Genomic DNA, 72,089 nt, shown 5'->3' with positions numbered 1-72,089 from the left:
CCCACTAGCAGGATGACTCTGTACTTCTTGCAGGTGTCCTGTTAGCCTTTAGCCAAGCTTGTGTTGCTATGCTTGGGGCAACCTCTTCTTAGCAAGGTATCCTCTTATAATTTATAAATTGTCATCAACCAATGGAACACACACATCCATCAAAGAAAGCTTAGGACACAACTGGATCGCCCCTTTTAATAACCAGTTAGACCAAAAGCAACACATTCTCAATGGAGCTAATAACAGAAAAGGTAAGGCAATGTCGCTGAAAGTTGCTGCTTCTGTGATTAAGGCTTGGGTCACAAACATCAGGTTGGAGCTCCTTTCAGTGGTCTGCAATGAGATGACCACTACCAGTAGTTTCTTGGTTTTATAGTCACTGGACCTGAAGGGGTGTAGTCAGTTACACTCAATGGGTGGTATGTGTGGGCTATGGAGGGGAATATAGACACCATCATGAGCAGCAGCGCCCTCTCATGTCCCAGGGTGGTAATGCTTACCTCTGAAGGTGACCCTCTGACTCACACGAGTGACTAACTGTTGAATGTGTTTATTGTTTTACTAATATTTCAGAATTTTTAGAGAAATATCTAAACTGATCCTCTATCATCTGTTGATTTCTTGTGCAAAAATTACTACAATGTAAATGAACATGTACTCAACAGATAGTAAAATATTTTTGGAAAATGTAGTGTGAAATGAATCAAAAAAGATAAAATCACTTGTTGAACTTAATGAAAACATAAATGGCTTGCAGCATTAGAACAGCTAACTGAAATCTCAGAGCTGTTTCAGTTCCCACGTTAAAACAGGCAAAGGAGAGAAGTTTGTGTTGGCTTCATCTTGACTATCAGTTTTGTGCTTATTGATTCTAAATCATGAACTTCGGCCCTCAGGCGCCCCTTCATGTCCTCTACAACGACTGAGGTAAATTCAATAACTTTTGGCACTCAAAAGAGCTTAAAATTTCAGGAAAGTTCACTAGCCACGCCCTGGCTGCCCCTTCGAAGCGGAGCCTTGAAAGCTTGCTGTCGTGCTTCTGGGAGAGCTTGGCAGCCTCGTTTGCTCATGACTCAACGGTTTGGAAGGAGGTGTAATCACTGGTGCTCCCAGCTGAGCAGAGAAATGCCGGCAGACAGAACACAATGGAGGGCAGGATTAGTGTGAAACAAAAAACACGTGCAGCTCATTCCATTTCCTAATCAGTGCCTTTTGCTTTTCACAATCCTGATTGTATCTTTTATAGTGATGACAGTTCTGTGACAGTTGACAAGGCCAAGATGGGACTTAGAGTAGACTTTCTGCATAATGGACAGTGATCAGAGGAAATGGGTCATAGTTGTGAGAGGGACTGTTGCTTTTGGGGTATTAGTGGACCATCTGCATCTGGCGACTCTGCTGGATATCAGTCGCTGCCAGCAACACTGCTCACACACTCCCCTATTCCCGTCTTTGAACGTCAAAATCCTGGAACAGCTGAGCAGCAGAGCTGTCTGTAATGGGGCTGGTCTGGAACATATTACAGCAATGGGAAAGAAGTCAGAGTCCCAGCGCACGATAGCACATTTGGCAGTGCTGCATGCGAGAATGTGCCTGATGCCATATATGCTCAAGAATTTCATGCTGCTTATATGAAATGTGAAAAACTATTTAGATTTAATATGTAGAGGGTTGGCAACCCTCTATTTGTGGCTTCTGTGTGTAATAAGTTGAGGTAGGCCCGAAACTTGAGGCCGGCCTTTCGAAAATATTCCTTGCTATGATACCCAAGTGCCACACATAAAGCTGAACATTGTTAGACTGGGACTACTCTTGAAATATCCTAGGAGAGTAACCATGCTGACAGATTTTCATTTTCACCATTTTATTGAATTATTATCATAATGCTTTATTAAATATATTTCCTAGTTTCAGAACAGTTGATTGTTATAAGGAGACATCGTGACTCTCCAGAAATTGCACAATGTGATGGTGATATAATGTTGTGGTCATGTTACATGTTGTACTTTCTTATTTTCTTATACTAAGGCAAACTCCTTCTAACTATGTTGCATGGCAATAAAGTATTATTTTTCCATTTGTTAATTTTAGACTGTTGGTCAAATTTGCACTTGCTGTATACATTCAGATTTCATTCTCAGACTCCATAAAAAGTTAAGTTTGTCCTCCATTGTGTTTAGTCTGATCTGCGTCCTTAGAGTAAATGTCTAACTTGTCTCATTTTCTTTTGCTCTCCTCCATTTCCACTTCTTATGACCCGTGTCCTGCATATCGGCCATGTTATGATTTTAAGGTTCTGGAAGATGCAGATTGCAATTATGTACTTTTGTTTTCTTTTTATGATGTGATTTTATTGATTATCTTGTTTATATTTACGGGTCACCATTTTGTGGTTCGTTTCTTATCATGGTTGGCATATCTTTGAGCATCCCCAGCAAAGTTCTTCCATTGATATTATGTGACACCTGAAAGTCTGCAGCATGAGACGTCATCAACCCAAAATTTAATAGGTGGGCACACTATCCACCGTGCCCAAGCTTTTCGATTTGGTCACTAAAAATTTACTGATGTAAAATTGTACTTAGGGAGTGCTTGCTACTTTTTGACTTTGATTTTTCTTCTATGTAAATGGAAGTTTGGTGATTGAGTTAAAAATCTGCTGTCAAGTTAAGTTCAGATTGTGATTCTACAATGTTCAAAATGTCGGAAAAGCCGATTTTAGCATGGCGTCTACATATATGTGTGTGTGTGTGTGTGTGTGTGTGCTGATAAAACACACTTGGGGTCTATAGCAGTACACAATTTTAAAATAAAAACATACACTCAAGCCCTGGGTTTGCGTAGGGGTTTGCAATAGTATGGACGAGCGACCCTGAGGTGTTGATGAGGGAATTAGCGGAGCTCATGTAGACGTCCGCAGTTCATCTGATTTTCTCATTAGCACTCTGGGCTGATAAAGGGAGCCTGAATAGGAGAGGGGGTAGAGATCCAAAGAAAAAAAAAGGAAATGGAAGAGATGGAGTTTAAAGGAACGGATAAGGAAGAGGAAAAGTGAAGAGACAGGATTGTGGTGGAGCTGGTGTTGCTACAGAGAGGAAGCAGGCAGATGAAGAATGTGACCCTGAAAGGAGCGAGTGGATGGCACTCATGGGGCAGAATCACACCTACTAGGGCTCCCACTGAAAGCTGAGAGATGGCAGCAGGAGAAAGGAGCAGGACTTGTGGGGTTCCCCGCTGGAGGCCATGGGATGGTGGTGGGAACACAAGCCAGATAAGTAATAGTTCATTAGATTTATATAACTCTTCTCTCACTACTCAAAGCACTTAGATAAAAGGGAACCACTTCAATAACCACCAATGTGTAGCAACCATCTGCGCCAGTATGCTCAGCACACTTTAGCTATTAGGTGATGAAGGGGTGAGAGATAGTTAGCCATTTAGAAGCAGGCGATGATTAGGGGGCTGTGATGGGCAATTTAGTCAGGACATGAATAAGCCCTATTCATTTTGAGAGATGCCCATGTATCTTTAATGACTGAGACAGAGGGAAAATGGTTTATAATAGTAAGGATTATTTAAAAATGTGACAATGAGAAAGCTCCTCCTTGAACCGTCACCTTATCGTGGTGGAGGGGTTTGCGTGTCCCAATGATCCTAGGAGCTATGTTGTCCGGGGCTTTATGCCCCTGGAAGGGCCACCCAAGGCAAACTGGTCCTAGGTGAGGGATGAGACAAAGAGCGGTTCAACAAACCTCCGATGAAGAGCATAAACTTTGGACAACGTTTTCCCTTGCCGGACGCTGGTCACCGGAGCCCCCCTCTGGAGCCAGGCCTGGAGGTGGGGCTCGATGGCGCGCCTGGTGGCGGGCCTGCACCCATGGGGCTCGGCGGGCACAGCCGAAGAGGTAGCGTGGGTCCTCCTCCCCATGGGCTCACCACCTATGGGAGGGGCCAAGGAGGTTGGGTGCAGTGTGAGTTGGGTGGTGGCCGAAGGCGGGGACCTTGGCGGTCTGATCCTCGGCTACAGAAACTGGCTCTTGGGGCGTGGAATGTCACCTCTCTGAAGGGAAGGAGCCTGAGCTAGTGCGGAGGTCGAGAGGTTCGGCTAGATATAGTCGGACTCACCTCGGCGCACAGCTTGGACTCTGGAACCAATCTCCTTGAGAGGGGCTGGACTCTCTACCACTCTGGAGTTGCCCCCGGTGAGAGGTGCCGAGCAGGTGTGGGCATACTTATTGCCCCGACTTGGAGCCTGTGCATTGGGGTTTACCCGGTGGGCGAGGGTGGCCTCCCTCCGCCGGGTGGGGAAGGGTCCTGACTGTTGTTTGTGCATATGCGCCCGAACAGCAGTTTGGAGTATCCACCCTTTTTGGAGTCTCTGGAAGGGTGCTAGAGGGCATACCTTCTGGGGATTCCCTCGTTTTGCTGGGAGACTTCAATGCTCACGTGGGCAATGACAGTGAGACCTGGAAGGGCGTGATTGGGAGGAATGGCCCCGATCTGAACCCGGGTGTTTTGTTATTGGACTTCTGTGCTCGTCATGGATTGTCCATAACGAACACCATGTTCAAGCATAAGGGTGTTCATATGTGCACTTGGCACCAGGACACCCTAGGCCTCAGGTCGATGATCGACTTTGTGGTCGTGTCGTCGGACTTGCGGCCATATGTCTTGGACACTCGGGTGAAGAGAGGGGCGGAGCTGTCAACTGATCACCACCTGGTGGTGAGTTGGCCGATGGTGGGGAAGATGCGGTCAGACCTGGTAGGCCCAAGCGTGTTGTGAGGGTCTGCTGGGAGCGGCTGGCAGAGTCCCCTGTCAGAAGTAGCTTCAACTCCCACCTCCGGCAGAACTTCAACCCGTCCCGAGGGAGGTGGGGACATTGAGTCGAATGGGCCATGTTCCGTGCCTCTATTGTTGAGGCGGCTGACGGAGCTGTGGCCGCAAGGTGGTGGTGCCTGTCGTGGCGGCAATCCCGAACCCGTTGGTGGACACCGGCGTGAGGGATGCCGTCAAGCTGAAGAAGGAGTCCTATAGGACTTTTTGTCCTGTGGGTCTCTGGAGGCAGCTGATAGGTACCGGCAGGCCAAGCGGAGCGCTTCGGTTGTTGCTGAGGCAAAACTTCGGGCATGGGAGGAGTTTGGAGAGCCATGGAGAGCGACTTTGGACGGCTTCAGGAGATTCTGGTCCACCGTCCGGCGTCTCAGGAGGGAAGCAGTGCAGTGTCAACACCGTATATGGTGGGGATGGTGCGCTGCTGACCTCGACTTCGGGCGTTGTGGGTGGTGGGAGGAGTACTTGAAGACCTCCTCAATCCCACTAACATGCCTTCCAATGAGGAAGCAGAGCCTGGGGACTCTGAGGTGGGCTCTCCCATCTCTGGGACTGAAGTCACCGAGGTGGTCAAAAACTCCTTGGTGGCAGGGCCCGGGGTGGATGAGATCGCCCGGAGTTCCTTAAGGCTCTGGATGTTGTAGGACTGTCTTGGTTGACACGTCTCTGCAACATCGCATGGACATTGGGGACAGTGCCTCTGGATTGGCAGACCGGGGTGGTGGTCCCCTCTTTAAAAGGGGACGGAGGGTGTGTTCCAACTATAGAGGGATCACACTCCTCAGCCTCCCTGGAAAAGTCTATTCGGGGTTCTGGAGAGGAGGGTCCGTCGGATAGTGAACCTCGGATTCAGGAGGAACAGTGTGGTTTTAGTCCTGGTCGCGAACAGTGGACCAGCTCTTCACCCTTAGCAGAGTCCTGGAGGGTGCATGGGAGTTTGCCCGACCGGTCTACATGTGTTTTGTGGACTTGGAAAGGCATTCGACCGTGTCCCTCGGGAATCCTGTGGGGGTGCTCGGGAGTATGGGGTACGGACCCCTGATAAGAGCTGTTCGGTCTCTGTACAACCGGTGTCAGAGCTTGGTCCGCATTGCGGCAGTAAGTCAGCCCGTTTCCAGTGAGAGTTGGACTCCGCCAGGGCTGCCCTTTGTCACCGATTCTGTTCATAACTTTTATGGACAGAATTTCTAGGCGCAACCAGGGTGTTGAAGGGGTCCGTTTGGTGGACTCAGGATTGGGTCACTGCTTTTGCAGATGATGTTGTCCTGTTTGCTTCATCAGGCCGTGATCTTCAGCTCTCTCTGGATCGGTTCACAGCTGAGTGTGAAGCGGCTGGGATGAGAATCAGCACCTCCAAATCCGAGAGCATGGTCCTCAGCCGGGAAAAGGGTGGAGTTCCCTCTCAGGGTTGGGGGAGAGATCCTGCCCCAAGTGGAGGAGTTCAAGTATCTCGGGGTCTTGTTCACGAGTGAGGGAAGAATGGAGCGTGAGATCGACAGGCGGATCGGTGCGGCGTCCGCAGTGATGCGGGCTCTGCATCGGTCTGTCGTGGTGAAAAAGGAGCTGAGCCGTAAGGCAAAGCTCTCAATTTACCAGTCGATCTACGCTCCTACCCTCACCTATGGTCATGAGCTATGGGTAGTGACCAAAGAGCGAGATCGCGATACAAGCGGCTGAAATGAGTTTCCTCCGCAGGGTGTCTGGGCTTTCCCTTAAAGATAGGGTGAGAAGCTCAGTCATCCGGGAGGGGCTCAGAGTAGAGCCGCTGCTCCTCTGCATTGAGAGGAGTCAGATGAGGTGGCTCGGGCATCTGATCAGGATGCCTCCTGGACGCCTCCCTGGTGAGGTGTTCCGGGCACGTCCAACGGGAGGAGGCCCGGGGAAGACCCAGGACACGCTGGAGGGACTATGTCTCCCGGCTGGCCTGGGAACGCATTTGGGATTCTCCGGAAGAGCTGGAAGAAGTGGCGGGGAGAGGGAAGTCTGGGCCTCTCTGCTTAAGCTGCTGCCCCCGCGACCCGACCTCGGATAAGCGGAAGAGAATGGATGGATGGATGGACAATGAGAAAGATGAAGCATGCTGCCATACCACATGCAGGCCATCCACCTTAAGCTAAGCATGTTCGGGCTTGGCCAGTACTTGGATGGGAGACCATTAAGGAAAAGTTTGGGATGGTGCTGGTGAGGCCAGCAGGGGGGCTTACCCTGTGCCCTGTGTGTGGATCCTAATGCAGTGACAGGGACACTATGCTGTAAATATGGCGTTGTCCTTCAGAGGAGACGTTAAGCCAAGGTCCTGATTCTCTGTGGTCATTCTGTCCCCCTAATCATCCCCTGTCTCTAACTGGCTACCTCACCTACTACCTAATGTGTGGTGAGCGTGCTGGCGCTAACATTTTGGCTGTCATTGCTTCATCCAGGTGGATGCTACACAATGAAGTGGCTCCCCACTCACTGAAGTGCTTTGAGTAGTGGGAGAATGTAAATAATTATTATTAGTATTATAATGACCACTTAGAGTCAGGACTTCCGAAGGACACCACTATATTTACAGCATCATGTTCCCATCACTGCACTGTGGTATTTGGATTCACACACAGACCACAGGGTTAGCGCCCCCAGCTGATCTCGCCAACACCTCTTCTAGCAGCAGCAACCCAAGCTTTTCCTACATGGTCTCCCCTCCAAGTACTGGGTGGGCCCAAACATGCTTAGCTTTCAGGTGGGTGAGCTGTTCTGAAGTGCAGGTGGTATGACTGCAAATTTAAAGGGTTGAGGGCTCCTCCTCACGCTGTGTAAGCAGAGCAGACGACAGTTTTAGAAAGAAGCACAGAGGCTTGGGAATGATTTTGAAATGACAAACCCTGTATTTTCCACCTTCTATTTTAACCTGTTTATAGGAATGTTTATTTGATTAAATTTTTAATTATTATAAATTATTTATTAATTTATTATTGAATAATTATGCACTGTACCTTTTCAACATTTTGTAAATGAATTAAAAGCACAAAGCATTTTTACACCTATCTCTTGCTGTGTTGTGTCCTTCTTGCCCAGTCCATCCTTGGTTTCAGGACTAGCAATGTCCCAGGTCTAAGGAAGTATGCCAGCTACCAGCAAAAATAAAAAATTGATTTTCTCGTCTGAAAATTATGCAGTTTTAAGCATAGTGCAGAGCTCCTAGATGGCTACATCCTAGCAAAGATACAAAAATTGAAAACAAGTGGTTTCTGAGATATCTGCCCTGAATACTGAGATCTTTGCACAGCAATAACTTACAAAACCATTGATTTTGGACTTCAAACCCTGAGGTTGTGGGTTCAAATCCCGCTACTGACACTCTGTGACTATAAGTAAGTCATTTGACCTGCCTGTGCTCCATTTGAGAGGTTAGGAGCACACGCTAATACAGCACATTGCCGCACCCACCACATGACAAACCAACTCAGGATCCCAGATTAGCAGCCATGCAACGGGTGACACCTCAGCACCACACTAATTCAGATGGAACGGAACCAGTGTGAGCTTTTTTATGGTGGCCAGAGTGCCAATTCTGCCACCAACCCCCTGATTTTTCCCCTGCAGGTTGGAGGGCCTACATGTCACATCCAGGACAGAGCAATTGGAGGTTAAGGGCCCAATGAAGTAGAGTCAGTTTTGCCGTTTATAAGATTTGAACCAGCAACTTTCCGCTTGCCAGAGCAAATCCCTAGCCTCAGAGCCACCACCCTGCTCCAGTTGGAAAACCAAAATAAGTGTAACCAATCATTTCATAAATGTTGTAAATCACCTTGGATAAAGGTGTCAGCCAAATGAGTAAATGTAAATGTGAGTTGCATTGTGTTTGCCTTGTTCCAGCCTTCAGGCCTGTTGTTTTTTGTTCAGTTTAGTCCAGTGCTTATCTAAATACCCTTCTAGAATGGTTTGACCAATGTACAACAATAACTGCTGTAGACAACTGGGATTTTTGGAGTCTGCTTTGTTGACTCTTGAGAACAGACATTTTTGATTTGCAGAATACATTTTTGCGCAAGTACTTTTTGAGGTTCATAATTTATTTAAATGTACATGTCTGCACACACACATAAATGTTCACACATGCACACACAGTTGTACACTCAAAGAAATTTGTAAGTGAAGATAGCTGACATGTTTTTTGCCATACCAGACCACATGCTGAATGGTGAAGAGAAAGAAATGATCAAATAAGCAGCAAAACAGACCTGTACAGGCCGACGGGCACCGAGGTGTTCAGCCACCCCTGTACCATTCTGTCTGTCTCTGCAGTACGTTTACTTCATTTGACCCAATGTGTTTAGATTCAAATTAAATATTATTTAAGTTGTTCACTTCATTTCATTTTTAAATTAATTATTGTATTTGATTGTATGTTATTACACAGCATGATCAGTTGTGTTGTATTGTAAAATCTTCTTTTGAGAGATTTCTTGCATTGCAGTATCACTAAAGTGAAATGTTCATGGAAGGAATGTATGGGCCATTCCATACTTATTTTTTGCCATTCGTTTCCAGTATTTTTTAACTATGCTCATTTTGTTCTCTCTAACCTTCTGGCCCTGCTTTCTTCCCTTCAATTGTAGCCTGCCTATTTTCAGCCCTGGCGGTACAGCCTCATTGCTCAGACTTCATTATTTTTGACTTCTTTGGACTCATGTCTCTCGTGAACTTTACATGACTGAAAATAAAGCTTCTGCTGCACTTCTTTTCATTTTGTCACCTAGAGCTGTCGATGCTTCCAAGTCCATTGACCCAGATGTCACCCCGTCTTTGGCAGAGATTCTGTTAGACAAAAGAAGAGAGGGCGACCCGGTCATGAAAGCCGGCGGCTGAAAAGCGAAAACCACAAAATAATTCAGCTTTTCCTCTGCGTCATCAAACAATACAAAAGCAAGATGGGTCTTGCAAGCGCATCATTGTAACTTTTGAAACTGGAACTGGGTAGCTTATTATGCAGGGCTTTAAACCAGACAGCATTTAGATTTGCTGCCTCAAGGGTAGAGAGAACCTGAAGACATCCATCTATTTATTGAACCTGCTAATCTAATTTAGGGTCACAAGGCCAGTGCCTATTCCAGTAGTATCTGCCGAAAAGAAAGAACCAAAACTGAAAGGCGTTGCATTTTCTTGCTAAAGCGCTATGTAAAATTTTACATTAAAGTGGTCCTTGACATGAAATTGTGCAGCACTATATTAATTGCTTGGGATCACAAGGAAATGCAGAGCTTAACAGGTAATAGATTGAGTCTGTAGACACACAAAATTAAAGAAATGTGCTCCCCATGCTGCATACCTAGAGCTGTTCAAATAGAGGCCAAGCTTGAGCTGGAGAATTAGGAACGCTCTAGTTTATCTTGTCAGAGAGTTTGAGTTTACTTTAAAAGGAACTCTAGGCAGCTTTGTACAAATGTATCCAGAACTATATGGAGGAAGATTAAATCAAATAACAGTTTAGCCTTCCCATTGCTAGCTCACTTAGCAGATAAATGTTTGAGTCCAACATGACTTTTATTTGTGAGAGCTCATAGATGTTTTTCTACGATTACTATTTTTTCTGCTCAAGCACAAGTGCAATGGTATGCAAGTTCATTATTCAGATTGGGGGCAGTAGGGTGGCACAGCCATAAATGTTGCTCCTTCGTGTATCCAGTGTCCCAAATCTAAATCTCTGTGGTGTTTGCACATCCTCCTAATGTTTGCTGGAGTATTCCTGCTACATCTCAGAAAACATGTAGGTTAGGTTATTTAGTGGCTTGAAATTGGCACCAGTGGGAGTGAGTGCTTGAGTGTGCCCGGTGATGGACTGGATCTCTGCCTTGTACCCAACTTTGTTGGGGTACTTTCTACCCCACGAAACCCTAAATTCAATTAAGCAAGTTTGAAAATGTATGTGTATGTATTGTGACCACCAGAGGCCACAGAGAGCCCCAAACCATAGACACAGTAAAGCATCACGTGTTATTACGATCAAATAAAGGCTTTTAATTCTCTCCAGGCAGTTCTTGCAAATCTTCTGTTCAGTAACAAGCCACAAATATACAATAAATTTAACAATTCTCACAATCCTCCCTCCTTCTCTCCTCCAGTCAAATGTTGCCAGGTTCCCCCCAACTCTGACTCACTAAAACTGAGGCAGCAGACTCCTTTTATGTCGGGCCTGGGAATGCTTCTGGTGCCACTCCATGTCTTCCAGGAAGCACTTCCGGGCCATAAAGAAAGTAGGAGGTCCCTAAACGACAGCGCCCTCTAACGAGACCCAAGGACCTGTATAGGGTGGGTGTCCGAACTGGGCTACCATATTTGGACCACTGCCACCTGGCATATGGGGAATGGAACCGTTCCCAAATTTCAGCTTCTGCTGGTCCGTCCATTATCTGTTGGCTGCTTTGCTTTCGTCATCATGCTGGCCTCCCGTCTGAGTGATGTATTTCCCCCTTCTCCTCCGGGATGCCCAGACTCCTCCTACAGTGCATATATGCATTCTTTTTGGTAGACATGTAGGAGATACTCTTCACCCTGGATCAAGTGTCAAATGGCCTTTATGCAACTTTGTCAGTACCCAAACTTGCTTCAGCTGAAATGTTAAGACGAGATTCAGAAGGAGATGGGATGATAAAGGTTAAGTGATGCCACACATTAGTATTAGTCATGTTCCTGGGCTTTGTTTTGTCTTGTTTGCTCAGCTTGTCTACATTTGCATCATTAGTTCAGGGAAAACAAATCCGAAATAACTCCATTTGATTTTGGGTGTAACTTTTCATTATCAAAACTCCAAATGGGATAGGCACTGCAGTCATAGTGATTTAAGATTATTCTAATGTTGCCAATTATTACATCTTTTGTGTCAAAGGCACCATACAAAGTAGAAGAAGCACGAAATGCCTTCATTGTCTTATGGTACCTTCAGATTACAGAGCAGCTCAGAGTTTTAAGTCCCTCGATATCCGTCTTAGGGTTGCCATAAGTGAATTCCAGAGCAGAGACAAGCAGTTCCGAGACCCAAATTTTCTCAAGGAGGAGCGAGTGTAACGAGACGGGTGAGGAGAGCAGGACTGAGAGAGAGCCTGATGTTGCGCAGGACAGACCCTTGATGTTAGGGGACTGATTGGCCTGTTGGGCTTAAGGAAATTCTCCTTCATCTCAGCTGGCAAAGAAAGCTGTTGTGAAATCCCAGAGTCGCACTCTTAGAGAGGATCAGCATTGGAGTGGTTAGGTGTGTCACCCTGAGTAAATATCTGAGAAGAGACTAATGGCTTCACTAAATTGCCCAGCAGACTACTTCAAGAAAGCACTTTACTTCTCATCTCCTGTCCCTGCCCCTCTATTTGGAACCAAGCCTCTCCTATTCCTGCTTACTGGATGTTCTTCCACTCCACCTTGGAATTCTGCATTTAGTGTATCTTTAACTGTTAGTCGAATTTAAACCCAATCCTGGGTTCATGTCTGCTGGAGCATCTAAATCAGGGTCAGGCAGCCTCCTGTTTGGTTCAGGAAACACCAGGCTAGACCTTCTTCTAGATAGATAGATAGATAGATAGATAGATAGATAGATAGATAGATAGATAGATAGATAGATAGATAGATAGATAGATAGATAGATAGATAGATAGATAGATAGATAGATAGATAGATAGATAGATAGATAGATAGATAGATAGATATTTACTTTATTAATCCGAAGGGGAAATTCACATACTCCAGCAGCAGTATACTGATACAAAAAACAGTATTAAATTAAATAGTAATAAAAATGCATGTAAAAGCAGACAATAACTTTGAGTAATGTTAGCATTTACCCCCCTGGGTGAAATTGAAGAGTCGCATAGTGTGGGGGTGGAACGATCTCCTCAGTCTGTCAGTGGAGCAGGACAGTGACAAAAGTCTGTCACTGAAGCTACTCCTCTGCCTGGAGATGACACTGTTCAGTGGATGCAGTGGATTCTTCATGATTGACAGGAGTTTGCTAAATGCCTGTTGCTCTGCTACAGATGTTAAACTGTCCATCTTTACTCCTACAATAGAGCCTGCCTTCTTAACAAGTTTGTCCAGGCGTGAGGCATTCTTCTTCTTTATGCTGCCTCCCCAGCACACCACCGCGTAGAAGAGAGCACTCGACACAACCATCTGGTAGAACATCTGCAGCATCTTATTGCAGATGTTGAAGGACGCCAACCTTCTAAGAAAGTATAGTCGGCTCTGTCCTCTCTTGCACAGAGCATCAGTATTGGCAGTCCAGTCCAATTTGTCATCCAGCTGCACTTCCAGGTATTTATAGGTCTGTACCCTCTGCACACAGTCACCACCTTCCTGTACTCCTTCTCCTGCCCACTCCTGATGCAGCCCACAATAGCAATGTCATCAGTGAACTTTTGCACGTGGCAGGACTCCGAGTCGTATTGGAAGTCTGATGTATATAGACTGAACAGGACCGGAGAAAGTACAGTCCCCTGCGGCGCTCCTGGCATTTCTGTACCTCTCAGACTTTTATTGCTTTTATGAAAGTGATCTTCAAGACCTCTCCAAAGGTGCGTATTGTGTTTCCAGGAAAACATGCTGCAATACATTTCTTTCTGGGACTGTGTGTCCTCTAGGTGCTTGCTCTGTGATCTCACCTTCTAGTATGCTGGGGGAGAATTACAAGCTTACACCTTGGCTAAAGCTCAGCACTTACTAAGATGTACAATTCCCCAATATCCTCAGCATTCAGACCTTTGCACATGTCAGTCACATGCCTGTGCTGCTCCATCCTGGTGGCTTTTATGGCAACCTGGACGTCTGTCTGTTGGGTTTAAAGGGGCATCAGTGACCCCCAGCATCTTACACTAGTTAGGGAGTTCTGTAGTCTGTTGGCTGTCTGGTAACTGCTCCATGGAGGGTCATTACAGGGTTGTTATTATCACATCTACTGAGTAGTGTGAAACTCTTACTTGTATGTGCTAATAAACATGCAAAAATATCACCACTCTCCAGTGCCATGGTTAGTAATGTTCACTTACATTATTTTATAACATACATTTTTATATACTCTATATATATATGTACAAACATATTGTAAACACAAAGGGTTCACCTCTGAGCCCCAAACCTCAGACTCAGTATCACACAATGCAATTCCGGATTTAAAATAACAGTTTTTTTATTTTCATTGAACTCTTTCGAAGTGCACACAGCCACAAACACCACAATTGTGAACAAATAAATAGTGTTCCTCTTCTTCCACTCCTCTTGATGAGTTTTCCTCGCTGCCTCTTGACTCTGACTCTCCAAGGTGAGGTGGCAGGCTCCTTTTTAAGTCTGACTCAGGAATGTTTCCATTTGCCTGTCAGGAGTACTTCAGGGTCACATAGAAATCAGTGTTGTCCTCCCCCATTAGCACCCTCTGGTGGTACCCTTTTTGCACTCCAATTCCTATGCAACTCTGCGGGTGCCTTAACTGGGATCATCCTAGATGAATACTGCCACCTTTGGTACAGGGGAATGAACTGCTCCTGTTATCCTCCTTTATCCAGTCCCTCCATTGATCTCAGCTGGGACAAGGGCTGCAATGTGTGTCTCCTGCCGGACCAGCAAGATATCTGCAATTCACTAAATAATAGCAAGTTTCACTCCCTCTATCCAAAGAAATCTCACCACTGTGCCTTGTTCAACAATGGTGCAATCTCACAGCAGATCATCCATTTGACCTTGGCTTCAATGAGACTAACTGCAGAGCGTGTTCGAGATACCGATAAGCCATATTGAACATGTTGTATTGCATCAGCTTCTACTCACATGTATTGGTCATTCTACATTCTAGGATTCCCATGGTCAGAATGACTCTGAGCAACTTCCAGAAGGATACAGTAGTCCACCACATTTCTGGTTGTCCACCTCATTATGCCTGCTTGCTTAACAGGAATGTCTGAGAGTGTTATGTCCTAAATAGAAAAATAAATCTATTATAAAATACATGAAAAAAATGATTTAATGTTTCTTACTAGTGTGCTATGGAACAATCTCCGCAGCCTGTCAGATCTTTAGATAATCAAAGTCAACTGTAAATTTCCATTTATTGGCCCTTTCTGCAAACTGAGAGATTTATTCAAAAAAACAAGCTGATCTCGTCTTTCATGCTTCCAACAATTGATGTATTTGTGTCCACTCAGGTTATTTAGATATTGCATCTGGCAGAAATGGCTTATTTTCTTCCAGCTTTGTTGTGCTGCCAAGAAGAAAGGCTTCCTGAGGACCCTGGCACCCATCCCATCTCAATGATGGCACATGTTCAAGTTTGCTCAAATTCGGCCCATTTTCAATGTGGCTGGTGTTATGGATAAGCCAGAACTTATCCTGGCCTTGATGATCACAAAGACAAAGTGAAATTCACGCACACATACAACATCATTGGCACTAAGGTAACCGGAGAGAATTTCAAAAAATTTAAACTGAATCCATTTTTGAAAGCAAGAAATAATTGTGTGCTTGGTCTTGACATATTACTTACTGTCAGTTATTCAGTCAGAGGCATAATGGCAGGTTAGCCAGGATGGGTAGTGCTTTTGAATTAAACATTAAGGGTCCTTATCTGACCAACAAAAAAGCACTTGTGGGTGCTTCCTTTATATGTCTGTAGTAGATATGAATGCCGTCAGAGATGCTAAAATATTTATTCGAAATAAGACAAAAAAACTAAAATGGTACCCCTGCTTGTAGAATGCATTAAACCTGAAAGACTGACACAGAAATGTAAATCAGAGTAATTGTGTCACTCACACGGATAAAAAAGAAGTCCTCATGAGTATTATTATATTGAATTACTCCTTAAGAAACCAGGAGCCTCTTGTAGAGCACACCACCCAGTAGGCATCAAGTCATTTGTTAATTTGTGGTCACTCTCTAGTAGAGTTAAACTTCCAAATACCAGGGGGTCCTGTTAGTCTGCCTCTAGCAGGTATCCTTGAGAAGGAGAAGATAGAATAGTTATGCTGCACGCCATCCATTTCAGCTCCTCTATTTTAAAGATGTGAGGTCCTTACCACAATCGGGTAAGAAAAAAACTTCTACAATCGCTATGGGAGGCAGTTCAGAACGCAGACAACTAAACAGCTGCATTTTTGTTCTTTTTCTTGGCCTCAAGCACTCTACATCTGCATGTGATTATTATTGCTCGGAATTATTTGTTTGCAGGACTCAGAAGGTTTTAATCTTGAGCTGATCTCAATTTTATCTGGTTCCATTCTCTGTGCTTTTTGGTCAATCCCGCAGTGTATGTGTGAGATGGAGGGGACTTCAGATTGATCTTCACTATGTTTGTTCTCGGAAAAAAGAAGGTGACAACACCTTTAGCACAGCTGTTTTTACAATATAATATAATATTATATTATATAATATAGCATAATATAGTGCAGTGGTTGTGCTGCTTTGCAATACGGAGACTGAGATTCACTTCTAAGGTGCTCCACATCCACATGGGATTCGTGATTCTTCCACAGTACATAGATATTTTTAGGTTAAGTACCTGACATTGCTAAACTGGCATATATGTGTGTATGTGTGTGTGTGTGTGTGTTTGTGCGTGTGTGTATGTTTGTTCACCCTGTGATGAACTAGCAGCTGTTGTTCCTGCCTTGCGCACACTGTCTTCTTGGATACGCTCCAGCTGTCCCATTACCATGCCCTGCCAAAGCAGATTGAGAACATGGATGGATGCATGGATACTAAAGCATTACAATGGTTAGTACTGCTGTCTCAAAGATCCAGATTCCTGGGTCCTTGTCATTATCTATGTGGGGTTTGTGTGTTTATTCTTTGTCTGTGTGGGTTTCTTTCCAGGTATTCTGGTTTCCCTCTCACATACTGTATGTGTAGGTTAAGTTATTGTTTTTTTTTTTGTGTTGTGAGAGTCAATCCTGCCACCAACCCACATGTTTTCCCTTCAGGTTGTAAGGCCTACATGCAGGGCTGGATGCAGGTTAACGTCATACCCAGGATGGAGCAATTGCAGGCAAAGGGGCTTGCTTAAGGGCCCAACAGAGAAGAGCCATTACTGGTGTTTAAGGGATTTGAACCAGCAACCTTCTGATTGCTAGTGCAGATCCCTAGCCTCAGAGAGCACTAAACAGAGAGGACAAAAATCATCTTCCAAGATGGTCAATATATGTTAAAGCAGTGCAAGGGATGTGGAGTTTGTCCAAAGCAAGAAAGCACAAAGCTGGTTCTTTTTCCTTGGAAGGTTGCATTCTTTTAATGTGGGAAGTGACATCCTCCACATCTTCTACAACTCTGTGATGACCAGTTTGATTTTCTATGCTGTGGTGTTTTGGGCTGGTAACATCACTTCTAGATAGGCCCACACCAAATCAACAAGCTAATTAACAGGGCCAGCTCAGTATAGGACACACTCTGGACCCCCTAGAGGTGGTGGCAAAGGAGAGAATTAAAACAGAACTCCTATCTATCTATCTATCTATCTATCTATCTATCTATCTATCTATCTATCTATCTATCTATCTATCTATCTATCTATCTATCTATCCATCCATCCATCCATCCATCCATCCATCCATCCATCCATACTATGGGGCACACAGAGTCTATGTGTAACCAGCATCGCACAAGTGTGTATATAGCTCACCACTTTTAATGAGTGGGGTCTACTTTTTCATTAAGCTTGGGCACACTTTATAAAATATTTTGATAAACCAGTACTTGGACTGAACTACCTCACCTTGGATGACAAATATAAAATAAGAGTGTGACGCCAATGGGCCCATTGCCCTCCCAGCATTGTATGACACAACTCCTGGTCTTGTACTCAGTGGTTTCCACGAAGAAACACGCAGCAGCCAAGTCTTTGAGTAAGTATCCACTTCTTGAAACTACTGCAAGGGAATTTGCTTTTGATTAATTTCCCAAGAATGTGTCCATAAATGTGAAATATAATTAGATATGATCTGCTATCTAGTGACGGGTGTAAATGTGATCAAATTCAACTTTTTGGAAAAAGTGGATGTTAAATTTGTCTGCCCTAACTTTGTTTTATGCTTAAATTCACACTCATATCTAAGATCGTTTTTTTGAAATGAAGGCCAATGTGTTTGGCTGCAGTTTAGTCGGTAAGAAGTGCCATACTGTGAGCACAGCTTGGGTTTAATGAAGAACATCTGAGGCTGTTTGGCCTTCACTCTGTGCTTGTGTCTCAAAAGCTTTTATTGCCCTTCTTACAACTCCCTTCTCTTCATCTCCTCACAGGGACTATTAAAGTGGATGTCTCTTTGCTTCTCTTAAGCAGGTAGCAGAATGTTGTACTGATGAGATGGATACACTTAATACATCTGATTTTTTTCAAAGTGCTGTGTAAAAACTCTACATGGAATAACATGACAACAAATGAGCCGGGGGTTTTTCCTATGAGTGCTGAGCAGCAGGTTAAAGCAGGTCAGCCAGAATCAAAGTTGGCATGATTCTCTTTTTGTGGTCAAGGGCAAGAGCAGGCTAAGCATATTATAGAACGCATCATGAAGGACGGTCTGCAGTGCCAAAAAGTCAAAAGGTCATAAAGGCCATCTCTCAGGAGACATCCTCACTGGCACTGCTTGGCAGTATTAGATTAGACTTAACAATCAAGACAAGCAGCGGAATTCGACAGCTGAGAGCAAGAGAGTGAAAGCAAGGGGTTAGGTTTGGGGGGTTGGTTTTGACTGGCATCTGAATAGGAATTCCGCTGTGATTTTTATTGTTTGTTTTCCCACTAGCTGATAGCAAGAGTTCACATGAAGGTCAGACTGGCTTTAGAGGCTTTTATCATTATCTCCCCAGCTTTACTCAATCCCCCGCCCCAAACATGTTCCATAATAAAAGGGGGTCCTAGTCTCAGAACAGGAAGTTCATAGGGGTACCAGGAATTGGGCGTTCTAGTAATCAGGATGCGTACACTGGGATCACAATAAGGTCATGGTGAGATCATGTGGACTGATCTAAAGTGTGTTACAAGGTTACAGCTATCACTGGGCACAGAGTGAGGCAGAGGGTCTCATTCTGCCCGCTTACCTCGCCTGGCTATTATGAGCAGGAGTACATACTGTACATGAATAGCAGCCTTCACTCTTGTTTAGTTAACCCTCTCCCAGTGTTAAGTCTCAGTGGAAACAAAATGCCTGCTGGGAGGAAAGTAGCATCCAGGTTATAAAGAACTGCTTCCCATCACAAGGTCATCATGTTGTAGTTTCATATCTATCACAGAGACACAAAACTTTACAAAAAAACTAATATTCAATGGCTTTGTGTTGGACTGATGCCTTATTAGTTACAATAGTTTCCTTGGAAGCCAGGCTGTTTTATTACACTTTGCACCATGCATGTAACTAATGAATGTTGGCCAATTCTTGTAAAGAATCTTATTATTGTGAGCAGTAGGTGACTTTTGGTTTTGGAAGTTGTAGTGGGGCTACATAGTAATAGTGTTCTCAATGTTAGTACTAAGTGCGTTTTGTTTCCATCATCCCGTTTGCTGTTTATGTGTGCGTCAGTGAATGTCATCCCCGTAAATACAGGGGGACAGATGATGGAAAGAGACCACAGCCCCAAGATGGAATGCTCCTGTTTTCAATCACAATCAAGTACAACCAGCTCATCACTATATAAGCAATCAGGAGGGAACAGAGAGAGAGGAGAGAAGAAAGACGGAGATCACAATTCATCACCACGAACCACCAGTACCTGCTGTTTTCCACATCGCGCTTTGATACCAGTTTGTTTTTCATTTTGCCAGACTTGCTTTAATTCAATCACCGCTAGAGACCTCGGGGTCGGACTTCATTATTTACCACAAGCCAAGGATTCATGGTGAGGTTGTTCCATTTGTTCTGGGAAATACAAACGCATCACATATCTGTTGACCAATCATTCGCATTCAGAACAGTTTTATACTCAAGTTCACTATCATTCATTCCATAATTCATTCATTATTGTTATTCGTTGTTGTTTGTTACATGTTGCAGGGGCAAGGGAGGGTTTGTTGTGTAAATATATGGTGGTGTCACGTTGTTGCTTTGGTGGAGGGATATATATATACTGTATATTTATCTATTTTTTTTTCCTACGTGTGAAATGTGCAGTAGTGTTTTGTTTGCCATTTCATTTGTTAGAGGTACGGCTTGATATATAAGATTCAATCTCAGTAATTTATTCAGGCCACAGGTCTTGGAAGTGTAGTTGTCGGCTGGGTAAGGAGTCGGCCGTTACAAAGTTATCACAACCCACCCATTTACTATGTTTCAAAATATTCATGTATATGCTCACCTTTATGTATTGAATATATTGTATCAGGCAGAGGAATGGATTCAGCCACCTTATTCCAGCCCACCAGTGTGGCCCTAAAAAGGATCTTTGGCATCTCAATGATGCCACCACCATGCCACTAGTTCTTCTGTTGCCACATATTCTGAGCTGCATCATCCTCTCGGCCTACACACAGACACACACATGCCAAGTAGCTCGGTCTCCCTCCACCAACCCAGGAGGGTCAGAGGCAACACAACTACAACACTATTCCGCCAAGGCCAGGGCCCGCATCTGAGACTTACTGGAGGCCATGCACACAGGCTGATAGGCCTTAGCAGCAGGAAAAACCTGGATTAAAATGCTTTCTCATCATGATATGTCTCCACCCCATTTATGCTGTTCACAGGTTTGCTTAAATTGTCGTCTTCTCTGTGTATTCCTGCACCCCATGATAGCCCACGGCTTCTTGAAGAGCATGTCCCTGTCAGGCCCTGACCCATGGTCGCTACCATATCATCCAATGTTTTAATTCATTTCCTTTTCTCCATCAAGGAAGCAAGTATATTAAGGAGTAGCTTGTCAAAAATGTACAAATTGTTTATTGTTTATTAAATACTTTGATCTCCTTGAGGAGAGTAGATGAGAACAGCATTGATGATGGACTGCTATACACTTAAAATTGTTTATTGCATCTCATAGGTTGAATTGAATGTTCTAATGTAATGTCTTTAGAAAACCATAGAGAATTGGAATAAGCTGCCAAGTAGTGAGGTAGAAAGTATTTTTAGGATTTTCGAAACTAGCTTTGATGTTATTTTGGAGGATTTAAGTGGATAGGACTGGTGAGCTTTATTGGGCTGAATGGCCTATTCTCGTCTAGACTGTTCTAACATTCCAATGTTCTAATATTCTAATTTTATGTTTTTCAGTAGTTGGTAGGTTATTACACCACTATTAATGTAAAATAATGCAACAAACTAGATAAAAGTATTCATTTGGTAATGAGAGGTCTATCAGAAGAATGGAAGTTTTAACGATCTAGCGCTAAATAAGTAAGAAGGAATTGTTGCCCATAATGTTATAGTAAATGGTGGTGCAGTGGTTAGTGCTGCTGCCTATCTGATCCATCGTCATTCATTTGACTTTATGCATGGAGGACATTCAGTCTCCATGGGGGTCTTCCCTGGATGTTCTGGTTTACTTACCCTATTCTGAAGATGCACAAGTTAGATTGAGTCTGACTCAGAGTCTGAATGTGCCTTACACCCTGTCCAGGAATGGTCTCTGTTTTCTGTCCATTGCTGCTGCTCCAGCCCCTGTGACCCTGAGTGGATTAAGCAGATGGAGAATGTCATGTTAAATTGTACTCAAAACATGTGGCCCAGAAAGGCAGGTGCTGGTAAATATCTCTTAGGTATGGTCTAATGCTTCCATTCATTTTCTAATTAGGGATCATAGCGGCCCATCCTACCATAACAGCACTGGACACAAAGCAGAAACTATCCCTGGATTGTCACAGTTCCATACCTACAATATTTGTCTTGGAAGCAGGGCTATTTTGTTAAATGTTGAGATACTTTTATGGCATACATGTAAATAATACGTATGAGCCTGACCATACTCTGACACATTCACAGATTCCAGAAAATGTAAAGATTTTTCACATACAGCTTTGTTTTGTTTTTTTTGGCACTTCACTCAAGAATGATTCCTCCTTTGTGCTCAATGCTGTGGGGACAGACTTCCGGCCCAACATAGCCTTGTAATATGAATAAGTGGGCTCTGTAAATTGATAGACAGATTGACTTTTTATTTTCTGCGCAATTATATTTTGAATAACTAATTCACTCCTACGCCTTTTATATCCTTTTATACACCCTGCATATGTTTTTTCTCATTATAATTTATTCCTATCTGGGGAGCAATCTATTAAAATACACACATTTGGCGCATATCCTACCACCTATTAAATAACAATGCGTTGCAAAGAATTATAACAGTAGGTCAAGTCATTGGTCCTCTGTGAATAAAATGTTAGGCTTTGCTGTAAAGGACATGCATTTTTTCTCTAAGGATATTATGTTCCTCCAGTGTATTTCTCATTTTGATAACCAGAGTTTCGTCTAAAGTAATGAGTAGATGGCCATATGATGCATAAAAGCAATACAAATTGGGCAAAGGCTTATAATGCCTTTTCTAATATTCTGTACATTGCCAAATATACATACTGTACATATCAAGTCTCCAGGCAAGCACTAAAAATGCATACCATACTTGTGTGACAAAAGTGGCAATGTCAAGACACTAGGCAAATGGCTTATTTATCTATTTAAAATAAAACAAAACAAAAAAGAAGGATTAAAACAAAATTCCAAATGAAAAAAATGTCCCTTTTGCCCTTGCTGAACCATACTCTGCAGTCTTAATGTCTATCCATCTGGTGGGGCATCTCATCTGCTTGCCCATCATTTCCAGTGTCACTAAAGTACTCACCTTCACCCATCCTGTCGCCCTCTGTATCTCCCAGTTCCTCCTGTCAGGGAACATTTGCCCAAACCCTCGTCCTAAGTCTAGACTCATGCTAGCTCCTGCTTTTAACTTCTCAAGGTTATGAATTGGAACATGGCAAGAGAGAAAGCCACCAAAAAAGCTCTGGCTGCAATAAATGTATTAATTATTGCATGCATTACACAAATTATTGTGGAATTTTAAACAAAAAACAATACTTAATTTCACAAATTTAAAAATAATAATCAGAAACAGTATTCCAAATATAACTGATAATAAGACAAAGAACTAAGGAAACCACAACATACAAATAGAGTCTCAAAGAAAAACAGTGAAAATATGAAATATATTAAAAAAATTTCAAAAGGGCTTAGAGGCAGCATCACCAGGGATTATTGTGAGGAAGGGTACTAAAAAAACCCATAAAAATGTATAATGAAGAATGATCAATGAAAGCCTTAGGCTAGTAGCATAACTTGTATAAGGCACAATTATTGTCAAACTAGCATAGCAAAATGCATGTGTAACAGTCCGGTGCTGCTCAGATTCATACCGTCGATTGGACTGATTTATTTATTTTTTCGATGGGGATTCTAGTAATGCACCTTGCCTTGGCACAACTCACACAAACTCACCACAGAGACACGAATCAAACAAATGAATAAATAATACATTAAATGGAAAATCAAATACAAACAACAAAAATCAGACAATCCTCCCCTTTCCCTAATACAAATATTACATACAACACTCAATCCCAACAATAAACACTCATGACAATGTCCTTATACAGTTCCAATGTGGCTGAAATGAATGAAATGATATGGTGTAAAGATGACGATGACTATTCAAGGAACAGCTTCCATAATAAATTAATTAAACAGTCCTACCGGTAGTCCTGAGCAGCGATGGGTGAGAATTGCAGGAGCGCAACAACTAATCCACCACTATTCACATGACAGGCAGACACTAGACAGTCCATTCATCCTAACGGGAAACGATCTAGGGTAGAAATGACTTTACAGTAGTTACTTACGTAGGAAGAGACACACAGGTTACACAGAAACACAGATCTTCCTCTAGCTTCTTCGCCAGCCCCTTTTCAAGTTTCCCACTGGCTCTTCTTGTCCCCAATAGCCCCTGTGTCTGTTTCAGACATTAAATGTGGGGAAACACCTTTGGGGCTGCTGGGAAATTGGGTCATTTCAGCTGTTGCACTGCTACACATGTTTGTTAAAATTGGCTTAATGGTACAATCATAAGTCCATCTGTTTCGTTAGAACATTACAAAGATTTAAATGTGAACAGGCTTTTCAGCCCAACAAAGCTTGCCAGTCCTATCCACTTAATTCTTTTAAAAAAAACATCAAGTCTAGTTTTGAAACTTCCTAAAGTCCTACTGGGTTGCTTATTCCAAGTGTCTATGGTTCTCTGTGTAAAGAAAAAATTACTAATGTTTTTGTGTGAAATTTACCCTTAACAAGTTTCTAACTGTATCCCTGTGTTCTTGTTGAACTCATTTTAAAATAACAGTCTCGATCCACTGTTCTAATTCCCTTCATAATATTAAATACTTCAATCATGTCTCCTCTTAATTATTGTTTGCTTAAACTGAAATGTCTCAGCTCTTTTAATATTTCCTCATCAAACATTACCTGTAGCTCTGGAATAGGCCCATTTGCTCTTCTCTGGACCTTTTCTAGTGCTGTTATGTCTTTTTTGTAGCCTGGAGAGCAAAACAGCACACAGTACTGCAGACGAGGCCTTACCAGTACATTATAAAGCAGTGTTCACCTATGAACCTCTATTCTCTGCTTATGCAGCATATCCCTATTTCTTTCTGCTTCTTATTGCCTTTCCTTGTTAGACATTTCAGCCCTGTTGTGGATGCAGAACAAGGTGATGCCCAGATGCTCAGACGTAAACTGCATGGTTTACTACCCTATACCAGCTACTTGCCTTTGTTCATCAGACATTGCTGCCCTCTTGTAGACACCAGACAATGTTACACTCGGGCAACAACAACAACAACATTTATTTATATAGCACATTTTCATACAAATAGTAGCTCAAAATGCTTTACATAATAAAGAATAGAAAAATAAAAGACACAATAAGAAAACAAAATAAATCAACATTAATTAACATCGAATAAGAGTAAGGTTCAATGGCCAGGGGACAGAAAAACAAAAACTCCAGACGGCTGGAGAAAAAATAAAATCTGTAGGGATTCCAGACCATGAGACCCCCAGTCCCCTCTGGGCATTCTACCTAACATAAATGAAACAGTCCTCTTTGGATTTAGGATTCTCACGGAAGGGCTTGATGAAGATGGTCACGTAGACTTCTGCCTTTTAATCCATCCATCATTGTTTGAGCATCATGAAGCTTTGAGTAGGTGGAGGTGGCGCAGGCCACCACCACAAAGAAACCGGAAAAAGAAACAGAAAAGAGAGTAGGGGTCAGTACGGATTTTAGAGCCACTGTGAATAGTTATTATGATGAATTGAACATACAGAGTATCAGGATTAAGTTAAAATGAAGTTATAAAAGGCCATGTTAAAGTAATGTGTTTTCAGCAGTGTTTTAAAGTGCTCTACTGTATCAGCCTGGCGAATTCCTATTGGCAGGCTATTCCAGATTTTAGGTGCATAGCAGCAGAAGGCCGCCTCACCACTTCTTTTAAGTTTTGTTCTTGGAATTCTAAGGAGACACTCATTTGAGGATCTGAGGTTACGATTTGGAATATAAGGTGTCAGACATTCCGATATATAAGATGGGCTAGATTATTTAAGGCTTTATAAACCATAAGCAGAATTTTAAAGTCAATCCTGAATGACACAGGTAACCAGTGTAGTGACATCAAAACTGGAGAAATGTGTTCGGATTTTCTTTTCCTAGTTAGGATTCTAGCAGCTGCATTCTGCACTAGTTGCAAACGATTTATATCTTTTTTGGGTAGTCCTGAGAGGAGTGCGTTACAGTAATCTAGTCGACTGAAAACAAACGCGTGAACTAATTTCTCAGCATCTTTCAGTGATATAAGAGGTCTAACTTTACTTATGTTTCTTAAGTGAAAAATGCTGTCCTAATGATCTGATTAATATGTGATTTAAAATTCAGATTACAGTCAACAATCACCCCTAAGCTTTTTACCTCCGTCTTGACTTTTAATCCTAATGTATCCAGTTTATTTCTAATAGCCTCATTGTATCCATTATTGCTGATCACTAAGATTTCAGTTTTCTTTATTTAACTTGAGAAAATTACTATTCATCCATTCTGAGATACAAGTCAGACATTGTGTTAGTGAATCAATAGAATCAGGGTCATCAGGTGCTATTGATAAGTACAGCTGTGTGTCATCAGCATAGCTGTGGTAGCTCACGTTGTGCCCTGAGATAATCTGACCTAACGGAAGCATGTAGATTGAGAATAACAGCGGACCCAGGATAGAGCCTTGTGGAACACCATATCGGATATCATGTGTCTTCGAGTTGTAATTCCCACAACTAACAGAAAATTTTCTCCCTGTCAGGTAGGATTCAAACCAATTTAAGACACTGCCAGAGAGGCCCACCCATTGACTAAGGCGATTTCTAAGAATGTTGTGATCAATGGTGTCAAATGCAGCACTCAGATCTAAGAGGATGAGAACAGATAAATGGCCTCTGTCTGCATTTACGCAAGTCATTTACTACTTTAACGAGTGCAGTTTCTGTGCTGTGATTTGTTCTAAAACCGACTGAAATTTATCAAGAATAGCATGTTTATTTAGGTGGTCATTTAACTGCATAATGACTGCCTTCTCCAGAACTTTACTTAAGAAAGGCAGGTTAGAGATGGGTCTAAAATTTTCAAGAGCGAGGGTCAAGATTATGTTTCTTAAGTAGGGGTTTAACTACAGCAGTCTTAAGACAGTCTGGGAAGACCCCAGTATCTAGTGACGAATTTACTATGTCAAGAACATTATCAATTAGCACGCCTGATACTTCTTTGAAAAACCTTGTTGGTATTGGGTCAAGGACGGGTGGAGGATTTTAATTGAGAGATTATTTTTTGTAAATCAGGTAAATCTATCCTAGTGAAAGAGTTTAATTTGTTTATAACAGGATGCTGGGGTTTAGGAGGATCCTTAGTGTTGGAGGGATATACTATGTTATTTCTAATATCATTAATTTTTTGATTGAAAAATACAGCGATAGCCTCACAGGTTTTACTGGAGGGTTTAGTAGGTGATCAGTTGTAGAATATAAGACTCTGGGATTACTAGCATTGTTATTTATAATCTTAGAGAAATAGCAGCGCCTCTCAAGACAGACAGTGTTATTGTATTCTGTTATTTTGACTTTTAATATTTCATGGTGGATAGTTAGTTTAGTCTTCCTCCATTGACGCTCAGCTCTACGCATGTTCTCTTTAAATCAGACACTCTTTGGGTCTTCCATGGTATAACAATGCTAGAAGATTTTTTCACTGTCTTTTCAGGTGCAACTATGTCAACAGCAGCTCTCACTTTAGTATTAAATCTTTCCACCTTACTATTTACATTATCCTCACTATTATAGCTGGCACTATAAACGGACTGATTGCTTAAAATGTTTGTAAGTTTTAAAGCTGCTACCGAGTCAAAGAAGCGTTTTTTAACAAAATGCTTCTCATGAGTGTTTTTTATCATTATTTCTATATTAAAAAGTAGAAGAAAAAGGTCTGATACACCAATATCAATGATCTGTTTTATATCAACTTTCAGTCCTTTAGTAATCACTAAGTCTAACGTATGACCTGCTTTATGTGTAGGCTGATTTATGAGTTGTCTCAAATCAAAAGAATCCAGGAGGTTCATAAATTCTTTTACTTTTAGATCACACTGATTATCTATATGAAAATTAAAGTCGCCAACTATTAGGAGTGTGTCATAGTTAGTAATTAAAATTGACATTAAGTCAGAGAATTCCTCAAAAAAAGACGCGTTATATTTAGGAGGTCTATACACGGATAATACTAGAACTTGAGAATCTCCATGAACAACAACGGCGAGATACTCAAAGGACTTGAACTTACCAAAACTGACATCTTTACGTTTTAATCGCTCGAGTAAATGTTAGCCAATCCGCCCCCTTTTCCCTGGCGGTCTGCACGAGTAAAACTGTAATCCGGAGGCAGATTCGATTAAAACAGCCGCATCTGAGCTAAGCCATGTTTCACTTAGTGCAAAAAAATCTATTTTTTTTATCACTAATAAGATCGTTGATAAAAATCGTTTTGTTAGTTAAAGCTCTAACATTCAATAGTGCCATATTAGTGCAATAGTGCAGGGGCACAGATGCCAGATGGGTGGATGTCATATCACTTTATATACAGTATAAAGAGGCTAAAACTATCAATTTCTAATGTGTATTACACCTTTATTTCACAATTCATTTTAGAAAGTTGTGATGATTTTCATGGTATGCACATTGTGTCATTGCATTCTTTTCTGTTGCGTATGATCCATAAATAAATGTGACAGAGGTTACACAAAAATTATTTTGTTAGGTTAGAACCAGGGACAAGGGCTTCATGTTTAACACATATTGTGAATTACACTGTACTTCCCTTCCCACATGCCTAAAATGGCTGGTTTGTTTCAACAATTATCTTTCATACAGTTTCAAATAACATATTCCGGAGATCAATTACAAGAAGATGCCTTGATTACAATACCCAACAGCTTAGGGAGATCTTGGTATGGAAACAACTACTCTATTGGAATGTTTAAATGGCTACTGTGTCAGGCGTCCAGTGTTCACAACCCATATTCAACACATAAGCTTTCAAGTGTCTTAAAATAGCTGGCAGATCTGACTTACATAACTGGCTTTGACTTTATTAAGCAAGCATGACAGAAGTGAAAGCTACATAGAAGCTAACAGTTGGCATGATGATAATGGCGAGCCATTTAATTTAAGTCCCTTAATGACAGGCCCAATTGCCTATTGTGGCTTACAGTGCAGGACACTGGACTGCCCTTTTGAGACTCCCACAGATGACAGCCTGCATTACTCAGAGTCTTTTTGTTTAACACTTTCACAGCAGTCTACAGACATCAGTCAAAGTAAAGTTTTGTTACAATAAACTAAATAACCAAGAAAGAAACAGATTTTGTCACAACTGGTCCTTACCTTTTGATAAATACTGTGAGTCGCTTCACCTCTCTTTGAACCTGAAATGATAAAAATGGCTCAGAAAGCAGGTGGATGGACTATCACATAAAAACATAAACCCCAGCTATGCAGAATGACTAAACCACATAAACCTGCATTCCTAAGTGATTTATCGTCATTTCTGTTTTATACCCACTTTATTCAATTTTCAGGTCCTAACAGTCAGAGTAGGCCAATCACTCTAAAATACATGTCTTTGAGTAGAGATGGAAAGTAGAGTATCCAAAGAAAAGACAGACACACAAATGTGATTTGGTCTTGAGGTGGCTAACCAAACTAATAGGACCTCTCCAATTTATACATCAACTTTGAATATTTACTTCCCTTGTCTTCCCTGCCTTTGGCCTAGTGGTCTGCTCTAACTGTGAACTCTTTTTTTGCTCGGCACTCCCACTGCTGTGAAGTCAGATATGTTAAAAAATTGTTCCAGCAGTAAGTAGTAGTAACATCATGTATACAGAGGGCAATGAATTTCTACACTACAATTATGCATAGCAGTAAAACCATTAAAAGTATTACAAGTGAAATTCTATATACACTCACTGGACAAATTATTAAGAACACTGTACATTTGATTATTGACGCAGTTATCTAATCAGCCAATCATGTGGCAGCAGCACAATGCATAAAAGCATGCATATACAGTTCAGGGCTTCAGTTTATGTCCACAAACACCAGATTTTGACTGTGGTGTGATGCTTTGTGCCAGACAGGCCTGGTTTGAGTATTTCTGTAACTGTTGGGATTTTCATGCAAAATAGTCGCTATAGTTTATTATAGATAAAAAAAAACAACCAGTGAGTGCCAATTCTGCCTTGTTAATGAGAGAGGTGAGAAGATAATGGTCAGACTTGTTCGAGCTGACAGAAAGACTACAGTAACACTGATGAACTGTGGGGAGCCAGAAAAGCACATCAGATTTCACAACACACTGAACTTGGGGGCAGATGGGCTACAAGAGCAGAAGACCATTTTGAGTTCCACTCCTGTCAGCCAAGAACAGATAGGTGAGACTGCAGGGGGCACATAAATTGTAAACTGTACAGTTAAACACCTACACACCAGTCTGTCCCAGCCATTTCTTATAGGCTTTAGAATATTTGGAGGCTTTACTTCATAGCCAGTGCTGTCTCAAGTTAATGAGTTGATGATAAGATTAATACTTCTGTTTTGTCTGGCATTACCTCTATGCCCATCAGACTTTAAACCTCCAATTGGATGAAAATATTTAACATAGCATTGTAGAATTAATTCTTTACATTGGGAGTGTGTTTTGTGTATGTTGATTGTGTATTTGTCATTATATATTGTGGCCTGAAGGGGGCACTCAGCTCCCGAAACCCAACACAGACGCAAGATACAAGTTCAGCTACACAAATTTCTTTTTTTTTATTTTCTCGTGGGACATGACTTTCAGACGTTTCCCACCTGCCCAGCACAGTACACAGTCCAAAGCCTGTAACAATGTTCTTTTGATTCTTCTCTCTCTTTCTCTATCTCTTCTTCCACCTCCACCCCTCTTCCATCAAGCTTTGTCCTCCACCTCCCGACTCTGGCTTCTTGATCAGCTGCCAATGGCGCCGTTCATGTGATTCCCAGGAGAGCTTCCGGTGTCTTCTAGGACTGGTCCGGAAGCACTTCTGGGTAAGATGGGAGCCTGATGATGTGGGGCTCAGGAGTCCCTGCAGCACCCCCTGGAACCACCTACGGAACCCAAAATGCTGACCTGTAGAACTCCATTTCCAATGGTGCCCTGTGGGAATCTGAGGCACCAGTGCAGCTCATGGGGGCTACCATCTAGCATTCCAGGGCAGACAATGCCCTGAGCACACTCTCTCCCTTGGTCCTTCCACTGCAAGGACCCTAGCTATCCTCCACAATATATTTATGATACTTTTTAATCTAACACATTTCATTAAATGTTACTGTTATAAATGTACTTGAGTATACTTTTCTGGGACAGAGTCTTTTTATGTAGCAACAGGGTGTTGAGTCATTGTTAAAATACTTGTACACTGTAAAAAAGTCAGTAAATTTAACTGTACAGATACTGTAAATGGTGAAAGTTCTGTAAAATCAATATTTTTGTACCTTCAAAATATGCCAAATAACGTTTATTGATGCATTACAGTTATACAGAAAAAATCTGTTAATTTTACAGTGTAAAACTGTTAAATAACGAAGGTAAACAACTGTAAAATGTAAAACGGTAAATCACTGTTTTAGTAAAACCGGTTACAATATCCCTACAGATTTTATTATTTTTTCTCCAGCCAACTGGAGTTTTTTTGTTTTTTCTGTCCCCCTGGCCATTGAACCTTACTCTTATTCGATGTTAATTAATGTTGATTTATTTTGTTTTATAATTGTGTCTTTCATTTTTCTATTCTTTAATATGTAAAGCACTTTGAGCTACTGTTTTGTATGAAAATGTGCTATATAAATAAATGTTGTTGTTGTTGATATTTGCATAAGGACACGCCCCTTTTTACAATATTGTTCCTGGTGAACCACATACCTTTGAATAGTAGGGAAAAAAACATAACCTAAGTTAGCAGACTTATTTTTCCCCACATGCTGAAGGTTTTTTGAGGTTATGGAAGCTGATTTATGGTGGGTTGTATTCGATAAGTAGGACACCATACACCACAAAAGAAAACTTTACTTCCTCACCAGACAACGTGCCATACCTTCCTTAAGCATTGAATTGTTTTCAATGTGTATAATTAAATGGTACATACTTGCTATTTGCAGGGGAGATACCATTTGGTTTTTCTCTGTCAGGTGTAGGGAGCACCCCACAATCTTGGATCCAGAGCTGGGTAGGTTGGCATGTCCATCACCCTGTTTCTCTGCTTCTCTTGGCTTGTGGTGTTTTAAAACATTTTAGGAGCAAGATGGCGGAAGTAATAGAAGTCAACAGCAGAACGATTGAAGGAGACATGGAGACGAACAGAGGACTTGGAGTTTTCGGGAGACCTGCAGCCCGTATTCCGATTAATGGAAGAGAAAGGCGAAATGTGGTTCGTTTGGAGTTGAAGGATGGACAAATGGAACGAGGGGACTTCAGTAAGGAGGTGCTGGAGAGGACTCTACAGTTTTCACCAGGTGATATTGACTACCTTTTTGCTTTTCCAGGTAAAACTACTTTTGAGATGGTGTTTAAGAGTAGAGCATTGTATAATAAATGTCTGAGAACGGTGGAGAAAGAAAAACTGATTAACCCAGTGTTGGAAAAGATTTTGATTTTGCTCTTGAGTGACAGAATGGACAGAAAAGTAAATATTTTAATGTTTACGGAGAAAGTAAAATTGCAGGATATTTCAACCTGGTTGTTACAATATTGCGACATAAAGACTAGTATGCAAATGACGGATGAGGATGGGATATAAAATGGGTTGTACAAATTTGATGTAATTCTCAAAAAGTAGAATGACACAGAAAGGATGATCCATTTGCCTCCAGTTATACAAATTGGGACTGTTAGAGGGCATGTTTTTTACTTGGGTCAGCCACAAGTATGCCGAAGGTGTGGAAACGAGGGTCATAAAGCAGCAGAGTGTGGCATAATAAAATGCAGAAACTGTAAAGTGGAGGGCCACAGTACAAGAGAGTGTAGGAAGCCTATTAAATGTAACCTCTATGGGCAGGAGGCGCATGTCTTTAGGGACTGTCCGGCCTCCTATGCCAACTTGGTAAAGAGAAATACAATGAGAGAGGAAAAAGTGATAGCGTTATTGAATGAGGAGTCTGAGGAACTCAGACAACACAAATAAACCCAGGGTTGCAGAGGAAACGTGGGCCAGATATATTAGCTCCAGTGAGCTCCGGAAAATCATAGGAAGGGGGAGAAAAACCAAAGGAATGGGGGACAGCTCCCTGTTATTTGGAGTCCAAAGATATGGAAGGGTTTGTCTCAGCCACGGGCATGAAAGGGGTAGAGGAGTGGAGAACGGAGAAGAAAGTGGTCAAGAAGCCCAAAAAATATGTAACCCCTGGAAGTAAAGGAAAGATAGGAGGTGAGGTAGACTACACTACCATAAGGAAAACATGAAAGTAAAAATAATAACTTTGAATGTAGCATTCAAAGTAAAGAAAGGAGGAAAATTGTGTTCTTCTACTTAAGATGTTTGGGGTGTTAATTAAGAATAAAGAAATCGAAATTAAAGCATATGATGAAATAGTGAAAGGGAGACTGATAAAAATGAAATTGTAAGTAACAGGATATACAATCACCTTAATTAATGTATATGCCCCAACAACACCCGTCCAGAGGATGGAAGTGTTCAATTTACTGCAAACAGCAGTTGCTTTAGAAAACAACTAAATTGTGGTAGGGGACTTAAACTGCTCTAGTGATATAGATAAAAGAGGGCAACAAGAAGACAAAACTGCTAGAAAACTAAAACAAATTATAAAGGACTGTCGCATGAAGGACGTCTTTAGGGAATTAAAAAGAGAAGAGAAAGGTTTTACCTGGAGAGGAACACGGGGAAAGGCCTCCAGAATAAACTATATTTTGGTTGATAACAATTATGAGCCAAAGAATTGTAAATTAAGACCAGATTTTTCTTCAGATCATTGTAGTTTAGAGGCAGAGATAGAGAAAGGAAAAGAAGAGGAAAAAAAGGACTTTGTATGGAAATTGAATGTTACTCTGTTAGAGGATAGAAAAATTAGGGAAGAAGATAAACAACGCTATAGGGGGTGGGAAACCCTAAAAGACTGGTGTGGAAGCCAAAAAGAGTGATGGGAGTTGATGAAAAGGAACACTAGGGAATTTTTTCAAAAAAAAGGTAAAGAAAGGAGTAGGGAGGAAAAAGAAGAGGAAAAAACACTACAATATGAACTGGAACAATTGTTCAGAAAGGAGGAGATAAATGAAGAGACAGAATTAGAGATAAGAACAATAAAAGAAGAACTGGGGAAAGTATATAAGAACAGAGAAGAAAAGATAAAGTTCCAGAGCAGAGTCAGAGAGCAAGAGGAAGGAGAGAAATGCTCTCGATTCTTCTTCAAGAAGGTGAAGGAGAGGAGAAGAAAGACACGGATAGAAGAACTGATAGGCAAAGATGGAAATGTGAAAAACGGGACTAAAGAAATATTAAGAATAATAACAACATTTTACGAGGAAATGTATATGGAGAAAGAAACAGACACAGGGTGTGTTAAAGAACTTGTGCAAACCATAGACCAGTTTTTTACAGAAGAACAAAAAGAACAGTTACAGCGAGAGATAGAGTTGCAGGAGATAGAGAAAGCCATGAAAATGTGTAGCAGCGGCAAAACACCAGGAATCGATGGACTACCAAATGAGTTTTATATGACATTTTGGGAGATACTTGGAGAAAATATGCTGAGTCTATTTCGAGAAATCCTGAGGGAGACAGAAATGACTAAAACAATGAAGATAGGAATAATGCCTCTTATTCCCAAAAAGGAGGAGACAGTGAATATTACAAATTGGAGCTCAATAACTCTGCTCTGCCAGGAATATAAAATTTTAGCAAGGGTCTTAGCAAATCGTTTAAAGGATAAAATTGAACATGTGATTAGAGAAGAACAAGCATGTGTGGTGCCAGGGAGGAGTGCAGCAGACAATTTGTGACTTTTGAGGGACAGTATATTCTGGATGAAAGAAAGAAATATGGATATTGGGGTTATTAACCTTGACCTTGAAAAAGCGTTTGATAAAGTCGGCACAAATATATGTGGGAAATCCTTCAGAGAATAGGAGTGCCTTTGGCTTTGTTAGATTGGATAAAAACGTTATACAAAGGCATTGTTAGCAAAATTAAGGTAAATAAACTGTCAGAGGAAATAAAAGTAGGGAGGGGAGCAAGACAAGGGTGTCCTCTGTCGGCAGTTTTATTTGGACTTAGCATTGAGCCACTGATAAATAAGATTAGAATGGACAAAAATATACGGGGAGTTGAAGTCCCAGGAAGCGGAGGACAACAGATGAAGATATGTGCATATATGGATGACGTAAGCATCATTATAAGAGACGTGTGCAGTGTGAACCAAATTATTGAACATGCAGAATCCTTTTGTAGGGCATCGGGTTCAACATTAAATCTAAAAAAATGTGACTGTGTGCTGTGGGTGAAATGGAAAGAAAAGTCAGAAGGGAAGATAAAGATTTTAAATGCGGTTAAAATACTGGGTGTAAATTTTGGAGACAACAACATAGAAAAGAACAAATGGAACGAAATGTTAAAAAAGATTAATAAGTAAAATAGGATTTTGGAGGTTAAGAAGTTTGACTATGGAGGGGAAAATATTGCTGGTAAAAGCAATAATTTTACCAAAATTTGCATATCTAGCCATGGTGTTCTTTCCACCACAAAGGATTTTAACAAAAATTATAAGAGCGTGCTTTGTTTTTCTGTGGGGATCAAAATGTGAAAAAATAGCAAGAAAAATAGTAAAAACACAAAAAGAGAAAGGAGGAAAAGGCTTTCCAAAAATAGAACAGGAATTTATATTAAAACACACAGCAATAGTAATTAATATGGCTTTGAATAAAAAAGGGAAAATGGCGGACATGGTAAGGTACTTAGTGGGAGCAGAATTAAGAAGAGCAAAATTATGGAAAACTGCAAATAATAAACCAATTGCCTTTAAGGTGCCTAAACATTATATACTGTAGCAATAACAAAATGTTTGAGGAAATATAAATGGGAGGAAGGAGAGGCCAAAATATGGGGAAGGATTAGAGATCTTAAAAAACATATTGCAGAGCAAGAAATAACAGTTAAAATTCGACCACTATCAGAAGAACAGACAAAGAAAGTATGGCAACAAATTGCTGCAAGAGAATTGACAAATAAACAAAAAGATTTGGGTTGGTTAACAGTATACGAGGTGCTACCGGCAAACACAGCTATGTACAAACAAAGAATTGTAAAATCTCCAGTATGTCTCAGAGAAACATGCAGTGAGATAGAAACAGCAGTTTTTCTGGCAATGTAAAAGGTGTGGAAAGGGATATTACAGAAATAGGACAGGTTAATAGGGAAAGAGGAAATAACAAAGGAAGGAGTACTGTATGGTTTAGTGGGGAAGGGGTTGAATGAAAAAATGGGAAAAGAGAAATGGAAATTAATTAATATAATAAAGGAGAATATGTGGTGGGAGAGGAATGAAACTGTGATACATAATAAAAATGTACCCATTAAAAGACTTTTACAGAACTTTGAAAGAGACATAAAGGAACAATGGAGGATCAGGGAGGACAAAAATGAACAAGAACAGAGTTAAAAAAAACAAAGGTAAAGAATTTTAAGATTATATTAATTGTGAGGAAGGGAAGTGAAAAAAAGGAAAAAAAATGCATGTGTGGGGAAAGGTGGTGGATAACAGTGAATTATCAAATGGGCCAGACTTTGTGTGTGTGCTCAAAGCTAAGACACTGAATAGAAAAATTAAATGTAAGTGAAAAGGGGACAAGCAAAATAGTGTTTGTCTTAAGTAATGAAAAGAAAAAAAACAAAACATGCTTGCTATTGGTTGTTGTTACTTTACTGATGCAAACAATGTACTGGGGTTTGACCCTGCCAATACATATTGTTTATTCAGTGTCATATTTAATACACAACATGAATTTCTGGTTATGGTTAACCATTCCCTTCTGTTGGAATTTGTTGCAAAGAACAAATAGTTTTTACTACAAAATTATACTGTAGACCAAAAAATATTGTTACCTTCTTTTTTACGGTAAAATTCTGGCGACCCCAGCTGCCAGTTTTTTACCGTAAAATTAACATTTTTTTTTTACAGTGTATCTTTAACCAATATGTTACCACTGCCTGGTGCCTTAAAAGACAAAGATTATATTCAAACATGTTACTTAATTTCACAGAAAACCTAAATCATTTTGCCTGATGTACCCCCCAAACCCCGATCATATATTCTGTCACTCAGACAAACACTGAACGGCTCACATTTAGGCATTCAGACGGTGATGTGTAGCTTTGGGCACACTGACAGAAACGACACACAGTCTTGAGGCTTCAGTCTCCCTTCAGCCAAAAAAGTGACTTGGCAGAGTATTCTAACTTTTAAAAAAAGGAGACAAGGTATTAGTGGTTTTCTGGATATTTATTATACATATTTTTCCTTAAACGGAAACATGCAAATCATTTTTAGACAGTTTAAGATTTTATTTGGATGGTAGTGTAGTGCAAACCCACTGTAATATTCTATTAAAAAGCAGAGTCATTTACTGCTGCCACATAATAAAACCCTTAAACCCTGAGGAGCAGGGCCACTAAATGTAGCAGCGGCCCCACTATGATGCACGTGCCTTTTCACAATTATTTATAAAGGCTCAAACACCCTCATCACATTGTGTCACTTTATTCCCTATACAGTAAGCAAACTTATAATTTTCTCATGGAAAACAAATCAAAATAGTTTGCTGTTTTTAAAGAAAAGTTATTCAGCTTACAAATGTTAAAAATATAAATAAAAATTTTGACGAAGGGAACATTTTCCTGTGCAGAAAGCTATTCTCAGAAGCACTACACAAAATTAACTAACTCAAACCACACAACTGACAAACTCTTCTCTCCATTCTTACTCTGCACCCCTCTTGTCCACAACTACAATCCAGGAGAATGTAGTCATATGAACGGCAAAGAGAATTCAATCTTTTTTTCAAAACCTGTCATTTTAATTCTTCTTTCACTAGACAAACAGATTTACACTCCGAACATTGAGGTTGGGAGCATACGCTGATTTTTACAGCACGTTGCCGCACCCACCACATGACGAACCACCGCATTGGTATCCAGGTGCAGCGGGTGACACCTCAGCACCACACTGGAACAGCGTGAGGTTTTTTATGGTGGCTGGAGTGCCAATCCTGCCACCAACCCCCAAGTTCTCCCTGTAATGTGGAGGACCTCGATGCAGATTAACGTTGTACCCAGAATGAAGCAATTGCATGTTAAGGGCCTTGCTTAAGGACCCAACGCAGTAGAAAGATTCGAACTGCCAATCTTCTGATTGCTGCTGCAGATCCCTAGCCTCAGAGCCACCACTCTGCCCTTGCTCTGAACGTGATCTTGGGCAAATCAATCTGATTTAGAAAGCCAGATGTGGAAGGTCTGAAAATGCTAGACATTTAACATCTTATCCGTACTCAGTGCCGGTGCTAGGTTTTATTGCACCCTAGGCCAAGCTTACTAGAGTACCAACCAACCAACTGTTCGGTAGCTAACCAGTGCGGCTGGGTTCCCCCCACCACTTTTATGATCTGCCTAAAAGTGAATGCCTATTTCTCCTTAATGGTAGTGCCAGCCCTGTCCATACCTCCTACACTCTACCAACACCTGTGAAGAAGCAAAGCAACCCAACTGATGTAGCTTTGCTTGATGCACCCTTGTTGCTGCCATCCATCATTTGTTGCATCCAACTGAAGAATATTACAGAATGCACTCTGTCCTCTTCATGAAATTCTGCATTTAATAACTGTGATGAAGGCATTCTTATAGTTCAAAGGTGATGATGTATCAAGCAACGAGATGATTGATTAATACAAACTGTTTAACCTACTGGTTAATTTATATAATGTTCAATGGACATTTTATAGAAAACAAATGTGCTGGTGTCTGTTTTGGTATTTTCTAGCAAAATCATGATTAGATACCAAAAATGTAAAATGGATATATTGTAGGTGCTTTGGTGGTCTTACTGTTGCAGAAGACTGTGTTATAATCCTAGCCAGGTAACCGTCTATGTGGATTGTGTACATTATGCGCAGAGCGCTTCAATCTTCACAAACATCCCATAAATGTAATGGTTGGGTTAATTAGTCACGGTGTGAGTGTGAATTTGTCAAGCGATGGACTAGTGCAGGGGTCCTCAATCCCAGTCCTGGGGCCTCATGTATAACGCCGTGCGTAGAACTCGCACTATAACATGGCGTAAGCACAAAAGCCGAAATGTGCTTACGCACAGAAAAATCCAGATGCAAGAATCTGTGCGTACTCCAGCTTCCACGTTCTTTCGTTACATAAATCCCGATCAGCGTGAAAACTAACGCTCGTGCACGCGCATTTTGTAACGCCCCAAATCCTCCCAGAATTACGCCTATTTGAATATGCAAATCAATATAAATCGCCCTTAAGCGCAGCCTTCTGTGAAAAGACAATGGGAAAAGAACGGGGGAAAATATAAGAATTTCAGCGAATACCAAGTGGAGGCAAAGGAAAAACATACTATTTGTTCAAATAAGCCGTGGTATAATCAACAAAATGAAGTTGATCGAGTGACATAGCGTGTTGGAGAAACTTGAAAGCTCACATTAACAAAATCGCACAATGCCGGAAATAAAAAGAAGTCACATATCAAAGTTGCCGTGAAAAGAAGAGTTGTAAGCCCACTGTCTGAGTGTCATATGAAAGCTTATTAGGGTACAGAGAAAAAAGGCACACGGTGGGGAAAAAGCACGAAATGTCAACTTTAATCTCGAATTTTCCACTTTAATCACGTAGTTTATTTTGTCATTTAGTAGAACATTATAAACTTCATCTTAAAATCGTTTAATTAACCCGTTTCTCAAAATTACATCGTAATTAAAGCAGCACGTTAAATGCTTTGTTTTGTATTTGATCTTCTACTCGTATGTGATCTATGTGTGTGAATCACTACTTGCTTCTTAAACTGGCTCTCTTCCTCCAACTGGACACAGAGTCCATTACATTCGTGATATTACAGCTCTCTGAATAACTAAAATACTGAGATGTATACGTGATGTCATTTTCATGATGATAGGAGCAAAAGCACGTTATTAAACATGTGTTTCATGAGCCTCGTGCTCATGACAAGCATTTATCTTTTGTCGAAATTTGTCGCTGCGTTTTTAGCTGTGTTGTTATTTTCTCTTTCTGTTTTATATTCAATATATATTGGCGTAGCGCCCAAGAGTCCTTGCTTTTCTTTCCCCAAGTAACCGATCGCCACACAATCAGCTCTGTAATAGACGTTAAGCCATCTGTAAGCTTAGCGCGATTCTTCAAAACGTTTAAGGAACATTGAAATATCTTCGTAGTACATGTTTAATTATTCTATCCTTCACGACACTCCCAGTGAAGAATATAGATTATTTAAATGAAGTTAAAAGTTTTATGTGTATAATTTAACAAACATATTTTGCTGCATTTCACCTTAAAAATGATATCGTCATCATATGTAAATACGCGCTTTATAAAGTGGCTCAGGTTGTGAGATATTATAACTGTAGTTTACAGTGGGGTGATTGTACTTATAAGTACAAACCGTTCTACAAGGAGCAATTGATTGAATGCATTTAAAGTTCTTGGGATTAAACTGTTTCTGAACCGCGAGGTCCGTACAGGAAAGGCTTTAAAACATTTTGCAGTGGCTGAGGTAGCGTGTCCTTAAAGCTGTATACCGATAATTCTCTTTCCGATCAGCTGCTGCTGTGATTCACACTCAGATACAGTGATATAAATACTCCGAGTCGTGCAGTGAGAGTAATATGGAAAAAGATGATCCGCTGTGGCAACTCTTAACGGGAGGAGCTGAAAGAAGAAGAAGAAGAAGAAGAAGTGAGAGTAACAACGCTAAAGCAGTTATGGTATTTGGAATACTATGGCTGTTCCCTGGACCATTATATTGTTACGAGTTAATTACAATCAGATGCATTACACTAATAAACAATATGCGGTTAGTTTCTGTGTATTTATAAAGCGCGTCATGAAAATAATGAGTAATCACACAGGAACAGTAGCATTGCTTTGACGCTGGGTGCCGCCAGTTTGCAAAACCGAGCGGAGAACTTGCGTACGACAAGACATGAGGTACCGTGGAAAAGTGCGTGGCTTTACGCCAAGTGTAGGTTTTATACATCGCGATTTGAACGTGGAAAAGTTCTTACGCAACATTTCTTTGCGTACGCACCGTTTATACATGAGGCCCCTGGAGAGTCGCAGTGGCTGCAGGTTTTTGTTCTGACCTGGTTGCTTAATTAGAAAGCAATTCTTGCCAATAAAGCACTAACAAGCTATGAAATTAAATTAACTCTGCTATGTCAGGTCATTCTCATATCCTAGATTTTCTTTCCCTTTCTATCATGCAAATGATTTGAAGGCTAAAATGGACGAGTAATTCTCAGTCCTTCACTTTTTTCTCTTCATTTTTCTTCTTCCAAGTATTTAATTAAACCCAATAGTGCAGATAAATACACACAGGTGTAAATGTAAATAAGCTAAATGGAGAAATGCTGCTCTCTCTTGTCATTTGCATGTTATTGATAATAAGGAGCAATTAAAACAGCTGTTTAAGACAAAATTAAGCAATAAGGGCTCAAAATCACTAAAGTGAAGCAGAAGTGTTACTTTAGCAATAACTGCTTTTTATTAAGCAACTGGGTTGGAGCAAAAACCTGCAGCCACTGCGGCTCTCCAGGACCGTGATTGAGGACCCCTGGACTAGTGCATTTATTCAGGAATATGTCCTGCCTTGCCCCAGTTATTGCTGAAATAGACTCCATCTCTCAGTAGCCTTTTAACACAAAAATGATTGAGTCACTCATGAGCTACTTAGCTTTAAAACAAGGTGCAGCAGTCATTTCGTCAGTTAAGGTTTTTATGCTATGGTATCCTGGAACCCCAGTATTTCTGCCGCATTTCTTTGTGTTAGGTTTATTGGTGACTCTAAAGTTTGAGCAGTGCTCTGCAAAGATTCAAAGCTTGCATAGGTTCCAGCCGCCACAACTAAGGACTAGAAATGAGGACACAGAAAAGGTCAGATGGGCTATAAACAGAGATATATAAATACTTGGATGCACAGAAAATTGCATTCTCAGACACACTTAATCCAATTCAATGTGCTGGGCTGGAGTCAGTCCAAGATAGACAGACAGATAGATGGAATTTTCAGAATTACTAAAAAGAAGAAACTTTTTGACTTGTAAAGGATGTCACCGCCCACATTAAAGAAGCACTGGCCCCTAAAAAGAGTGTCTGCTCTGCCCTTTCTTAAATACACTCTTACAAATAAAGAGTGGATCTCCAGAACAATGCTATAGGGGAACCATCTTTGGTACCCAAAAGGCCCTTCCACACAAAGACCTTTTTATTTATTTAGATCTGTAACAGGGTCTATACAGCAAATACCCGTGAACAGATGGTAACAGATTTGTGAAATACTGGTGGGTCAAATTTTAAAAGGACTCTTGCTGGTGGCTACATTCAGGTTTTCTTGACCTGTCAGTGTCCTGCTAGGTTGCCTACCATACATTCATTAAAGATTTAATTGGTTTCCATATATTAGGAAGTTTTTCAAAGCAGAAAGAACCAACTTCATATTCAAAGAAACTTTCCCAGAGTGAAATGGTGCTTTGTCAAGCAATGGTTCTACAAAAAAAAATTCACAACCCAGTTAAGAACTACAAAGTGCCAATAAAGAACTGTTATTTTTAAGAGTTTAGTTCTCTTTTAATAGACCAGTACAGCTTGTCATTACTGGACCCCCTAGTATATGTACAGTGCACCACATCAGCATCCACTCCCTGAATAGTGACCAGACATAGAGGGTCTTTGGTGTGGTGAAACCCAATAACCAGTTCCTTGGTTCTGCTGATGTTAAGGTGAAGACAATTCTCTTTGCACCAAGAAACTGACTTCCCTACCTGAGTCCCATATTCTGTCTCATCCCCTTTATCAATACACCTATTAAGTGCAGAATCATCTGAGAATTTCTGCAAGTGACATGATCTGGTGTTAGGCAGGAATCAACCTTAGATGGGCATCAGTCATACTCACAGGACCAGTTTGAAGCTGTCAGTTCACCTCACCTACTGTAAGATGTATTAAATACAGGTGCATACTTTTTAAATCATATAATTTTCTTATTAAAAATATAATCATTCACTCAAGGTCTACTTAACTTTGGCACCCAGGTTTCTCCTGCTTTAGATGTACTCATGTTCTCTCTGTTGTTTTGTTGTTGTTGTGTGCTTTGAACGGAGCTGGTAATAAGAAGCTACTGGCTTATTGTCTCATTCTACACAGAGGGTATAACTCTACCAAAGACAAGAAGTAGCATGTGATTGTCATGTTACTTGTGTGTGTCTTGTACCCCTGTCCTCAGGCACAACAGACCAAGGTTCAGGTCCAAAACACTACACTTTTATTCTTTCTGTTTAAATAATGCAGACAATTAATAATAAGATTGGGACCACTACCTCCATCTTATCTAATCCTGGCGAGTCCGTGTTTCTACTACTCTCTCATCTAAATTGACAAAGGGAAACTTCTTTTAAAGCTGGACCTGTGAGTACTTCCATTACGCCAAACATGTACTCCAGGAGCACTTCTTGGTCACACATATGAGGCCAGGAAAGCCACCGCCAGCTCTGAAGATGGATGGTGTGATTTACTCATTAGCTACTTAGATTCTCCTGATATGGGAGAGTGTATAGCTGTGGCAGGCAGCCCACCATTACCCAGCCGTTAATGTAGCTTCCTGACCATGAAAGGCACCTCACCAACCAAGGATACCAGACCGTCTGCAAGCTCCTTCATAATATATATATATATATATATATATATATATATATATATATATATATATATATATATATTGAAATATAGCGATCCGGACACACACAGGCAGACACCATTTGCTCCATCACCACACGTTTATTAGCACAAAGTCACAAATGTTAAGTGCACCGCCACCAAACCCCCAGTTCCCCAAAGTCAACAAACACAGTCCTCTTCACACAACACTCGGGCCTCACCTGGCCTCGCCTTCTCTGCCTCGACCTTGTCCTCCTCCTCACCCGACTCCAGCCTTGATTGCAGGGCGGCGACTGATTGCCGACCATACCCAGCCACCTGCGACAGTACTCCCCCGCTAGCTGAGACCTCCCAGGATCAGCGGACCATTCCATGAGGATGAAGACGCCTCGGCACCAAGTCGACACAGTGCAGCGTAGGGCCCGAGCCTGTAAATAAAACAGAAAAACAAGGGGTGGGGACGTTGCCCTGACGCAGCCCCTCGCCTCGTCCTCTCAGCTGGGCCAACGTTCTCCACTCCGATCGACCCTCAGATGCTTCCACATTCGGCTTTCCCATACGGTAAGTCCGTAGTCCCTGCAACAGAGCCACTAGTGGGCTCAGGCGTTGTGTCCACCTCCCACGCTGCGGGCCAGCGACACGTCCTCCCATGTCAGAGGAACTGGCTTCCCCAAGCCGCTTCCTCCGCTTACTTTGGGACACCGCGGCAGTTTGGATCTGCTCATTGTAAGAGGGCAGACCCAGCCCCGCTGTCATCCGGAGCTTCACGGGGTCGGTCTCACCTACCTTCCCCACTGTACCTCTCCGTCCAGGAGCTCCTGCAGTGCGCCGATCCTTTCTTGCCTGCGGCTCTTGACCCGACGCCACTGCCATCCCTCCTGAGTCCAGCGTCTCCGCCCGGAGGGCACATCGCTCGGCCGGCGGTTACAGCAAAAGGCTTAGTTCTTCTAGCAGCTCCTGTAACGCAGCCGCCAAGGAGAGAGAAGCAGCCGGCGGTGGGCTTACCTTGGGAGTGGTTCCACTGACTGACTGCTGTCTATGGGCCTTTCCCTGCGGCCCACTCGGGTTTCCTGGGTGCACGAGATGGACATTCCCTGCTCTCGCCTTAGACCAACCGCTGGCGAGAGAACAGGACACGCTGTCCAATCCCGTGCCTGTATTGAGGAGGGACTTTTGGTCGGTCTTCACGCTATCCTCTTTCACTGGAGAGTGTCTCTCCGGGCGGCATCGCTGCTGCTGCGGCTTCCACAGCCCCAGCCTCACCTTCTTGGCAGCCCCCTTCCTGGGCTCCGCATCGGTGAGCCGTCCCTTAATTACAAAGTCCTTCAATGGACCCCCAATGGTCCATACAGCACTTTGTTGCTGCGGGGTTTGGTGCACGCCACCCCTGCGGCACGTGGATGGGCTCCCCTGTTGTGCCAGGCCTTTCACAGAAATATTTTGGGATACAGGTCCCCACCTCGACCCAGGTGGAGCATCCTGCCGGCTACGCCACTGTGAAATATAGCGGCCCGGACACACACAGGCGGACACCATTTGCTCCATCACCACACGTTTATTAACACAAAGTCACAAATGTTAAGTGCACCACCACCAAACCCCCAGTTCCCCAAAGTCAACAAACACAGTCCTCTTCACACAGCACTCGGGCTTCTCCTCGCCTCGCCTCCTCTGCCTCGACCTTGTCCTCCTCCTCACCCAACTCCAGCCTTGATTGCAGGGCGGCGGCTCCTTAAATAGGTGGCTGATTGCCGACCACACCCAGCCACCTGCGACAATATATATATATATATATATATATTATATATATATATAGTGCATCCAGAAAGTATTCACAGCGCATCACTTTTTCCACATTTTGTTATGTTACAGCCTTATTCCAAAATGGATTAAATTCATTTTCTTCCTCAGAATTCTACACACAACACCCCATAATGACAACGTGAAAAAGTTAACTTGAGGTTTTTGCAAATTTATTAAAAATAAAAAAACTGAGAAATCACATGTACATAAGTATTCACAGCCTTTGCTCAATACTTTGTAGATGCACCTTTGGCAGCAATTATAGCCTCAAGTCTTTTTGAATATGATGCCACAAGCTTGGCACACCTATCCTTGGCCAGTTTCGACCATTCCTCTTTGCAGCACCTCTCAAGCTCCATCAGGTTGGCTGGGAAGCGTCGGTCCACAGCCATTTTAAGATCTCTCCAGAGATGTTCAATCGGATTCAAGTCTGGGCTCTGGCTGGGCCACTCAAGGACATTCACAGAGTTGTCCTGAAGCCGCTCCTTTGATATCTTGGCTGTATGCTTAGGGTCGTTGTCCTGCTAAAAGATGAACCGTCGGCCCCAGTCTAAGGTCAAGAGTGCTCTGGAGCAGGTTTTAATCCAGGATGTCTCTGTACATTGCTGCAGTCATCTTTCCTTTTATCCTGACTAGTCTCCCAGTTCCTGCCGCTGAAAAACATCCCCACAGCATGATGCTGCCACCACCATGCTTCACTGTAGGGATGGTATTGGCCTGGTGATGAGCGGTGCCTGGTTTCCTCCAAACGCGACGCCTGGCATTCACACCAAAGAGATCAATCTTTGTCTCATCAGACCAGAGAATTTTGTTTCTCATGGTCTGAGAGTCCTTCAGGTGCTTTTTGGCAAACTCCAGGCGGGCTGCCATGTGCCTTTTGCTAAGGAGTGGCTTCCGTCTGGCCACTCTACCATACAGGCCTGACTGGTGGATTGCTGCAGAGATGGTTGTCCTTCTGGAAGGTTCTTCTCTCTCCACAGAGGACCTCTGGAGCTCTGACAGAGTGACCATCGGGTTCTTGGTCACATCCCAGACTAAGGCCCTTCTCCCCCGATCGCTCAGTTTAGATGGCTGGCCAGATCTAGGAAGAGTCCTGGTGGTTTCGAACCTCTTCCACTTACGGATGATGGAGGCCACTGTGCTCATTGGGACCTTCAAAGCAGAAGAATGTTTTCTGTAACCTTCCCCAGATTTGTGCCATAAGACAATCCTGTCTCGGAGGTCTACAGCGAATTCCTTTGACTTCATGCTTGGTTTGTGCTCTGACATGAACTGTCAACTGTGGGACCTTATATAGACAGGTGTGTGCCTTTCCAAATCATGTCCAATCAACTGAATTTACCACAGGTGGACTCCAATTAAGCTGCAGAAACATCTCAAGGATGATCAGGGGAAACCTGGCAAAGGCTGTGAATACCTATGTACATGTGCTTTCTCAATTTTTTTATTTTTAATAAATTTGCAAAAACCTCAAGTAAACTTTTTTCACGTTGTCATTATGGGGTGTTGTGTGTAGAATTCTGAGGAAAAAAATGAATTTAATCAATTTTGGAATAAGGCTGTAACATAACAAAATGTGGAAAAAGTGATGCGCTGTATATATATATATATATATATACAGTTAGGTCCATAAATATTTGGACAGAGACAACTTTTTTCTAATTTTGGTTCTGTACATTACCACAATGAATTTTAAATGAAACAACTCAGATGCAGTTGAAGTGGAGACTTTCAGCTTTAATTCAGTGGGTTGAACAAAAAGATTGCATAAAAATGTGAGGCAACTAAAGTAATTTTTAACACAATCCCTTTATTTCAGGGGCTCAAAAGTAATTGGACAAATTAAATAACTGGAAATAAAATGTTCATTTCTAATACTTGGTTGAAAACCCTTTTGCTGGCAATGACAGCCTGAAGTCTTGAACTCATGGACATCACCAGATGCTGGGTTTCCTCCTTTATAATGCGCTGCCAGGCCTTTACTGCAGCGGCTTTCATTTGCTGTTTGTTTGTGGGCCTTTCTGTCCGAAGTTTAGTCTTCAACAAGTGAAATGCATGCTCAATTGGGTTAAGATCAGTTGACTGACTTGGCCATTCAAGAATTTTCCACTTCTTTGCTTTAATAAACTCCTGGGTTCCTTTGGCTGTATGTTTTGGGTCATTGTCCATCTGTATCATGAAACGCCGCCCAATCAATTTGACTGCATTTAGCTGGATTTGAGAAGACAGTATGTCTCTGAACACCTCAGAATTCATTCGGCTGCTTCTGTCCTGTGTCACATCATCAATAAACACTAGTGTCCCAGTGCCACTGGCAGCCATGCAAGCCCAAGCCATCACACTGCCTCCACCGTGTTTTACAGATGATGTGGAATGCTTTGGATAATGAGCTGTTCCACGCCTTCTCCATACTTTTTTCTTGCCATCATTCTGGTAGAGGTTGATCTTGGTTTCATCTGTCCAAAGAATGTTTTTCCAGAACTGTGCTGGCTTTTTTAGATGTTCTTTAGCAAAGTCCAATCTAGCCTTTCTATTCTTGAGGCTTATGAGTGGCTTGCACCTTGCAGTGCACCCACTGTATTTACTTTCTTGCAGTCTTCTCTTTATGGTAGACTTGGATTTTGATACGCCAACCCCCTGGAGAGTGCTGTTCACTTGGTTGGCTATTGTGAAGGGGTTTCTCTTCACCATGGAAATGATTCTGCGATCATCCACCACTGTTGTCTTCCATGGATGTCCAGGTCTTTTTGCGTTGCTGAGTTCACCAGTGCTTGCTTTCTTTCTCAGGATGTACCAAACTGTAGATTTTACCACTCATAATATTAAAGCAATTTCTCGGATGGGTTTTTTCTGTTTTCACAGTTAAGGATGGCTTATTTCACCTGCATGGAGAGCTCCTTTGCCCGTATGTTGTCTGTTCACAGCAAAATCTTCCACATGTAAGCACCACACCTCAAATCAACTCCAGGCCTTTTATCTGCTTAATTGATAATGACATAACGACGGACTTGCCCACACCTGCCCATGAAATAGCCTTTGAGTCAATTGTCCAATTACTTTTGAGCCCCTGAAATGAAAGGATTGTGTTAAACAAAATGCTTTAGTTGCTTTACATTTTTATGCAATCGTTTTGTTCAACCCACTGAATTAAAGCTGAAAGTCTCCACTTCAACTGCATCTGAGTTGTTTCATTTAAAATTCATTGTGGTAATGTACAGAACCAAAATTAGAAAAAAGTTGTCTCTGTCCAAATATTTATGGACCTAACTGTATATGTGTGTGTGTGTGTGTGTGTGTGTGTGGTAGTGTACTAAAAATAGTTCTTTATTTAAAAAGACTATTAAGAAATGACAGTGGCAGCTGAAAAAAGTAATAAACACAAGCAGTTGAAATGTTACAGAGGGCATCAGAAAAGACATTTGGTAGGGAGAACAGTAACAAGCAGATAGAAATCTCAAGACAAGATCGTGTTTTCTCACAACCCACAGTCATAAGGCACTAAGAGTGCAAAAGTACTTTATAGTACATACTGTAGAGTATATATTTGTATATATGTCCAGTATATTTATATAACACAGTATATATATTGTTACACGTGTGAATAGGAGGGAGCTGTATGGACTAATTGAGGGTAATTCCACGCCAGGTCAGGGGGTGGCAGAGTGCGCTAACCTTTCTTCTGTTGCCTCTGCAGACAAAAATATGGGAAGACCTGTCTGATCCAACTCTGAAGACATCACTTCCAGTTCTGGCTCCCAGAAGCACATCACTTCCAGAGGCAACCCCAGAAGCACATCACTTCCAGGTTCACTTCGCCACTTCCTGTCTAGACATTTAAAACCGCCATCTTTTCTAACCATCCTCAGTTCAGTTACTGACTCCAATCCATGCACATCAATACTATTTTCAAACTCTTTTTGCAGTCAGGGAAAGTATACCGGTGGCTGCCCGAAACCTTTTTGAGTGTGTCGAGTCTAATAATTTAACAATATATATTTTTGTTGTATGTATATTAGTGAGAAAATTAGTAGCAATTAGTAGTGAGAAAACACTAATTACTTCGAACAGAAATTAAACAAAAAAAAATGGAAGGCAGTTAAAATAAACACACAAGCAAGATTGTCTAATAAGGGCTTCAAAGTTAGGATTACTTTCTGAAACATCAGGTATGTAGGAGTTCCATCCTGTGGTGTGCTCTGCTCACAGAGTGATGCCTCCTTCCGACAATCCTGTGATTTAGAGGCAGGAGACCAGAAGAGGTGAAGTCAGGTGCTGTCATTGGGAGTCTTCTCAGTGCTATGGAGGGAATAGGAGAGGACACGATTAGCACCAGCGCCCCCTGTCTTTCCAGGGTGGTACCACATACCTTAGAGAAGCCCTGAGGGCAGTCCACTAAAACGCACGCATGTCAATATATACATATACTAGCAAAATACCCACGCTTCGCAGTGGCGAAGTACTGCGTTAAAATTTTTATTAAGAAGAAAAGTAAACCTTTTTAAACTGAGGGAAAATATACCAATAATTATTTGGTAAGGCTCCCTTTGTATACCACATTGTCAGTACGGCCCTCCGGTTGTAATATGACCAAGCTGTGTGCTGAGCTTACTCTTGAGCATGCAACGTACAGTTGGCCATGTGAACAGTAATCTTGTTTCAAATCTCACAGCTTGGATTGCTGCTGTCATAATCGGTTTGAGTTTCATGGTTTGTTTCAATTACGACAGTATTTGTAGGACTTGTTGTGTTGAAGAGACATTCGGCATCTGTCAAGCGTTGTAAGCATACAACCGGTTTCATCGATAACTTTGCATCCAGCTTTTGAGAGTTTAAACATTCATAAACATCAAAGTGTCCACTACTGAAATCGTCACCTGTGAATCTAAGATGTTTAAGAGGCATTGGCTGTTGTCGAAAGGTGTAAAATATTTGACCATTCGGTACACTTGAAAGCGACAACCGAACAATTCAGCGGCAGCCATCAACTCACACGCAGAACCATAGGTGAAGGGCTTAAGCATTTCACTCTTATAGTGCTCCTGTGTATCAGTCCACACCTTGAACCTGTCCCAGTCATTCAATACATAAGACACAATGTTCCTCCGGATATCAAGAGTGAGCCTGATATGGCCATGCAATATGTAACACAGAGAATGGAAAAGGTAGGTGCCATCTCCGGGCATGGAAACCACTCGGTAAGTGACAGTTCTTTGATCGATGGTGATCTCCTCGATAGACATGTTAATGGGGGTACGGTTGGAACGACAAAGGAAATGGGTACCTGAACAATGTAAAGTAAGTCTAAAATACCTACACAATAACTATAATCGGAATAAACGAACAATAAAACAGCGGAGAAGCCGTGGATTAAATAAAAAGGCTTCAGTTATCAGCAGGGAGACGTGAATCCCGTGACGAAGCAAGGAAGGGAGCGACAGACGGCCTTATATAGGCAGGCAGCAAACAACGTGGGAGGCGTTGAGATGGGGGACCCAACACCGCCTCACACGGCGACCGAGCTGCAGACTATGGACGTATATATGTACGTAAGTAGGATTCAGTTAGCATTGGGAATCCGTGTACCAAATTTCTTGAAGATGGGTCCATAAGTAACAAAGACTTTTAAGTGCCATTGCAGGACACAGAGAAGAAAATGGAGGCAACAATTGCATACAGTCGTGGTCGACAGTTTTGAGAATGACACAAGTATTGGTTTTCACAAAGTTTGCTGCTTCAGTTTTTTTCATTGGTACCAAAACATCCTCCGAGCGCAACTTCTCCCAACCATCCAAGAACAGTTTGGTGACAAACAATGCCCTTTTCCAGCGTGATGGTGCACCGAGCCATAAGGCAAAAGTGGTAACTAAGTGGCTCTGGGAACAAAACATCGAAATTTTGGGTCCATGGCCAGGAAACCAACAAATTCTGATAAACTCCAAGAATTGCTTATGCAACAAAGAGCTGCCATCAGTCAGGATTTGGCCCAGAAGTTGATTGGCAGCATGTCAGGGCAAATTGCGAAGGTCTTGAAAAAGCAGGGCCAACACTGCAAATATTGATTCTTTGCATAAACTTAATGTAATTGTTAATAAAAGCCTTTGAAACCTATGAAATGCTTGTAATTTTACTTCAGTATAGCATAGAAACATCTGACAAAAAAATCTAAAAACATGAAGCAGCAGATACTTGTGTCATTCTCAAAACTTTTGGCCACGACTGTACCAATCTGATTTCTATGAAACATTAAATCATTAGCCCCCCTAAGTAGGGATTTACTAGCATGTGTGAATATGGCCAGAGATAAGCATCCCCAGCAACACAACCTGGAAGTTAAGATTTAGTAGTTTTCCCAAGTGGATTAAATAAAAAGGCTGTAGTTATCAGCAGGGAGACGTGAATCCCGTGGCGAAGCAAGGAAGGGAATGTAGAGACTGGAGCAACGGACGGCCTTATATAGGCAGGCAGCCAACAACATGGGAGGCATTGGGATAGGGAACCCAACGCCGCCTCACACAGCAACCAAGCTGCAGGCTATGGACGTATATATGTACGTAAGTAGGATTCAGTTAGCGTTGGGAACCCGTGTACCAAATTTCTTAAAAATGGGCCCATAAGTAACAAAGACCGTTGGAAATTTCAATATGGCGGCTGACAGTGGCGTCATACTACCGAAATAAGTATATACATCGATTTCGGTTAGGGCAGGGAAGCCGCCTAACACATTTCGTGAAGATGGGGCCATAAATAAGAAAGTTCAACATGGCGGACGTTGTCGACCGTTATGACCGTTACACGTAGAATTTTGAAATGAAACCTGCTTAACTTTTGTAAGTATGCTGTAAGGAATGAGCCTGTCAAATTTCAGCCTTCTACCTACACAGGAAGTTGTAGAATTAGTGATGAGTGAGTAAGTGAGTGAGTGAGTGAGTGAGTCAGTCAGTCAGTCAGTCAGTCAGTCAGTCAGTCAGTCAGTCAGTCAGTCAGTCAGTCAGTCAGTCAGTTAGTGAGGGCTTTGTCTTTTATTAGTATAGATGTGTGTGCATGTGTGTGCACTTATCTATGTCTGCAATAAATAAAAACTTTCTGTTCATGTTTTACCAGCACAACAGATTTCTTTAACCATAACCTCTGGTTTTGTTTACGAAACTTTACCAATCACTCATTAACTTAGTGATTATCAATCAATAAATCAGTCATTTAGTTGGTCAGTTGACATTTTCAATGAAAGTCAAAATTTTTTCTTACTAAGCTGAATAGCTGACTGTCTAGTCTTTGAAATATATCTAATTATAAAAGCTATTAAAAGAATTTGTTACATGTCTGTTGAATGAGACCAGTTGTGTTGTTGGCAAACTGTGACAGCTAAATCATTCTTCATTGTTTTCTTTTTTCTTTTAATCTTCTTTTTATTGTTTTGTTTCGGAAATAAGTAAATTAATTCAATATGAACCTATTTTGGGAACATCAGACTTACTGAAAGGATCTCTAAGCCTTTAACAATTGTGAGAGACGGCCGTCATCCTTACCTAGCTGGGACACCTTCTGGAAGGAAGGGCTGGGGAAACAGCTTACACAGGGCTTTGTCTCCCCCAGGAGACTAGATGGCAGCAAACCCATGTTCGGGGGCCCACAAGGGTGCCGACAAGGCATGTCAGGTGTTGTAGTTCTGATAAACTCTATCTATCTATCTATCTATCTATCTATCTATCTATCTATCTATCTATCTATCTATCTATCTATCTAATTATACTTCAGTATACCATAGAAACATCTGACAAAAAGATCTAAAAACACGAAGCAGCAGATACTTGTGTCATTCTCAGAACTTTTGGCCACGACTGTACCAATCTGATTTCTACGAAACATTAAATCATTAGCCCCCCTAAGTAGGGATTTACTAGCATGTGTGAATATGGCCAGAGATAAGCATCCCCAGCAACACAACCTGGAAGTTAAGATTTAGTAGTATAAGTTTTTGGATGTTTAGTGCTTGACTGGCTGTCCAAATTATTTTCATGTCTAGTTTATTTTTTGTTATTATTGATACTTTTTCCACATCTCATTTCCTTGAAAATTATTTTATTTTTTTATGTTCATTGTTTTTATTGCTTTGTTAATTATGTTAATGTTAATTATTTCACATTGTTTTTTTGTTTCTGGTAATACTTTCCTACTACACTGTGGGGAATCAATAACATATACAATTCCTTGTTATTTAAAATCCAATGTTTATAGTCTGAAGTGGACTGGCGCCCTGCCCGGGGTTTGTTTCCTGCCTTGTGCCCTGTGTTGGCTGGGATTGGCTCCAGCAGACCCCCGTGACCCTATGTTAGGATATAGCGGGTTGGATAATGGATGGATGCATGTTTATAGTAACACAGTGTACTCTAAAAACTTAAGATGCTGGATAAATAAGAGGAGACTATTGAACCCATTAAGCTCATTTGGTTAACTAATAGCTAAGTGATTCTGGTATCTCATCCAGATTTTTTTTAATAGCTGTCTGTCTCGATTACATGACTTGGTAGTTTGTCCCTCAGCTCTTTGTATGAAAAAATGCTTCAGTCTTAACTACATCTCTAGTTAATTTCTACTAGAACAGGATTTGCTGTTTATTACTAGACCTACTTTATCGATCCCTTTTAGAATTTTGATGACTTTGACTAAACAGGTTTAATGCCCTGAGCCTGTCAGTAAAAAGTTACCTATAAGAGCAGTGTACCTGGAAAGTTGACATGCTATCACTGTCCATCCCACTTGAGGAAAAAATGGTTAGATTTAGCCTTCAAAAAAACATGACTGTACTCCATGCACTTCCATCCTGACTTTGTGGTTCATGTACATTAAAGGAGGTCAATCTCACTCCTGGAGGGTCGCAGTGGCTGATATTTTTGGCTCCAGCCCAGTTGCTTAATGAAAAACTAATCCTTGCCAATTGCAGATTGTATTTAATTTCATGGTGCTGTTAGTGCTTTAACTCTGCGTTGTCAGGTCATTCATATATCACAGACTTTTTTTTTGCCTTTTTATGGATATCATCCAAATGATTTGAAGTAATTTTCAGTCCTTCACTTTTTTATCTTCAGTTTCTTTCCTGAAAGCACATAGGTGTAAATGGAAACAAACTTGATGGAGAACTGCTGGTTCCATCCATCCATCCATTTTCCAACCCGCTGAATCCGAACACAGGGTCACGGGGGTCTGCTGGAGCCAATCCCAGCCAACACAGGGCAGGAACCAATCCTGAGCAGGGTGCCAACCCAACTGCTGGTTCCTTTGTATCTTATTGGTAACTAGCAACTTGGCATGCGCTACGCTGCGCGTTGGATGACCACAGTTGATGGACTCAATCCCAAAGACCTCTCATCGGGTGTCTCATTGTCACACTTTTGCCTCTTTCTTTCACGGTCACGGTGTAATCTGTCTTCTCTCTCTGTAGGGGTTTCAGTCACCTTTCGTTGTGCGGCAGAGACGCGTCGTTGAGCTAATCTGTGTGAATGCTGAGTGTCCGTTTGTTGCGAGCGACTGTCACGCCTTTGCCTCTTTGCTTCGTGATCACGCTGTAATGTGTCCTTTCTCGGAGCAGCAGGTTTAGTCGCGCTTCGTTTCGGCATTGTTCCGTAAGGTCTCCTCCATACAAGTGCACATGGGTAGCTGAAGACGGAAAGGGATAGTGGGCATAGTGAAACACAGGAATTGGTGAACAGGGGAACCATCCGACTCAGACGCGGGGCTCGAAACACTCAAGTGCACATGTTATTTATAATTACATTTTTTTTTTTTTGTTATGAACTTCCCCAAAAGAGTTGATCCCTGTAAATAGTTAATAGTATATGAACACTATAATCTGTTGTAGTACGGGCATTAATTAGCGCCACACCTCATAACCTGCATACACCACATGTTTGGCTGTAACGCCAGAAGCGCAGTGGACGCTGTAAGGGTAGGTTGTGGTTTCTGTTTCTTTCGTGATTTTTTTATTTCATTCTATTGATAATTTAATAGGCAGAGGGTAGAAGATGTTAATGTGACGCTGTGTCTATTTGTTTACTTTTGTTTTGAAAAGATTTTCGGGAACAGGAAAAATAAAAGCAAAGGGGAAAGAATGGAGGATTCTGAGAGCGGACGGACTGGGGCTTTTCTATGGGGCGGCTATACAGCCAATAGGAACGCGGACACGGACAGCGCGCTGGGCTTTTATTATGTAGATAAAGAGCAATTAAAACAGTGAATACAGCAGTTTAAGACTAAATTAAGTAATTAATGGTGGGAAATGTTAATAAGCAAGACATCTAAAATGAAATAAGTGCTTTATCAGCAGTAATAGACATCTCTGAGTTGGAACAAAACTTTGCTATCACTGTGGCCCTCCAGGACCGATGCTGATCACTACTGACATACATTAAAGTAGTCTGTAAAGTTGCAGTAACAGAAAAAAGTCAGCATTCGACCAGTGATGTTCAATTTTCCTTCAGACATAAACAACTGTAAACTTGGTGGTGGTGGACTTTCTACCAAAACTTCAAGACTCTTTGTCTGGACTGTTAAGTTTCAACTCCCCTGACCCAAGAAATTTCAAGGTTTTCCAGGTGTATTTAAACCAAAAAAAAAAAATCTGATTCTGATTATTTTCTGGACTCTACCTCTGACACAAACTTGTTTGTTACTTTTTGCTGCCAACTGAAACAGAATCAGTTTGTAATCATTGGAGATACACCCAGCCTGTCAAGCCACATCTGTTTTCAGAAGGGTACTAGTTCTGGTCAGAAGCCTAACATGGCTTCTATTCATTGATCACTTCTTGATTTTATTTAGCACAAATTACAGGAAACAAACTCAATTGTACTTCAGGTTTTCAGGACACAATACATTTTAGTGCAAGCTTTTCTCTTTGTTTATTCCTTTGGGATCACTGATGTCAATGAGTACATTCTGTGTGTATGTGTGTGTGTTTGTAATTAATTCATGGCAAACAAATTTCATTCCACACTCTCAATGAGTCATGACAACTCTGACATATTATGAGATTTTGAAAATATGTCCCTTGGATGCGACAAACTCCAGCCAGGAAAAACACAAAGAATCCATTTTGGTGCTGCACTTAAGGAACTGAAATAAATATGCGATTAGAAATTAAAGAGAAAGACAGACCCAGAAAATTAAATATCCTGCTTCCTCATTATTATGTCTTTCTGAAACTGGTCTCTGCTTTATAAGCAGTACTCGGTGTTTCCCATGCTGTTTTGCTGAGACAGTGATGGCCGACCTAATTTTTTGAGCCTGGATTTTCACTGCCCAGTTTCACCTTTCTGTAATCTCAGGTTTGTGGTAGAACTTGAATCAGCCAATTTATGATTGCAAGTCCATTGCCACATCATTCTGCTAAAAACAAATGAAAAGAGACCATACTGTCCATCAAGCCTATTTGATTAACTAATAGCTAAGTTATTCCAATTTCACACCCAGATGCTTGTCAAAGTTTCTGCTTAAACAACATGACTCAATAGTTTTCTCCAAGTTCCTATGACCCATTAATTTTAGGTGTGCTTAGGTCAGTGATTCAGTATTTAATTGAATGTATTCTGGTGGATCAGCTTTTGAATACTTGAATTTTGAGAGTTTTGAAAACCTGTATAAGGGCCTTATGCAGCCTTCTCAGTTTAAGACTTCTTATTCTTCTTCTTTTGGTTGCTCCCATTAGGGGTCGCCACAGCGAATCATCTTGTCCAAATATTGATTCTAAAGAGGTTTAATCCTTGGGGTCTGTCATAGTAGCCCATACCTTTAGTCCAGGGAACAATAACCTGCACAGCTTTTAGAGACACTCTGCCACTTTTTGTAGTAAATAGTTGAGTTTATAAAGTGCATTATAGCATGCATATGAAATATATGAACATCCTTATTTCCTTCTCATCAACAAAATGCTATGCATGCAGTAGCTCCTCTCAAAATACAGCATTGTGCAATGAATGCACACATCTTACTGTTAATGTAGAATACTTAAAACTAACTTAGGCCTCTGAGGTGCTTCAGCCATAAGTGTCTTGATTTTGCAGAATCACTAACCTCAAAGGAAGGCTTCAAATTCAAAAGCATGCCTCAATTGTAAAAACACACTTGACTCTCAAAAACTAAAATAACAGGCTTTTTGGCTAGTACACCAACAACAAAAAGAAAGACATGGGGGAACCATAAAAAACCCTAGCCCAGTATAACAAAAATAGTTTCTTAATAATCATAAAGTTTATTGACAAAAAGGTGATTATATATCCAAGCAAAGAGGTAACCCAAAAATGAACATTAACCAACATGAAATCCAAAATCTAAATCCAAAGATAATGTTAAATCTGAAAACAGCCAAGGTTTGACAGTGAGCCAGGAGGTTAAACAGAAGATCAAAAATACTGAGCATCTGTGCCAAAATGTTAGACAAAAACTATGGTCAAAAGCTGAGCAAAAGGTAATATCTGGAATCAAAGACAGAAGAATTTCAAAAGTGATTAGAAATGTGAGCCTGTCTAGATAAGGTTCCTTTCCAGGCAGCCTGAGTGCCTACTGCAATGCCTACTTCACCCTGGCTTTTTGTAAGAATGGGCAATGAAGATAACCTTTATTATAAAAAATGATTTGTTGACAATAATGAAAAAATATCAAAATACACAAAAATGTAACAAAAAAAGAATCAAAAACTCCAGTAACTGAAATCCAAAGACAGGCATCATTTCCAACAAGCCAAGTAAATTGAAATAAGGGCAATACTCACAACACACAACTCTACTCCACCAAAGTGCATTCAAGTGAAATGCAAAGAGCTCACTCTCACAGCCTGCCTTTATAGACTGTGGGCAGTTCCTTACTGGTGAGGTAATGGTGGCCACGCCTCTTAAGAGTCTATTGTTATTGTAATTAACTTGTACCTACCAGTGGCCAATGGCTTAGCTAGAGTTCGCGCTGCGCTGGGGTGGGGGGCTGTGCTGCAATTTGCCGCTCTCCAACATATCTGAATATGTTAACCTATTTAAATAGAAAATTACAATAATGCATAGAGAACAATTAAGATAAATTTTGCATAGATTCATATATAAAGAAACAGCAAGAATTTTTCCCATATAATTATTAATAAGCACCAAATAGACAAGAATATAGTATACTGTGACTGATTGGGGGTGCTATCGCTCCCTTGAACCCTTGTCCAAGACGCCAGACACCAGATAAAAGTCCAAAAGTAAATTTTATTTATAAACAACAGTGCACAAAGCACCCTCCTATCCACAATACTCATTAATAATAAAGCAATAATCACAGTAATCAATCCTCCACACTCCCAGATGCGTTGCCACCCTTCCACCCAGCTCAGCTCAACGTCTGGGGATTTCCCATAGTCCTTTATAGTACCTGACCCGGAAGTGTTTCCAATCCTTCAGTCTATGGTTCCTTATCACTTCTGGGTCAGATAAAAAGTCCTTTTCTTCATCCCGGAAGTATGTCACTTCTGCTATCGCTTTGACGCACTTCCGGGTTATAGGGCACATACGACTCTCTGGGCCTCCCTGCAGTGTCCTCTCTTGGCCCCTGGGGGTATCCAGCAGGTTTGTAGGAGAAAACTACATAGTCCATGATTCCCTGCTGGTATCCGGGACACCTCCATGCTGCAGGGAGCACTCCATCTGGCGGCCTGGGGGTACTGGCCGTGATGACAAGCCGGCCATAGACCACAATAGCCGAACTGATAAGCCGTGTTCTAATGATTAGTTTAATATAATTACACTGCGAAAACCAGAACCAGAACCAGTGTAGTGTACAAGTGAAAGGTGGGGATGTTTTCTGCGCAGAGCAAGAACGCATTCGGATTGATAACAAAACGAAATTATAAATTGTAAATTAATTGTTATCTTCCTAGAAATTATTACCAGTTGTCATACCCGGATGGAGGTGGTACCCAGCTGGGACACCTGAGAAGACAGGAGGAGGGCTTGTGCCTCCTCCAGACCAAAAGGGGGCGACCGCCCTGGAGGCCTCGGGTAAAGAGCTGGGAAACTCAACCCTGTAGGCACCCGAGGTTACCGCCAGGGGGACCCCAATACCAGGAAGACCCTAGACCTCAGCACTTCCGCCACACCAGGAGACAGCCGGGAGACAGCCGGCACTTCCACCACACTGGGGTGTGTCGGTGGGAGATTGCTGGGAACACACCTGGAGCACATCCGGGTGCTTATTTAAAGGGGCCGCCTCCCTGCAGAAGGGACAACAGTCGGGTGGAAGATAGGGCAAGGTCTGGAGAATGCAGGAGGTGGCCTGAATGAACAAGAAGAGAGAAGGCATTGTGTTGGCCTGGACTGAGGGGTATTGGGGCTGGTGAGCATGGACTTTTGTAAAGTAGAAATGAAAAATAAACGCGTGTTGGGTGACTTGAGTGTGTCAGACTGTATGTGTCCGGGGCAATGTTCACACAGTGTAATGTTTATGTTTATTTTTGTTATTGCCTGATAAATTTCAATTGCCGTGTCTGATGTCATCACAAAAGAACAGTCTGAAAATTATTTTTGAAGCACTTGTGGATAAACATCAGAGAATTTTACTTTTTTCATTCATGAGTGACATTTTTCCAAACCCTTACACATGAATTGAACTAAGCCTTTTGGCCAATAATGCCACCCCCAAAAATGTGCTGCCTGGTACGGACCACCCCCTCTGCCCGACCCTAGCTACACCACTGGGACTTACTGTGTAATACAGTGTAACAATATAATTAAGTACTCAATTGCAATTGTTATTCCACAGTTTTTATAAGTACGTGTATATATAAATTGTAAAATAACAATTACAACTGAGTACTTAGTACTGAGTAGTTTTACATTGTATTACACAGTACAAGGTAATAACATCTACTGTAGTTACTCTGTAATGATACAGGTAATTATATGGTAAGTACAGCATATTTGGGACACCTAATCTAAAGTGATACACATATTTCGCCAGTCTTTATGTAGTTGAGGTAGTTCACATGAGTTCATGTTGAATTTGTTTGCCTTAAAAGTGCCATAAAGGCTTAGTGGCGCATCCAAAGAAAGTCACCCCATGAGGACAAAGGAACATTTAAGGAAAATGCTGGATAATTTAATTGAAGAAGAATGCACATAAGAACCTTTTAACATCATTTAGTTTTACATACCTTTTCAGTCCTTTTTGTAAAGGTCAAAAGTGCACATGGGTCTCTGTGTGAAGTAATACTTCCTACGATTTGTGCACAGTTATCCTTTAACCTTTAACCTTTCTAGCAGTCATACCACGTTCACTTCAGAACAGGTCATCCACCTGAAGCTAAGCATGTTCAGGCCTGGCTAGTACTTAGATGAGAGACCAACCAGGAAAAGCGTGGGTTGCTGCTGGAAGAGTTGTTGGTGAGGCCAGAAAGGGGCACTTACTCTGAGGCCTGAATATGGAGCCCAATGTCCCAATGCAATGATGGGAGCACTGTGCTAAAAAAAAACGGCAACATCCTTTGGATGAGACATTAAACTATGGTCATTCTTTGCAAGATTAGGGTTTATCACAATATTCTGGGTAAATTGCTCACTACCGTATGGTCACTCTGGACCCTAATCATCCCCTATCTCTGATTGGCTAACTATCTCTCACCCCTTCACCACCTAACAGCTATTGCGTAGTGGGTGTACTGACACAAAATGGCTGCCATCGTGTCATCCAGGTGGATGCTGCACATTAGTAGTGATTGAAGTGGCTCCCCACTCACTATGCTCACTATAAAAAGAGCTTATGTAGCAAGAAAAGTGATATATAAATATAAAGAATTATTATTTTTATTATTATTATTATAGCCAAGGCAAAGCAATATAATACCCAATGCACTGAAAATCCATTTAAATTTATTCAAACCACTTAAACCTGAACACCAACAAAACCAAGGAGCTGGTGGTGGATTTTAGGAGACCCAGGCCCCTCCTGGACCCCGTGATTATCAGAGGTGACTGTGTGCAGAGGGTGTAGACCTATAAATACCTGTAAGTGTAGCTAGATGATAAATTGGACTGGACTGCCAATACTGATGCTCTGTGTAAGAAAGGTCAGAGCCGACTATACTTCCTTAGAAGGCTGGCGTCCTTCAACATCTGCAATAAGATGCTGCAGATGTTCTACCAGACGGTTGTGGCCAGCGCCCTCTTCTATGCAGTGGTGTGCTGGGGAGGCAGCATAAAGAAGAAGGACGCCTCACACCTGGACAAACTGGTGAGGAAGGCAGGCTCTACTGTAGGCATGGAGCTGGACAGTTTGACAATCCATGGCAGAGTGACGGGCGCTGAGCAGTCTCCTGTCAATCATGGAGAATCCACTTCATCTACTGAACAGTGTCATCTCCAGACAAAGGAGCAGCTTCAGCAATAGACTGCTGTCACTGTTCTGCTCCACTGACAGACTGAGGAGATTGTTTTGTCCCCCACACTATGCGACTCTTCAATTCCACCCAGGAGGGGTAAACGCTAACATTATACAAAGTTATTGTCTGTTATACCTGCATTTTTATAACTTTTTAATTTAATATTGTTTTTTATCAGTATGCTGCTGCTGGAGTATGTGAATTTCCCCTTGGGATTAATAAAGTATCTATCTATCTATCTATCTATCTATCTATCTATCTATCTATCTATCTATCTATCTATCTATCTAAATTAAAAAAAAAATGCAAATGTAGGTATCTTTGTAGAACAGTGAATTCTAAAAATTCTGAATATCCAGATGATGAGAAGTGCACTAGCCAGAGAGTGTGAAAGGAAGTCCATCACAGCTTGGAAAGAATTACAGTTTGGATGAAATGGGAAAAAACTGTGCATATGGCTAAGGTCAACTAACCTAACTTTAATGTCAATGTGGCAAAATTAAAGCTCTTATATAAAAATAAAGGAAAAGCTGATATCTGGCAGAAAATACATTATGTAAGAAAGCAAAGAAAATAATTTTTTAATCTGGTGAGAACCAAATTCACTTTCTTTGCCCTGCCCGTGTGAACCTACTGTGGAGCAGAGAGGTGGCAGCAACAGCAGATTGGATAGCTGTTTCTAAAGTTCCCACAAGGGGGAAGCACCTGCATGCAGGTGACATTGTGATCTCCCAGGTACCTGACTGCTCATGGAAGTCTAAAGTTAGTCTGCAGGAGTTTATTTGCTCTTTGGCACACTTGAAGTGTCTGTCCACTTGAAGAACTGCATTCTAACATGCAGGCCCTTTTCTTCGGCGCTGACCCCTTGACCACAATTCACAACTAACACAACTCTGCCATTTTATTGTTTCCGTTTGAATTGTATGTTATACCAATCATGGGCCCTTTATGAGCTCATAACTCTTTGTGACATGTTAATGGTGCAAAGCCGATTTACTGCCAGCTTTGGGATTTTAGTGCAGTCTGGTAGTCAGTGGTGACTTGTTAGGCTTCAGTATTAGGAGGTGGGTGAGGGGGCAGTGCAGCCAGGTGCTCTTTACATGAGTTGTGCTTCTGGGAATTTAGGTTTGATGACTAATTTTATTTGAGCCAAACATGGAAAAGCACAAATATTTACATTATATATTTTTGTTTTCATTAAATTGCAAAAGTGGAGGGAGTTCTAAATGTGGCACCTTTTCTGTTGTCATTTCCTAAAGTAAATTATATAGATGTATTAAATAATTTTAAAGGACATTTCATGAACTTTTTGAATATACCATGATAATTGAATAGTTACAGTAGATGGTAGTAGTGAGTGAGAAGTATGACATTTAGAATACCTTGACAGATGTTCTAAGTGCTAAGCCCATAGGATAAATTTACTGCTCAAAGGCTGATTGATCTTTGATTGCTCATGACATTTAAAAGTAAATTCTCGTTTATGTTTCATATAAGGATCACCTTTGTCAGAGATGTTTCTCCTAAAACTCCTAATAGCTTTAGACAAAAAAGAGACGCAAGATACAACTGAGGTAAAAACGAGACAATACTGAGAATTTGGTTTGAAAAGTATGTTATATTTTGTGCAATCTCCTTCTAGTCTGGTTTTAATCTCTATCATGACTTCATATTTTTTATTTATTATCAGACTAATGCCTTTATTCAAGTGGCTTACAATATTTGAGATGCGATCAGTTCCATTTCTTTGGTTTTTCCAATTGAAGCACAGGGAGGTGAGGTAACGTTCTCATGGTCGCATAGTGGTGGGATCTGAAACCACACCTTTGGGGATTGAAGTCCAAAGCCTTAACCACTATGCAACACTGCCTGCCTTGTATTCTAGAATGATCTAATTGGAGCACAGCAATATAAGTTAGAGCAGCTAATATTATTATTCAGAAGCAGGGTCTACATATTTGTAATCATAGTAAAATGTTTAAAACTGTCCACATATTTCACCAGATATTACTGAGAACACAATGCAAATACTTTGAAATGTCAGCACTGCTTGGAAAATCGGAGCCCCCTGTGTGACTTTGTTGATATCTCTGATGAAGCTCAAGAGGAGACGCTTGTTAAAATTCCGGGATATTTTGTCTCAAGCGAAACATCTGAGAAGCATTTGACAAAACAACACGTCTCGATTTTATTTCTTTCTGATCTCATTATTGTCTAGGAGAAATCAGAAAGATATTACGGAGATCTCTTTTTTGATTTTACATTCCTATGGGAGGTGCTGCGAGTGAAGTGGAGTTTTACAGGTCGGCTGTGCTGGTCTCATTTCTGGACAGTTACGGAGATGTGCGTGAAGTTCACCAGTTACATGTGGTAAGACATGACTGGCTGTATTGTCATTAACAAACGAGATGTTGGATTATTTTTATTTTACCTTTATTTGACTCCTTTATCCAAAGTCACTTACAAGCCTAGCATGCAGTGTTATTTTTTTTTTAAATTGGATTTCAGGTACATTAGGTGACTTTGTCACACAGTGAGTGGAACATGAGAAGTGCACTGGAAGCTTTCTGGGTTAAAATCTACTGCATAACCCACCCCACCACACTGTCTGCAATGAGACAACGGCACGGGGTAAATTTTTTATTGATGAGATTTGGAGTTGAAATGACAGAGTGTTGCCATTATTGAGATATGTGGTGAGAAAGCATTTGTGGCATTGTTAGTGAGATATAAGTGGAGTGTTATTGTCACCACAGTCCTGAGAAGAAAGAGATATGTGAGGTGTGTTTGTGACATCGTTAGAAAGTGCAGTGTGGTAGTGAGAGGAGGTGTTAATCTCATTATTAGGGAGTAGAGTGAAACAAGAGGAGCTGGTGCCATTCATATTGCTGACATGGGGAATATTGCATGAGTGGGGTGCCTTTGACTTTTTTTTTAAAGAACTATAATTGGGGGTGTTAGTGAATTTAATGAGGAGAGAATAAAGGTGTCAGTGTCTCTGAGTCAGCAGTAGACTGTGGACCTCTGAACGTTGCTGCCAGACTGCAGAATCAAGTCAGATACGGTGAGCACATCACCCTTCCTTTGGCCTTTCTACCCTTGCTTCCAGTGACATATTAAATCATCCTGAAAACCCCTGCTGACAGCACAGAAAGAGTTTTATTCCAACACTTCAGAATTCCCACTGTAGACCTGTTGGAAATTCAAGGACTGCTGATGAAGGTCTTCTTGTTTTTTCAAATCCCTGTTATGCAAATCTTTGCTGGATATTCAAGTGTCTTGTATGTCTGTAATACTAGGGTGTTGTATTGTGTTAGCCATTATGGATGTAGTGAGAAGTCCAGCAAAATGACACCTTTTATTGGCTAACTAAAAAGATTATGTCTTGCCTGAAGAAGGGGCCTGAGTTGCCTTGAAAGCTTGCATATTGTAATCTTTATAGTTAGCCAATAAAAGGTGTCATTTTGCCTGACTTCTCACTGGACATTCAAGATATTTTGGCAGTGTTGTTCTTAATGTTTAAACAAAATCACAGTTAATACTTTGTGGTTCCTACTAGTAGGGTATTTTTTATATCTTTTCATATCTAATGATATTAACAGCACACGGGCCAAATGACTAGACAAGAAAACCAGGCGATGAGTCAACAAAGGGGCAAAATTTAGAGTAGAAGAGTGAGCAAGAGGGACGAAATACCAGAAATCAAGCCAAATAATACAAAAAAGCTAGGAAGGAAGTCAGAACTTTTTTGCCTAACATTTTAATACTAAACTTTACTGTTCCCAAAAGTTCAATTGGTATTTGTGGAGATTTGTGGAGCACAACTAGGACACTGTAAGCTGGGTGCCACCATCCTATTTAGGAAACAGGAAGCGTCATCACGGTAAACTATACTGACTTGGAATGTTACCTTTAAAAAGTATCCATTTATACCATTTTGTAATTTCACTTTTCAGGCAAATTTTCAAGCCCTTCCTGGATTGGTTTTTTTTTGGTTTTGTTTGTTTTTGCTGTTTTGTATTGAGAAGTCAAACAAAATGACATTTTTCATTGGCTAACTCAGGGGTGGGCAAAGTCATTCCTGGAAGACCGCAGTGGCTGCAGGTTTTTGTTCCAACCCAATTGCTTAATAAGAAGCACTTATTACTCTAGAAACACTTCTGCATCATTTTTAGTTGTCTCCCTCATTAAGATTTTGAACCCTTATTGCTTATTTAAGTCTTAAACAGCTGCATTCTCGGTTTTTAATTGCTCCTTATTAACAATAAGATGCAAATGACAAAAGAAATCAGCAGTTATCCATTTTGCTTGTTCCACTTTCCACCTGTGTGTATTTATCGTGCACTATTTGGTTTAATTAAATACTTGGAAGGAAAGAGAAGAGAAAAAAGTGAAGGGTTGAGAATTACCCATCCATTTTAAACTTCAAAGTATTTGGATGATATCCTTAGAATGGAAAAAAAATCTAGGATATGAGAATGACTTGACATAGCAGAGTTAAAGCACTAACAAGCCATGAAATGTAATTATTGGCAAGGATTGTTTTCTAATTAAGCAACTGGGTTGGAACAAAAACCCACAGCCACTGCGGCCCTCCAGGAATGACTTTGCCCACCCATGGGCTAACTAAAAAGATTACAATATGCAAGCTTTTGAGGCAACTCAAGATCTTGCCTGAGGAAGGGGCCTGGGTTGCCTCGAAAGCTTGTATATTGCAATCGACACAAGCGCGACACATCTGTGAAACTGCTCTGCTACGGGTAACCAACGATCTGCTTATGGCAGCAGACTGTGGATAAACCAGCATATTAATTTTATTAGACCTCAGTGCAGCATTTGACACTGTCAGACATGACATTCTACTGTCCAGAATGGAGAACATGCTGGGTATCTCTGGCATTGCCCTCCAATGGTTCAACTCCTATCTGACTGATAGGCAAGAGTTTGTTAGTTTTGGCAACAGCAGATCCAGCTCAGTGCCAGTCACACAAGGAGTTCCTCAGGGCTCTGTCCTCGACCCTCTTCTCTTCTGTATTTATATGCTTCCCCTTGGCCATATTATCCGTAGCTATGGACTGGGCTATCATTTTTATGCAGATGATACTCAACTCTATTTCAATGTTAAAAGTGGAACTTTCTCAGCTCACAACCTGCCTTAGTGAAATTAAAACCTGGATGGAGCAGAACTCTTTAAAATTAAACTGCAACAAAACTGAACTCTTGCAAATTGGAACTAAAATGCAACTTAATAAAATGAGCTCCTCCCCAGTCAATCTTGGTGGTGATCTAATCAGACCTGCCTCTACTGCAAAGAATCTTGGTGTCATTTTTGATTCCTCCCTTTCTTATTCCGCCCACATAAATCACATTAAGAAACTTTCTTACTTTCACCTCCGTAACATATCTTGTGTTCACTCCTTCCTCTCCTTTTCTAACGCTGAGAAACTTGTCCATGCTTTTATCACATCCCGCATCGATTATTGTAACTCGCTGCTGGCAGGTACCCCTTCAAATCTTGTATCACAGCTCCAGCTTATTCAAAACTCGGCTGCAAGTGTCCTTACTCGAACCAGCAGCAGCGAGCACATCACACCCATCCTGCTCCATCTTCACTGGCTCCCCGTGTCTTCCAGAATCGAATATAAAATCCTATTAATAACCTACAAAGCCTTAAATAACCTCGCGTCAAACTACATCAGTGACCTTCTCCACCACTTTGTGCCTGCCCACCCACTAAGGTCCTCCAATTCTGGTAATCTTGTTGTGCCCCACACTAATCTACACTCCATGGGTGACAGGGGCTTTAGCTGTATAGCGCCCAGACTCTGGAATGACCTACCGAAATTAATCAGGTCAGCTGACTCCATGAATTATTTTATTCTTTTAAAAAACAACTCAAAACTTATCTGTTCAAGAAGGCTTTTGGCTGTACTTGACTTCATTCCCCTTCTCTCAGTTTACCTCTATGTCGAGATGCTCATGTAACCTGTATATGTGTGTGTGTGTGTGTGCTAGACCAGCAATTCTGTTGCCGGTTAGGCTCTCTCTGAATTTACTGTCTTAATCTTCTTTATTTATTTATTTATTTTGTACAATGCTATACGCTGTATACCCTGCCGTCCTTTCTTAAATTCTCTAAGTGCCTAGATCATGGGTAAGGTGCTATATAAATAAAATGTATTATTATTATTTATTATTAATCTTTTTAGTTAGTCAATGAAAAATGTCATTTTGTTTGACTTCTCACTACATCTCTAATGGCTAACACGGTACAACACCCTAGTACTGTTTTGTGTTGTAGCTGTTTTTTATATTTGTAGCTAGAGTGAGTGTTTCAGGAAGGCAGTGTGCTGTAGTGGTTATGACTTTAGACTTCAGACCCTGAGGGTGTGGGTTCAAATCCTGATACTGACACTGTGTGACCCTAAGCAAGTCACCTGACGTGCCTCAGCTACAACTGGAAAACAAAAATAAATGCAGTCAATCGTATTATAAATGTTGTAAGTCACCTTGGATAAAGGAGTCAGCCCAATAGGTAAAAACGTACTTCATACTTTATTTAATCTGGGTTGCTCATAAATCAACATGTGATGCTGCATACTGATAAGGGCGCTGTACAAAATAAGGCTCAAGCAGTCAATATAAGTGAGGGTGTTAATTTCCTCACTGAGGTCAGGATTAAGGTGTGAGGAAGAGTGAAGTCAGAATTAGTGAGATTACAACATTAGAAATTTTTGGGTAACAACAGGCCATTTACCCAAACAAACTTGTCAATCTTATTCATCTAAATCAGAGGCTTTGATTATTAACCTACAGTGTGTCACAGCGATAGATAATTGGGCTGTTAGTGTCATTACTAAGGTAAGGAGTTAAGTTGGTTTGTGATGCATGTTTGTCTCCTTATTGCCTTTATCAGGGTGAACAGTAAGGTGTGGGAACGTCAATATTTGTATGTGTGCTGAGATGGGAGCAGAGGGTGTTGTTGCCTTTAATGATGAATGGAATGAAAATGGGGGCCGTATTGCTGTCATTACTGAGGAATGGGTGATACGGCGGTGGGTGCATTTGTGTCTTTATTAAGAAGATGAAAACGACGACATGACCAGTAAGATGTGAGATTATTTTCTGTTATTTTGCGTTGTTACACACATTAGTGTCGTTAGAATTGTCACCATTTACATTTGACTTGCAATATCCGTGAAAGAATTTGCATTAAGTGTGTATATAAACACAGGGAACTTCAGTTTCTGTATTACATCTTGCCTGAAGAAAGGCCCTGAGTTGCCTCAATAGCTTGCATATTGTAATCTTTTTAGTTAGCCAATAAAAGGTGTCATTTTGCTTGACTTTTCACTACATTAAAACATTGAAAATATTTCTTTTGATGTGCACATATTATTGAAGTTCCACTTTGCGTGGCCTACTTTTTTGAAGTTTTCCATTTTAGACAAACATCCAGCTACCCTCAATTGTACATGGTATACTTTTTCCTTTATTCACATTTTTTTTTTTTTTTTGCTGGAAAAAATTCTCAAGAATGTAACACCAATAAAACGAAGCTGGGGAGAGAAGAGAACACTAAACTGTCAGACGGGAAATTTTATCCAGATGGCCTTTAGACTGAGCTCATTAAAAGTCCTCTTTGAATAAAATCAGGGAATTTCCTGTTTTAAAACAAAATCACCATGAAAAGACTCACTGGCTTTTTCCCCTTCTAATGGGCCACAAAGAGCAGGTCTCAGACTTCAAAGACTGGAGAAGTGGGGAGCTGCTTTGGTAGTTTCGAAACTTCCTGTTCTTACAGATTTTCACGTTTTCTACATAGGGGGTTTCTCTTTTTTTTCTTCATTTTCTCAGGTAAAGCCTTCTGACTAAGCAGCTCTGCTGAGATGTCTGAACCTGCGCTTCACTGAAACCCTCCACTGAATTCAAACAATGAAGTGACCAGTTCTCTTGCATCACCTCGCTGATTCATGCCTTTGTTCTGGTAATTGCTTGGCATGATGGCTGGTCAGTCCACATAAATTAAACCAAGTATGACTGCTGTAAAATCTTATAAAGAGTTTCAGGTAACACCCAGGAGGCTGTAAATATCTGATTTTATGACCTGACTGCAGTGAACTTAGGTGACTCTTAGGGAGAAGACACCATTTGTGTAGTACAGGCCTGAGAAATGAGCAAACTGGTCCTTCATGATTTTTAAGATTTTTCAAAACTTTTAACAAGCATCACAGTTGAACATTGTCCAGCACAACTGTGTCGCCATTCCATGAGACTGGGCTGGACTTTTGGCATGGTCACTGTTTCTGTGGTGTTTGCACGTTCGGGAACATCAGATTTCCACCCACATCCTCTAACAGACGCATATTCCACTAACATTAAAGCATTTCAAAGCTTGCCATTCACCTAATTTCTCAAAAAAGAAAAAAAAAAATCTAATGAGATTTCAACTGGCAAGTTTAAGCGGTTCCCATGCCTGTGCAGGTGGGTGTCCATGCCAGGGCTGGCATTTGCATTGTGACAAGTGCTATTAGAACAGGCACCTTGCCTATGCAGCTCCACATTAGAACTTGATGGATAGGCAGATCACCTTACAACACTCCTTCAATTCAACTCTTTATTGCTGAAACACTGTTAGCTTCCTGCTAGGTGGAGTCTGGTCTTAGGTGTCTGGAACTTGTTAGTTACTGTACTGTTTTTTATTTAATGTTTTGAATTATATAGTTTTTATTCATGTGGTTTACCATATTTATCTTTAATTTGATGACATCATTGCAAAAGATTCACTTTCATGTTTTAAACTTTGCATTGTGTTTCCAAATCTAACATTTTTACTTTCTATGTGTAATACTTTATTATTTATTTAATCTGATGACATCGCTGCATACGATCCAACAGAATCTCCACCAACATACTTTGCTGATGATGTTGTGATGGTCGCGAAGTCAATGGAGACTCTGATCGGGGTGCTTGAGAGACTGAGCGAGGAGTCTAAGTGTCAGGGCTTGCAAGTGTCCTGGATAAAAACTGAGATCCAGGCCTTTAATGGCCTCTTGGGCACAGCCATCAGCAGTGTGTCTCTATGAAGAGAGTGTCAACCTTGTTGAGAGGTTTATTTACCTCGGCAGCGGCATTCATGTCTCTGGTGACTCTTCCTATATAGTCAATAGACAGATTGGGGCAGCATAGGGGGTCATGAGGTCGCTGGAAAGTGGTGTGTGGCGCTCCCGATATCTATGCAAAAGGACGAAGGTCCAAGTCTTTACAGTCCTGGTGCTTCCTGTCTTGTTATATGGTTGCGAGACATGGATGCTATCCAGTGACCTGAGACAAAGACTGGACTCCTTTGGTACTGCGTCTCTTTGGAGAATCCTTGGGTACCGCTGGTCTGACTTTCTGTTGAATGAGCTGTTGCTCATGGAGTTCTAAATGAGGCACATTACCTGCATTGTGAGGAAGCGTCAGTTAAGGCATTTACGGCCATGTGTTCCCAGAGGGCGATTCAGCTCACAGGATCCTCATTGTTGGGGAAGCGAGTGGCTGGACCAGGCCAAGGGGTCGCCCACATAACACCTGGTTGCAGCAGATAGAGGGTCATTTCCGGAGGGTGGGACTGGACCGCGTGTCTGCCTGGGGGATTGCAAACTGGGATCCCAAGTTGTTTCATTGTGTAGTGGGTGTGGCAATGCATCATGTCTCGCAAACATATAGCAAGACAGGAAGCACCAGGATTCTAAAGATTTGGACCTTCATCCTTTTACAAAGATATCGGGAGCACCACATACCGTTTTCCAGCGACCTGATGACCCCCTGTGCTCCCCCAGTCTGTCTACTGACTTCATAGGAAGAGTCACCAGAGACATGAATGTAACTGTCAAGGTAAGTAAACCTCTTGACAAGGTCAACACTCTCTCCACAAATAGACACACTGCTGATGGCTGTGCCTAAGAGGTCATTAAAGGCCTGGATCTTGGTTTCTATCCAGAACATTCAAAAGCCCAGACATTCAGACTCCTCGCTTAGTCTCTCGAAAGCCTCGATCAGAGCCTCCATTGACTCCGCGAAGATCACAGCATCGTCAGCAAAGTCAAGATCCGTGAATCTTTCTTCACCAACAGATGCCCCACAGCCGCTGGACCGCACGACCCTGCCCAACACCCAGTCCATGCAAGCACTGAACAGATTAGGAGCAAGAATACACCCCTGACGAACCCAAGAATCAACTGGGATAAACGCAGAGGTTCTGCCTCCACTCTGCACAGCACTCACAGTACCAGTGTACAGGCCGACCATGATATCCAGCAACCTCAAGGGGATGCTGTGAAGCCTCAGGATGTCCTACAAGGCAGCTCAATCAACTGAGTCGAACTTGACCTAACAACTGAGACAAAATCCACTCAACTCATAGATGCACATAGATGAAGAGGAGGACAATAATTAGACAACAAAAGCATTAAGCGCACTGCCAAAGAAAAGCCAAGTATGCTCTATTTGTGATGCTGATGGGAATCAAATAAT

At 41.4% G+C, this 72,089-nt stretch overlaps 1 long non-coding RNA gene across 1 annotated transcript; it reads right to left on the bottom strand.

Annotated features, from left to right (window-relative positions):
* Nucleotides 1-27,848: 27,848 nt before the first annotated feature.
* LOC120537885 lies at nt 27,849-57,966 on the bottom strand. Its single transcript, XR_005635408.1, has 4 exons — nt 57,939-57,966; nt 49,327-49,471; nt 43,594-43,800; nt 27,849-28,816 (listed from the first exon to the last, which is right to left on the bottom strand). It is a non-coding gene; the product is annotated as an uncharacterized LOC120537885 (long non-coding RNA).
* Nucleotides 57,967-72,089: the final 14,123 nt, after the last annotated feature.

This window comes from Polypterus senegalus, chromosome 1, assembly GCF_016835505.1.
Source record: "Polypterus senegalus isolate Bchr_013 chromosome 1, ASM1683550v1, whole genome shotgun sequence".
In the NCBI taxonomy this organism is placed as follows: domain Eukaryota; kingdom Metazoa; phylum Chordata; class Cladistia; order Polypteriformes; family Polypteridae; genus Polypterus; species Polypterus senegalus.
This window is presented reverse-complemented; position numbering and strand designations above follow the sequence as displayed.